This window comes from Empidonax traillii, unplaced genomic scaffold (genome assembly GCF_003031625.1).
Source record: "Empidonax traillii isolate 1590-97213 ecotype Southwest subspecies unplaced genomic scaffold, ASM303162v1 scaffold119:size1479319, whole genome shotgun sequence".
NCBI lineage: Eukaryota > Metazoa > Chordata > Aves > Passeriformes > Tyrannidae > Empidonax > Empidonax traillii.
The window spans coordinates 705,299-777,387 of record NW_020955312.1 but is presented as its reverse complement, the minus strand read 5'-3'; the positions used below and the strand labels follow the sequence as shown (position 1 = coordinate 777,387).

Sequence of the window (72,089 nt, the reverse complement as noted above, 5' to 3'; positions counted from 1 at the left end):
TCAATTTCCCAGGAAGCATACCTTGCAAACCAGGAACATTTTTATTCATGGAGGTGATGCTGGGAACAGCAGGTTAAAACACTGAATTAGGGAGGTAAAGCCAGCAACTGCTAGAGCTCCTTAAGACAACTGCAGAGTGCCCAAGGTACTCACGGAGATTTACACACCCAATTTCAGCCTGCCCCAAATAGGCTGGAAAGCTGTAGGACCCAGATAGGTGTGAATTTCTGTTATTTATTTCAAAGGGCTGTTCACAGGAAGCCTAATTATGGTCACTTAAATGCCAGGACAGTTAATCATTTCACTGCTGCTCACCATACCAGAAATACCTATCATCCAACAGACCTCCTCCGTGTCACCAGCATGCAGGTGAAATCCACCTGTGCCACACAAACTCACACCATGCTCCAAAGGAATAAACCTGCAGCCTGCAGCTCTGCCTGCACAGCCTCAGGATGGTCCTCAAAGCATGATGGGAAGTGTTTAATCTGCCTTGCTGTTAGCACAGGGCTGGTGTTTGGAGGGTTATTGAAGTGACACAGTCTTCATTGGGTGCCTCAGAGCCAGTGTTGGCACCTGCAGGGTCTGGAGGCTTTGTAAGTAGGGCTCCTTGCCTTTTCCTCAGCCAGCAGTGAGAAGCAGAAGACATAATAGTTGAAAAAGCGAGCATTCAACTTAATATTACAAGCTTTAGAAACCTGAAACGTTTCGTGGACCTGCAGGTTTTACCTGCTGGGAAAGTCACTGTTTGAAAACAGGAAATCCAATCACTAGGGAGGCTTATAGTGGACGATGCCAGAGCTCATGCTGAGTGAACCTTCTATCTGCTTTGAACAAAAGCTGAGCCACAGATCCCCTGACCAAAGACCCCTCACAGAGCACTGGTCCACACAGGATGTGGTGTTGCTTGTACCCCCCTCCTGCTGTTCAGTCGTGCCATGGTCGCTCAAAATGACTGTCCCTGCTACAGCTGAGACTGAAAGGCAAAAGCTCCTAGCACAAATGGAACTACACCAGTGTCCCAGGAATCTGAGTCTTGATTTCAAAGTGTCCCTGATGGTAGCAACAACAGTTTTGTCCAACTCACATTAGCAGTTAAACTAGTTTCAAGACCAGTGGAGGGCAATATTGCTTTGGCTTCCTTGAATAAAGCAATCGAGGCACTGGCTAGGGCACAGAGCTGCTGAGTGCAAGGCAAAACCCTTACTCTGGGCACAGGATGACGCTTTTAGCTCCACAGAAAACAGCCCCCAGGACATATAGCCACCGGAGCACCAGCACCACCTTGTGAAATGCCTCACTTGCTGAACACCAGCTTGCTGCGGAAATTGATGATTTTGTGCTGGCACCATGTCCCCAGAACCAGTGCTCAGGGAAAGATGGGTGGAAGTAGTTCTAGGGTGAAACAGATTCATTGTACATACTAATCCTCTCATGATTTCTGTTGTTTTCCTCATTATGAGCTTGATTCAGCATCTAAAAATTTCCCAGTTCCGCATTTATCACAAGCTTTTTCTACATATAAATATGAAGGAAGTCAGAAAAGGGGTACTTTAGTCACATTTTGTGGAAATACAGCCTAGTTAATGGAGGAAATTAAGTACTTCTTGACTTGAGCAAAGTGTTCAGAGGGTGAAACCACCATGCCTGGAAAAGTAGCAGGTGATTTAAAATATTTACCCTTTTTTTAAGTAGTTCCTTAGACTCTTCATAACATTAAATCCCTTATTTTAACATTAAGGAGGAATGTTCATATTTTGTTTTACCTCTCAGCACTTTTGAATCACTCTTGCAGTGATATGGTTTATTCTGCTATAATTTCTCTCTCCTGCTTGAGACTTTGATTTATTAAATGTTTCCCTGGAAAGAAATGCTTTGAACTTGTAATCAGTGAAAAGCTGTGGCATTTCTCCTCTTTCACCTTCAGTGCCTGTGGAGAGTGATTGTTGCTCGTTGGCACCCACGGAGCAGGTGGCTGCTGGGGTGGTGAGTGGGCTTTCTGGGAAAGATGGAACAAGAGCACCAGGACCGAAGGGTGGTTGGATAGACATGCAAGAATGTTGTCCAACCTAGGGACAAAGCTGGGGCACCTGAGGGGAAATTGAAGCCTGATGGGGTATGCAGGATAGATGTGGGCTTTGTGGGGGCACATTTTTCCTTTTATTGCTTCACTCAGCTCCTGCTGCTGCATCCCTGCCTTGTCCCGCTTTGCTGTGTCTGGGAGGGCCACAGTTCCCATGAAAGGTCTTACAGCAGGTGCCACCACAGTCCCGGCACACACCACCAGCAAGCTCAGAGTCATGCTGCCCAGGCTGCAGTTGAGCAAATCTGTCAGGAGACACTATATCTTTGGTTAGACCTGTTATTTGATCCTAAAACACAGAAAAGTTTCATAGCCTTTTTTATCTGCAGAGAAATTTGTGCTTGAAAACTTGCATATTTTTTTTCAGCTGTATCAGTTGCTCCAAGAATAAAAGGTATAATTTCTTCCTACAGTTGGTGTCTGTCTGTAGATATGTATCACAGCTACAACATGATTTGGAATTTAGCACGTACCATTTAGTGTGAACTGCAGATCTGCGCCTGCTGAAATGCTGTCCAAGAGCCAGAAGCGTGCACCTCAGACCATTTTTGAATTGCAACCTGTATTTATTGAACCTTACCTTTACAGGGACTGGAATTTATTTGCACAGCACAGAAAATGATATAAAATTGGAATTGAGGCCTGGAGAGCCTTAACATGCTATTGGGACTCGTTTTTGTGTGAGAGAAGCATCTATATTTTTATATATAACTACTAATGATAGGATAGCAGCAAAGATAAGTGGCTCAGTGGAGGCTAAATACTTTCTCAAAGGCCAGGGATTGACAGAAAATATCTGCATTTCACCTTTAACATGCAACTGCAAAGAACAGGTTGGCGATGCAAAAATTATTCTTCTTATTAATATTATACATTCATCTTTCTGAGAGAGTTTTGATGTTAGAAATATTAACAAAACCTTTAGTGAAGACCTGAAATATTTAATCACCAAATAGGTCCTTCAAAAACCTGAAATCAATTTGGATTTTAAACCTTTTGTCTTGTGATTTCACTAGGGACCCAGTGGGACCGTGAAGGTTCAGCTGCTTTTTTCTTCCTTGCTGTGATACCTCTGCCCCAGGGAGTTCCATATTATTGCATTACATGTACAACACTTTTGGCTTCAGAAGACAGGAGGGAAACCAGCTGAAAAACCTCTGCTGTTAATGACAAGAGGTTCTCAATACTCAGTGATCCTAGACTTCAAGAAAGAAATTTACTGTATTTAGGAAGAGTTGCGCCTCTGCAACTCTGATGAAAATGGGGGAATCCAAAGAGGCTGTACAGTTATAGGAGTGCTGGCACATCACATGGCATAAGAATATGCTGGGTTTACTCTACTTATACCTGTTAGTGCCTCTTGTAAATCCGTGCTTGCCAATCTGCTTCAATCCACATATTTGCCAGCAGCCTTGCTGAAGTCAGGTTGAGCACACAGGCAGGGTTAGTCTAACTCATCCGTGAAAAGCTGACAAAAGAAGACATTCCTCTCTTCTATTACATTTAGTGTTACATTACTAAAAATATTGAATTAGAGCTTTATTTAGTAAGAATTATTAATTGTCACACGGGTCTTTAGCTCATTATCTCAGTGCATCCAATTATCTTCAATTCACCATCCAGTTGGCTTATAACACATGATCACAGGGAAGGACCCTATACATCCTCAAATTCTCTTCTGACATGTCTGTATTCCTCAGACAAAGGTGACTTTAGCAAAAGAATAGCTAAAATTTTGGCTGTTGAGAAAGTCACAGAGAGAAAGTTCTTTGGGAATGGCATCACACTCTTCTGCAAAGCTGGCACAAGCTTCTCAAAGGGGTGAGCAACATACAAGAGAGTACTTCTACTCCTGCCTCAGGAAAAAGAAAGAAAAGGGTAATATTGTATTGGAGAAAAGGTATTGATACATCCTCTTCTTCCAGGGACAGAGATGACTCTCCTGGGGTGAGTCCTTCACTCCAGCACAAGCTCTGCCTATCTACCTCACCCTCCTCAGCCTGGATTCCTGGTCTCTGGAGTAAGCAGCACAGAGACCAGGGCTCAGTGATCTTCTCAGATCATCTCAGCTTGATGCCTATACTGCCAACACAAAGGGTCAGTTCCCACTCTGCCGAGGACAGGAAAGTACAATATTGATGTTCTGATATTGGTATCCTGTTGTCGCATCCAGTGGCTGAAGACTGTTTTGAGTTGCTTTTATTACACTGATATTTAATCCAACACATACATAGAGTCATCATAAACAGGATGGGACTGGGAAAGACCATCTATACACTTATCAGTTACACATCTTTCCTGACCAGTGTTTGCTAACCAGATCCTGACCCTAACAAGGTGAATGCATCATAGTGCCTCATTGTTGCTCTCAGATATTTCCTAATACCTAAACTTCATTTCTCCTGAGGCAATGTAGACTCTGTACTACTACTTTTCGTTGTATTCTTTGAGGTTATTCCTATCCTCATTTTTATTTTGAAGATGCCTAATCCGTCTACTTTAATTTCTCTCTGCTTTAGACCAAAAAAAGCCTTGTTCCTTTAATGTTGCCAAAGAGTTTAGAGGACAATAAACAAAACTGCCAGATCCACCTTCCTGCCCCTACATCTTTCTTTAAGCGCTCAAAGTGTCCAAAACTTGACACCATTCTCTGGCAGAACACCACACCTACACTGAGTAGAGGAAGAAACTTTTGTGGACGTTGCAGATGAAGGGCCTTTTTATGCATCCCAGTGTAATGTTTACCTTTTTGCCATATCGTGAACTCAAATTCACTGCAGCTTCCTCTCCATGACTTTTGTGCTCCCAGGTTTGTGGATTTGGAGTGCAGATTCTCCTTACCGAGTGCAGGGCTTTTCCTTATAAACTTGCACAGTGTTTTGTCCTCATCACCTTCTCTAACACACTGGGAGTAACCTGGATCCTAATTCTGTCCTTCAGAGTGTGTGCAAGTCTCTCAGCTTGGTGTTTTCTGCAAATTTAACAAATATTATCTTTACTTCATCAGCAGTGTTGTTACTGAACATTACTCTTAATGAATATTCACTCAGTATTACCAGGTCCATGAGAGATCTCTGGGATATTGTCCCTTAAAACACGTTCCAGTGTGAGAGTGATCTACTAATTATTGTCTTTAGTTTTTGAAGGGGGTTTTGGAATGATGTCTACAGAGTTTGTTTCCCTTAATTGCTTGTGGGGATTCCATGTGTAATCCTGACAAAAGTCTCCTCAAAATCAGGATTTACGAACCTTAGTGCCTCTTCCCTAATCCAAAAGGCCTGTTACCCTGTCACAGAAGGAAATTAGGCTGCTTTAATACAATTTGTACTTGACAAATCCCATTTGTCCTTGCATCTAGTTGGATTATTTGTTCCATAATTCTCTGGCTCTTCCTTTCCCTGCTTTCTAAAGATAAGCTTTAGGTTTATAATTTTCCAGGCTTATCCCATGTAACTTATCTGCCACACATTTCATTACTTGTTTTCATCTCTAACTTCCTCTGAAGGCGAGATTTGGTCAACTTCACCAGTCATCAAGAAGCACTCTCTTAAGATGATACACTCCTATGCGCTTTGTAATGTGCATGATCAATGTCTCCAGAAGAGTTTTGGAGCAATCCCTCAGTCCTAACTATCCTTATTTCAGAGAAAATATCAATGCTTATCCTTGTGGATAAACTACAGCAACAGTTTCCTCAGTCTCCACAACTACGGCACCGCCGTCGACTTGTCCGCTCTGCTTTGGTTAGCCACAGGCTGCAGTAGCCCAAGGTAATCTTGTTCCTCAACCTGAACAACCACAAACTCCAAGTTTCAAACTTGGACAAATTCATCTATGAGGCAGGACACTGAAACAAAAGAACAACTACTATGCCAAGAAAGCAAATCACTTAGTTGATTAAGATGCAATTTTTATCTAAGCTAAGACTTCTAATTTCCTAATCATTTAGAAAGGAGACCCCCTCTCATTTCAACACTTCTTGGGTTCTGATTTAATTTAAGAAATGTCATGCCCCCAGTACAGCACAAACACACTTCCCACACACACCCAATACTGAATTTCTGCTACAGCACAAAACAGAAATTATGAACTTAGAGTTGATTTGGAAAAACGCCAAATCATCTCCAGAACTCACTCCTCATATAATTCATATAATTCACTGGTTTGGTCAGTTCAAAAACCAGACAGGAGATGGTGACTAACTAGGGATTACCAGTGCTTAAACCCAGCCCCACTAACAGCTGTAGTACCCAAAGCTGAAAACCTAATAACCACACCACAATCAGCCACGCACCCATGGGTGGCAGTGCTAGATAGATATGTTCTTTATGGTCCCCTTACAGGAAGAGAATAAAGAGAAATTTGCTTTTATTTGGGACAGTATACAATGTACATTTTGCTGACTCCCATGGGGATATAAACACTCACCCATGATTACTCATGCTGTGACCCATGATTACTCATGCTGTGCTTGTTCATCTTGCTGAACTCTTGCAGACAGTCTCGCTTCCTCAAGATGTAAAATTATATCAATATACAGATGATATTCTAATTGCAGGAGATTCACCTGGAAAGGTAGGGGAAGCAGTAGCAACAGTGTGACAAGCACTACATAAAGCAGAAGTTGAGATCCCACCTAAGAAATATGTCAAGGACCAAGCAAAGAAGAAGAGATTTTGGGTACTTGGTGGATAGCAGACAGTGCAGTTATTTCTTCAGACACCTTAAGAAAATAAAACACTTGCAGATGTCCCAATCTAGAAAAGAATTACAACAGCTAATGGGAATTTTAAGATATCAGAAAACATGTGCCTGGATTTTCTACTATTACTTGCACATTATATTCATTTTTATAAATGGAAAAACTGTGGGGTTGGGATTAGGAACATGTAGAGGCAGTCAAAATTTTAATACAGAAATTAAAAACATATCAATCACTGGGACCAGTACATCCCCATGAGCCTATCATAACAGAATGTTGTTTGTCTTTTTTAAAGCAACCTATTTCAAACTGTTTCACTGACGCCTCAGCAAAAATGGTAAAGGGTAAATGGCAATACAAGGCTGCTGCACTAAACAATAACATTGGCAAACAAACAACAGAAGAAGGTGAAGGTAGTACACAAGTAGGAAAATTAAGGGCAGTTGTTTTGGCAGCACAGAGTGGAGGAAAAGTGATATATGTGGACTCCTACGCTGTGTGGGTCAGCATCACACAATGGTTCAGTCAATGGGAATCACTGAACCGGGAAGTAGGCAGATCTCCAGTTTGGAGAACTCAAGATTGGCAATTATTATTAGACATAGCCAGCAAAACTCCATTCAAAATGGGATGGCCAAAAGCTCATGCCAAGGATAATAAACCAACCACAAACTGGAATTGAAACTGAATGAAGTGACTAAAATTAGGGAGATAAAAACTGGGAACTCTTTAAATCCTGAGTGGTATCAATTGGGAGAATAGCCACATCAGAAAGCAGGTCACAGTGTTAGCCCCTAGACAGGAAAATTTGTGGAGTTACACTAATATAATGTCCTCAAAGTAAATTAAAATTATTATCATATCACCCTGCTAAAGCACTACCCTACACATCAACCAAGGAAAAACTTTGTGGTCTACGTGGCAAATTGATTATATCAGGCCATTCAAACCTTCTGTGGGATACCAGTCTATCCTCACAGGAGCTGCAGTAGTCTTCCAGCTTACATATGGTGACTGAGCACTGAGAGGCTGATGGACAAAAGTACAGGGGCTGTTATCTTGGTTCTCAGGTCTATCTGCTCCTGGTACCATTCAAAATGATACTGGCTCACACTTCTTCACGTAAAGAGGCTCAAGCAAGAAGAAATCAATGTGTATTACACCCTACACCCTCAAATGACCCCAAGTCAAATGGTATGGTAAAAAGAGCTAATTGGTTATTGAGAAGGAACCTGAAGACACACAATGTTCAGTGGGATATTTGGCTTTCCAAAGCACTTCATCAGTTGAATAATCAGTAGTCTGTAAGTTGAGGATTCTTTGCAAAACCTGAACCTGATGCTTTGCCTTCCAATCAAAGAAAATACTGGATAGCATTACAGTCAGGACAACCTGTTATGGTAAATTCACCACAAATTAGAACTGTGCCTATGACTGAGTAAACTCTGAGGCTCAATTGCATGGGAAGCTACTGATAAGAGTGGTGAAAAACACAGAATCAGTGCACAGTGGACTTAACCTGCATCATAAAAGGTGTAACCCATTGTGCTCTCCCCATCAAAAGCTTTTATTTCTTTTCTTTTGCAGAAGAAAATCAATCTATACTGATAACAATGACAACAACAGTATACCCCCAACACAGTCTTGTTTTTCCTCTTGATTAAGACAAACATAATCTCTCCAGATCAAACACCAAATCCTTGGGACCATACACTACTAAATTATACTGGACGTTGTGGGATCCCACCAAAAGATAAGGCAAAATTAAACCTTGCTAACTTTGGTTATGCATGAAAATGAGGCATATCTAAAGGATGAATGGAGATGGGAGACATTATACGGAAAAATAATTAGAATAACTCACATTTAACAAATATTATCTCTTCCAGTGACACTAGGGGAAGAGATGGAATAAAAATAAAAATAGGGTACTGGGCAATCAATGGATCTACCCTTAAATATATACCGATTTTTTCAAACCAAGAAACAATGAGAAATCTTGTTATAAGAGATCAGAACCAGACTGCTGGTTCAATATCACTTTTACACAACCCATACTTACATTTTACTTGTGGGTAATCATGGTGTAGAAGTGTTATTTGATTTTATGATTATTAAGCACAAAATATGGAATTTGTGTACACTGTGATGGCTGTGGGTTGATGCATATGTACTTCTAAATGCACCTATGCCTAATCTAAATGTCTCAGCAGCAGCACTGCACAAGAGCATCACCTTTCATAGGCCAGAATAGATTATTACAGATGAAAATTATAACCAGAAAATTCCATCTTTAAAGGGAACTAAAGGAGACATAATTTTCATACAATGTTGAATACAATACTTCTGTATACACCACAAAGCGAATCATTGTGCCAGGATTAAATCACCATGGAGCTATAGTCTTATTTGTCAGAACAAAAAGTATGGGCCCGACAAAAGGGGCACAAATGGCAAATGGTTGATGTTGATGCGCTTGTTGTTAGGAAGCAACAGAGATTTCTTTGTGAAAGTAATACCATTAAGGCTCAAGATATTTATTTGACACTGAACAAAATGTTTGTTACTTTGAAATACAACCTGATGAAATCCTGAAACTGTACTTGTATATGATGGAAATGGATGTGTTTGTTTGAGAACTCTTTATGATTCTCTACTTAGAGATAACACCACTGGAGAGACAAGCTATCACTCAAATATCTGTGTCTGTCATTTCATCAAAATTGTGGGATGCAGCTTTAACTATTCAGTTCTTGTCACAATCCATCAATTGTTACAAGTTTGACCACCCACCCCCATTGGCATGAATCTTACATTGCTGAAGAGACTCATAAAACCTTAATGATGATGAAAACATCATGACATGAGTCAACTATTAGAACATACTTGTCTGAAACCATGGACACAGAGCTCTAATCGCTGTTCATCATGATACAGAAGAGAAACACCATGTTCTAGGAAGGATGAAGAAAGATGGTGGGATACCTTATTCAGGTAAGATGTCACCAACAGGAACTCTAAATTGAATGCTGCATCCCGTTTCAATTTTACTTATTTCAGTTGTATTATGATTGTTATTGAACATTATTCTATATGTTAGAGTGTGGAGAATAGTTAGACAGGTGGCATGTTGCAAAGACCTCCTTACATATATAATACTACTCAATCACACACAATAAAACCTTAATAATTATCTAACAACCAAAAGTTTCCCTCAGATTAGAACTGGAATATGGCATTAATCTGTTTATAGGCACAGAGGCAAGAGGAGACCACATTGGCACTCTGTGGAACAAGAAGAGTTAACTTTAGCCATGGGGTGTATTGTAGTGGTGCATTTCTCACACCCCCACGGCCTCCTTGGACCTGCTCTACAACTTTAGCAATGCCCATTAAGCCTTGACCGTACCAGTTGGGCAATGAAGGATCCCTTGACTGTACCAGCTGGGCAGTGAAGCGTTCCTTGACCATACCAGGAACTCTTGCACGGCAGAGGTGGGAGCGGCACTGTTCATACCAGGGACATCTATTTACTGACCAAAGTGGAGAACAAGGGATAATAATTTATTCCCTGTCAGCCTTGGAACATTACTTACCTGAGCTGCAGCCCAAAATGGAATGGTACCATTGTTACTGGACGTTTTAAAAACTTCAGACTTGGGTAATGGCCAACTGACTAACGGCTAAAACCAGTCATCTTGTGACCCCAGAAACAGTGCATCTAAGTGAGGCCCTTTGAACTCTGATGGACTGCAGCGGGCTGTGTCAGCACCTCTGTCTGAGTGGAATGCCTCTCAGAGCTCACAAACTTCCAAGTTTGCGGTGCTCAAAGCACCATCACCAAAAGCTGATGGGGCCTGGGGCTGGATACCCTCCACAGCAAAAGGTTCAACCCTCACCCCCTGAGAAATGTAAAGGCATTCATTTATATATATATGTAATATATATATAAACATGTAATATATATATAAACATCCCTGAGTCTGTGTGAGTGCATATGCAATGCCCTCTAGTATAGAGCATAGAATGTTGCCGTCTTGGATCTATAATTAAGTGGTTGATATAAGTATAGTAAACCCTTTATAAAAACTTTATAAATATTAGTCAGCGATTAAGTGCTGCTAAACTGCTAAACCCTTTAGACATAAATGGTTCATCAAATATGGGACTAAGATTGGACTCAGCTGCATCTAGGATCCAGCAGTTTACGTAGCAAGGTGGTCCTCTATGGACCTCGTGACTCAGCAAAAGTCCTTTTGCTTTATCCTTTTGCACCCTTTATCCTTTTGCACCCCTACCCTTTTGCATTCCTGTTCTCAGTGTAAATCATTCTAAATTGATTCTAAACTGATTTTCCTTTGTATGTTTGTTCTTTTATGTAGTGAGCAATAGAGTGAACCTTGCCATTGAACTCTGTTAAGTCACACTTTAACAACTTTATATTGAAGCCTGCTTTTGCTAACGCCTTTGGTGATGATTCTTTTAGTGGCCTAAACCACTCATTCGCAAGAGTAGCAAGTGGGGAAAACGGGAGCTGTGTGTGTGACTGGACAGCACAACACCACCTCCCTCAGCCATACTCCTTTAAAAAGTCCTAGCAGTGACTTCAAAATTTCTGGTGTACAACCAACCAGAGAAGGTTAATAATAATGAGCAGAATGGTGTTCCCCAAGAAAACACCTATTTCATACCGTTGTATTGTTCTGCGGCAATATTAAAAGCAACCAGTCAAACTGTGAACAGAAACATTTTAGAAATGCAAAATTAATGATTTGCTTTCTGTTGGAAGTGTAAGGAAGGTTGTCATACAGGTGTACAACCTTTGTGCCCCACTGCATGAGTCTGTTTCACTAAACAAGGCACATAAGCCTTTCTCAACACATTTTTACTGTCTCTCCAAATGACATTCAACTACTTGATCAATATTTCAAATGATGTGCCCAATCACTCTTTCACCTTTATGTGTGTGGGGCGACCTGGATGGAAGTTTGATTTGTTTTAACTGTAAATCAAAGAAAATGTTCTTGATTTAAAACAGAGCTTTTACTTAAGGTAGCCGTATCTTTAAGAGTATTAGGCTGAGTTAGAACTGAGCACTGATTATTTCATACCTATGTGGCACAACTGCATCCTCTGTTACTTCTCTCTTCAGGGGGTATTAAATATTCCTGATCATATAGCTTTCCTCCATTTGACACCTCCCTCAAGGCATTTTTACATGTTTTAGAGGGGAAGGGGAATATATCATCCATGTTGCTTAGGAAGCTGTAGAGACCAAAAGACAATTCATTTATTCTTGCTTGTTCTACAGTTACTTCTCTAATAGCTCAACAGAGGGTGTGAGCTACTTAATTACATTTCACTTTCACCAAGTATTTTATTTCAAAGAACAGCACAAGAATAATAATCCCCAAAGTAATGCTTGTGCTTCAATGATGTCACCAAAAAAATAAAACATGGGCTAAACCATCAAATTTTCTCAAGTTTCTTCCACTCTAAAGGTGCATTTCAGGCACTCCTGCTTCAGAGTCCCCAGGAACAGTGGCAATCACAAACTGATGTTGGGTGCGAGATGCTTCACATCAATGGTCAACCTGCCAGCATGGATGGACAGAGCTCAGCTGTGCCCCCCTCTCAGGCATCCAGACTTCTTGTGCAAGCTCTCCTTGCTCATAATAAACATTTTAACCTGTATCTAAATTATCTTGGAAAAACAATCAAAATGTAAATGCTTTAAACAGCTTCATGTGGGCAAAAATATTTTCTTTCACCAGGGCAAGAGGGAAGTCATCTAACATTCCAGGCTCCAGCACCAACCAACCTACAGCTGCATAAGTGGCAGCAAGCAGAAAAGCTGACCATAGCAATCCTCTGAGCCCTTGCAGGAGCACCATAGGGCTCAGCAGTCTGTGACTAGATCTGGGCCCCAAGGTGTTAGATCCCGAAAAGAATTCCAGACACAATGAAACCCACTACACTCGAGTTGCTCACTTGAGACAATACATCGCTATCCAAAATAAAAAAGCTCTCAACATCTTTAAAATACTGTTAAGAACTTCTAACCTTAAATAACATCATAATTTTTTATAAAATTCAAAGGCAATACCTAATTATTTTGATATTATCATAAACATTTTACAATTTTGAAATACTGTGATTTAGTGAACAGTTTTATCTGCTTTCAAAGACAGCCTTAAATAAAAACTGCATAAGAATTGTAAAATCACTAATGTTACCTTGACAAATACTTATGACTTAAAGTTGTTTCAGTCCAAATAAACAGAAAGAAATTGATTGCATTTGTTAATATTAAAAAATACATTGTATCAGAAACCCTAGTTGTCCAAATGGTACAGGCAGTGATAACAGGAAAAAGAGAACTTTCAAAAGTCAGTCTACAAGGGAAACTAGGAAGAAAGGGAGACAATAGCAAAACAAAGAGTTAAGAAAGAGATGAGGAATGAAATATGTCCTACAAAAATCCTGTGTCTAAGAGTCTAAGGTTCTCTCTTTTAGAGTCACTGCGTCAAACCAGTGAGGAACAACTGAGGCATGTAAGAGGGGAGGGTGCAGCAGAGTTAGTTTCTGTCTTTCTAGCAGATTATAATTTCATTTTTACAGAACTGCCAGGTTCCTCAACTTCTGTGTTGACAAAATATACTTCCGTTCAGCTGAATCATGCAGTACAATCCCAATACGTCTTCTTTCCAGGGCTGCTTTCCACAGCCAGTGCTTTTATGGGACTTAGATGACATTTTGGTGATTCATAGTACTTAAACTACTTGAAAGCACTTTTTCAATTGGAAAATTCACTTGAAGTAAATGCATCATCAGCATGATTGTCCATGCATGAAAGAACTACAAGCAAAACAATGAGTACCATTTTTTAAAACCTACATTTCAGCCAAGAAAAACAGTTATCATGAACTATTAAAAGACCTTTTTTTTCAGTTTCCATGAATCTCTCATAGAAAACACGGGTTATCCTTGTCTCTGCATTTCTTATTCTGAGAATCCCAAATTGGAAATGGAAAAAAAAAATATAATGCTCACATTGGTTTAGAGTCATTAGCATGATACATTGCAACATAAATTATATTATCTACAACAGATTAAGCTATTACTGATTTAGCCTTATTCTTCTAACAGTCTTTTCCAGGAAAAAGCCTAGAGGATCTAGGCATCAAATAATCTTACTACTCTCTACTTTGCTTTCATAATACTAAATATAAATAAAATGCTATTTAAATCTTTTAAGGATTAGTGGAAGATGCTGTGGTATCTGCCAAGCACTGTGGATTTGAAGAATATGTCAGGTACTTAAATGAAAATGGAGGCCTGCAGTTTTGGCATTTATCTGAAGGAAAACGAGTTATCTGTGGGTTATGTATGTGCACAGGCCTATATGACATTTTCACAGATGATCTGATCATGGTACTTCCAAAATATTTCTATTCCTAATAGCATTAATACAATCTTTCACTCTTACTCCATTCTGGCAGTGTTTATTTATTTATTTACTTAAATAGATTTATATGATACATAAAAAAAGGTCTATCTGTAGCTCTGCATGCTTTTCATACATAGGAAAATATAGTCAGACTGGTGAAAACAAGTATAAAACCAGTAACCACCATTAAATCAGAAGACAGTCACACAAAAATAAATTAAAAATTACTGCCTGTTCCAGACAGCCATTCAGATAAGCTGCTCTAATCAAAACCACAGGGGCAATTTGAGAAGATGACTTCAAATCTTAAGAGCATTCAGGAAGGGGGCCCACCAAGCCCCCAGCTGAGTGCACCCAGCCCAGTCCCAGCTTTGTGCCCATAACCAGTGGAAACGGAAGATGGGTCCATCAGACCTCAAGGTCAGAGAAAAAAGACAATTTCACAGGGGAGTGGTACAGTCCAGATGTGAGAGCTCCTCACCAGGAGGAGCCTGTTTTTGATGAAAAATGAGAGGATGCATGTTCATGTTGCCCTTTGGGTAGGGTTTGGGGGTAGCTTTTTTTGGGAGTGCTTTTGGGTGTGGATGGAGACTCCTGTCCTGGAAAGTTGACCTGTCCAGGGAGCTGCCAGCTGCCTTACAGTTTGCTAATCAACATTCAGAGGATTGAACATTACCATCAGCAAATACCAATATGTCTCCTCCAAAAATGCTGCTCCACCAAATGCAGCAGAGCTGTGGCCTCCACTCCGTCTGTGACAGACTGACAGCCACCTTATAGCTGAAGTGGTGAGTTCAGATGTAGAAGAGGAGCATCTGGCACAGGAGCTAGGAGGACCAGCTGTGGGCCAGCACATGGAGACAGGAACAAGCCAGCGAGTGACAGCCAGGGGAGGTAAACTAATGCCTACAGGGTAGACAGAGCATCTTCCCTGCTTTACCCCTTCAGCAACTTTGCTTAGTGAACTTGAATTGAAACATGGATATTTCTACTAAAGGTGATACAGATGTACCCTATGTGTTCTCAGGCTCATCTATAAGCAGTCTGCTTGCATGGTTTCCTATTTGTTTCCATTACTGTGTAAAAAAGTAATTGGAAGAGTACACAGAAGCTTGCCTTCAAAGCTGACTGTCACGGCTGCTTGGCCTTTAGTTTGTGACCTCGATTGGCCACATACTCCATTTTGATCTTCTAAAAGTCCTGTAGGAATCATTCCCATAAATTGTACGGACAAGCTTCTGAGAGGATGAATTCAGTCCTTCATCTGTACATTTGCTCTAATTTTCTACTCTCCATCCCCCTGATTTAGAGATCAATCATCTCCCTCCATTCACATTGCCCCGGACATTACAGGTGCTAAAAAAAATCAGAATAAGCATGTGTACTTAGTGTCTTCCTCCTAGTCTTTATATCTTGATGATAACATATCTCTTCACCCTCTCTTCCTATTCCAGGGTTCTATTTGTGATTTAGGATGCTTCCCAAGTTTTTTCCAAATAACATAGATTCCTGTGGCTCAAATGAGAAGCAAACAGGAAGACAGGGCAGGGGTGCTGTTTACCAAGATTTTTTGTGTCTTGGTTTTGCATGACCAGGTTTTGATAGGTGGGAGGCTAAATGAGAGGCTTCTGTCAGAAGCTGCTAAAAGCTTCCCCCACGTCCAACAAAATCAATGCTACCTGGCTCCAAAATGGACCTGCAGCTGGCCAAGGCAGAGCCCATCAGTGACAGTGGTAGTGCATCTGGGGTAAGAGTTAATCACAGAACCATAGAATGGTTTGGGTTAGAAGGGACACTTTTCAACAGAGTTTTCATCAGTGACCCCTCATTTCAGTCACTCTGACCCAGAGAAATGTCCTGTTCTCTGATGAAATCTTAAAAATTATATTCCAGTTTAACAGAGAGTCCTGTCTCTTAAATAACTGAAATACTTTTTAGTTGGCCCAGAAATTTCACTTAAGGATTAGTGAACCCTGTTTTGCCTATCATGAGTAATTTACCTCAATTTTGTCCACTCAGAAGTGGTTTTATCTTAACAGAAATGAAAGCAAAGAGTTTCATTTTGGTCACTTAAGAGAATCTATTCAGTGAGTAATCTTGGCACAAGTAGTGGCTTAGTACTGAGGATTTTAAATCCAAACTAAGCCCTGCTCTTTCTTCTTATTATCATTTTTAGGTTATACCTTCAGCTCAGGAAGAGTTTCGTGAATATGCTGCTAATATTTGTAATTGCATCAGTATTCTAATATTCCATCAAAAAAATTTCAAATGGAAATACACTGAACCATTTTGCAATATTTTGTAAGCTTTATTTCATTAAGGAGGAAGCTTCACTTATTAAGGAGGTCATGGCACCTGTAATGGTGCCATTATGTTTGAGAAACATGTTTCTTCATCCTTGGTTTACATTTATGTTCTTCTCCTTAACTTTTTTTTTCTTTTTAAATAATGGTTGCTTGCAAGAATGTGCAAAGCAGGCTTAGTGACAAGATTATGCTGAATGTTTTGCATGAAATATTTTGCTGAAGAATCTCTGGTTCCTTCTTGCATTCAGAACAATTTGCAGTAGTTTCTGTAACTGTGATGAGGAGCTGGCTCACTTTTGTGGGAGTTTGGCTATATGAAAAATCAGCTGCTGTATCAACTCTTCAGAAGAGATTGGGGTAATATGCCACACTAGTGCAAAGTAGGAGGTGTGAACCTTTTGAGAATTTAAAAATATAGCATTATCTTCTTTGCCCAAACTACTTCTGTCCTCAGAGTAAACTGAGCAATTATTTCTAAACTGAACATTTCAGATAAGAAGCAAAAATATAAGAATCATATCTATGAGGGTAACCATAACAATTTACAAATATTAAATAAAAATACATATTGTTTTATTAACATTTTATAAAATTAAATTGTAATAAATCTAGTAATTTTTCCACGTGAAAATGAAAAGGTGCCCCATTAAAATGCTTTTAAAAATTATCTCATTAATAATAATAATAATAATAATAATAATAATAATGTTTTTGGAAAGATAGAGTCAAAGAAATGGTAGTGAAAAATCAAAAAAGCTGAATGAGAAGCAAATACATCCTTTTCCAAGGATATCTCAATAAATATCATGGCAACTTTGTTTTGTGCTTTGCATTGATTGCCTTGTAGCTACAGTCATTCTTTTCAAGTCATTAGCTTCATTAAACTAACTTTACTTACAATCAGCTCTATAAGTACAGTAACATCGTATAGTTTACAAAGATCTGGAACCTTTTTCTAAATCATGAAACACATATTTTAAAAAAAAAATAGTTCATTGAATGGCAGCTTTTCAAGGAGCTAACTTTTAAATGGTTTTAGTCAGTGGTAAGAGATGGAAAGACTGTCCCCTTGTGGATAGGAATATGAGGAAAAGTGATACTGTAACTCACTGATAGCAGCAGTAACCCTGGGCATTTGAAGCCTTCATTAAGAAACTGGCTAGAATCCTGCCTTGCACATTGCTCATAAATCAACACTCAAATGTACAAAATGCTACAAAGAGCCTTTTAATTTAAATTGCTTGGCCTGACAAATAGCAGAGGGTAAAGACTGAGCTAATGTAGCATCCTTGTTAACACTATCATTCCAGGCTAACACTTAAATCTATCTGCTGCAGGTAGCTGCAGTGCGGCCCCCCATTTAGGAAAGCTATTTTGAGAAGAACAGCTTCAGAGCAGACAATGGGAGAAGGATCCACAATAAAGACAAAGCCTTATGGTATATATATAAACCAGTGTGCTACCCACACATGTGCATCTGTCAAACCTGTGCTACAGCATCCATCTACAGAGTAAAGCACCATTGTCCTCATTTCTGAGTGCACTAACAGAGGGACTGGAGCAGGATTGGTGCACAGCTGGTTGAAGACCCTTGCCTGCGCCTGCAGGTGTTAGATTATCTGTCAGTGCTACAGATTTGCCACGTACATTGTCACCTCTGATCAATGACAACTACCACAAAATGCCAGCACCTTGTCATCCCTCAGGTCTGGGATAATCAAGGGCAGCTTCAAATTTCTGCACAGGGAAGCAGAACTTCGTGGGGCTTCTGAGAACTTAATGGGGCTGCTGATATAGCAGGGGATGTTACTCATAGGAAGTGTTCTGTTTTATGAAGTCCAGTCCTTTCCTAATGCAGCCACCCTAACACATTCTTTATTAAGAATTCTCTCCCAATTACTTCAATTGCAAGAATTTTCTGGAATATCATTAGAAACCTCACAAATTTTAGCTTGGCCATATTGACAATCAGTGTATATCTATTCACTCTGTTATCCTTTTCTTTAAGCAGGTTTTTATAACACCTTATAACTTAACCCTTGGCAGAGAGTAATCATATTTCCTCCTAGCCTTTGCTTTGTCTAAATACACAAGCCACATGACTGCAACTTTGTTGTACAGGCCAGGTTCCCCAAATGCCTTCATAATGTGATGTGTCAGCTGAAAGTGTAGTGGGGGCTCAACTTCTTCCACCAGCAGTTACTCAAGAGCATACTGCTGGTACAAAATCTTACTCTGTTGCTAATGGAAACACTTTGACCGATGCCTCCTTTGCTAATATCGGTTCTTCACGCAGTCACATCTCAGAGCTCCCTCCTTAAAAGCTCAGCTTACTCAGTAGTTTTTATCTGTCATTTTCTACTGATTGTAGTAGAAATTCTCATTCTTCCAGCAGTGATTGAGAAACAGGTTGCTGACACCCTTTGAAGACTTTCTACCAAAAAGTCCCAAAAGTTTGTGGCTAACCAGTCTGATACTGGAAAGCTGAGGTGCACATTGGTGTGAGGGTGAAGGGAAGACAGGCCTGAAGTAATAGTTGGCCTTTGATAGGAGAACATTTGTGGAGTCACCATCCCTGGAGGAGTTCAAGAGGCATCTGGATCTGGCACTTGGTGATATGGTTTAGGGGTTACAGTGGTAGTGCTGGATTGACAATTAGATTTGGTCTTGAAGGTCTCTTCCAACCTTGATGATTCTATGATTATATGATCCTGAATTCTTCTATGTGGAGCTCACTGAGTCACAAATTGTCCTCCACGAAAAATGAGTATGTCATATCTGGCATCGGAATGGGCTGCCCAGGGAAGTGGATTCTCTGTCCCTGGAGGTTTTTAAGATAAGATGGGACATGGCACTTAGCGCCATGGTCTAGTAACCACGGTGATAGTGGATCAAGAGTTGGACTTGATGATCTCAGAGGTCCTTTTCCAACCCGGCTGATTCTGTGATTCTCTGATTCTATGATCTACTGCTCTGTGATACATGAACAGATAAAGGAGTTACTTGAAGGGTCAAAGATGACAATATAAAAACCCATGGTGAGTCACTGCAGGCCTAAATAGGCACAAACGTATATTAGCACTTTTTATTCAAATATATCCCATTCCTAAATGTATAGCACTGGATCAGTTGCATATGCACACTGACAAATAGCCAAGGGCCTTATAATTTGGACAATGTGGGATTCTGGTAAAAACATGCAGATATATGCAGTCTACACTGTGGGTAAAGATTTTTTATTTTTTTGTGGTTTTGGATGTTACGGTTCACTTTGACTGTCAGATGAGAACAAACTGAAAGCGAAAAAGAGGAAATTCTTAACACCTGTTTCCTCTATCTCTGTCTTCAGCGCTAGGAAGCAATGCGAAACCAGACAGTTCATTTCTGTATTTCACGGGGGAAGCGTCATGGGCGTTGTGAAAGTTCCCTCTTTCCTCCTCGGTGACGGAACTTCATTAAAAAAAAAAAAAAAAAAAAAAAAAGCAGCTCGTTTTTGCATAATTTCATAACTCTGGTTAGGGGCAGTGGCTGAGGCGCAGCCTGAGGAGCTTCCCTATCCTCTCCCGCCCCGTCCCGTCCCGCCCCGTCCCGTCCCCTGCCAGGCACGGCCCGGCCCGGCCGGCACTCGGCGCCCGCCATGGCGGGGCCGAGGAAGGGGCCGGGCGGTGCGGAGGAGCCGCCGCCGCTGCTGGTGAAAATCGTGATGGCCGGAGAGTCCTGCGTGGGGAAGACCTCCATCGTGCGGCGGTACACGGAGCCCGGCTCGCCGCCCGCCGGCACTGCCGCCACCTCCTACTTGGCCACGATCGGTGAGTGAGCGCTCCGTGCGCCTCCGCCCGCCACGCTCCCTCGCCTCGCCCTGCCCTCCCCGGGTGCCCGCGGCTCACACACGGCCGGACCGGCGCTGTCAGCTCCGGCACTGCCGGTCTGGGAGATGTCAGATCTCCCTCTGCTGAGCTCTGCCCGTGTCCACACCCGTCCAGCAACTTAAACCTTTGCCAGGGTGTCAGGACACGTGTCACCCAGAGCCACTGCAGAGCGCTGGCCTGTTACACTGGCCTTGCTTTTCATCTGGGCTTTGGGAACCTACTCCCGTTTTAAACTTAGGAAGACATGTTCTCACTGATTTTATTGCCCTGCTGCTGTACACTGGTGTGGGTGCAGAGAAAGCTGTACAGAACCACAGAATCGATTAGGTTGGAAAAGACACTCTGAGATCATCAGGCCCAGCCTGTGACCGAACACTGCCATGCCAACTAGTCCATGGCATTAAGTGCCATGTCCACTCTTCCCTTAAACACCTCCAGGGACAGTGACTCCACCACCTCCCTGAGCAGTCCATTGCACTGTCTAATCACCCTTTCTGTCCAATCTAAACCTTCCCTGGTGTAGCTTAAGGCTTTATCCTCTTGTTCTATCACTTGTTGCTTGGGAGAAGAGGCCAACCCTGACCTGGCTACAACCTCCTTACCTCAGATACCAACCTCAAAGAGATATCAGATGTCAGTAAAATGCCAAGTTCCTCAATATTTCAGAATAGAAAGAGATTTAACTTTACACTAATAATTTTAATGGTATAAAGTCAAAATATGTTCTACTGTAGGTAGCTGCATGCATGATGATTAACAATTAAAGAAGAGTCATTGATGTGATGGACCTAATTAGCCCTGCCGGACCATATCCATTCTGTGCTGTACCACCACGCTGCCTCCCTCAGCACCACTGCAAATGGGGAATGATGGGGAACTTCCCGCTGCCTTGGTATCCCAGCCCCATAAGCTGACTGTCCACATGCTGAAGCCCGTGTCATCAGCAGGCAAACGTGTTATGTGTGTGCACTGGTTTGATTTGCTGTGGAGATTTTCCCAGTTTTTGCCTGGGAAATTTTGATTTTTAAAAGTTTCTGTGTATGAGTTGTTTTGGGTTTTTTTTCATTTTCTTTGCTCTTGAAGAGAAGACTAAAGTATGCCAGGAAATTGTATGTTTCTGCATTTGGAATATGGATGGCTCTTTTAAACATTTTTCAGTGTGGGAGGAGTTTGCTTATCTGAATTAAATAAAGACAGTAGCTGTGGCAATAGTTGGTCCAGGAAATACTTAATGTACATGAGATGACTTGACCTGCCCACATGAGAACAGCTGAACTTAAACCACTTTTTATTTTCCTGCCTGTTCTTGCAAAACATTTTTTGAAATTGTCATGAAAAAGGAGGGAAGAACACAATTAACAGTGAAATTGGGAAATTGATCCTTATAACAGGCAGTTTGTTGCCAGGCTTAGCAAAGAACCCCAAAGAATGGCCATGAAAGTAAACATCAGCTTTGTTGATGTGTTTTATACTGGGACAGAGATTCCTGACCATGAGGTTATTATTTTGAGATACGATGTCTTTTAGTCCTAACTCAGTTCACTGCAGACTCAAACCCTTTTATACAGTGATGATATAAAGAATGTAGTTTCCAAGTTATGACTTAAACTATTTCAAGGAATAGCAAAGATAATATGAGGTTTTGTGACAATTATGGACTGAGGTTAACTTTGTTAGTTTTATTACTGACACCTATTATTGAGAGATTTAAAAACTGTTCATGTAAATGAATCATCCAGAGGTGGGTTTTGTTACCTGAATATGTTTTTGAAGTTATTTCTGAAATACTGTGTTCCATTTAATTCCATCTTAACAAGTGTATTAGAGCTTAGACTTTGAAACAAATGGGATTGTGAGTGATGTCTTCCAAAAGAATAATATTGGAAGTGAAAGTTTCTTATTTTATATAGATAGCTACAATGGAGAAGAAGCCCTATAGGTTGTGGCTACTAATGTTGTAAAGGAAGAAGACACAATACAATGTTTTCTCAGTTCCTAGCATCTTCTCTCTCATTGTTGACACTATCAAAACAAGTAACTGTTTTTATCTGGATGCCTGTTTCATTCAAAGCTCAGCCAAATGATCGCTTTCTGTTGTGCAGCCTATTAAATTCTCATCTACTGTTAACTGATTTCTCACCTTACCTGTCCAGGTGAAAAGTGGTTTGAGTAGAGGGACGATTATCCTGGCTGTGCAGTGTTACAGCATTCTGAGTTCATTGACAAATTCATGTGCCCCCACCTTCCTTAGTGGCAAAGGGTCCTATGCACAGAAGTTAAAAGGCTGCTGGAAGCCTCATTTCCCTATCATCAGGAATCACAATTTCTGTTACTAGGAAAAACTGTAGTGTTACTGCAGGGGAAAAAAAGAACCAAAGGTTTAGTAGTAGGCTTCCATAGTAGTGATATTTTCTAAAATTATGTATTTTATGAGAAAAAGCAAAAAATGTGTTCACAGTAAATTTTCATTGAAAACTTTTAATGCATCACTTAAACACTCAAGGCTGGGTGCCCTTCCTCCTCTTCAATTACACAGTTCGGATAAATTATAAGCACTTATAGTTTTCTAATTAAACTTTTACGCATCATAAGGTGGATGCATTGTATTATGAATAGACTATAAAGAATAAATGTTTTTGTTTAAACAATGGCATTGCATATAAAACCGTAGAGAAACTGTATGAACAAAAAAAAAACCCCTTCTATACCAGTGAACAGAACTGTGATCTCATGAACTGTGAGGTTATTTTGCTGTATCAGTGGTGGCTGTGGTCCTGCAGCACATGTTTTCTTTGAGAAGCATTTCTACACAGCTCTGAATCCTCTCAACTCTGTCATAGTTTAACGTGTTACAGCTTCAGCATTAGAAGTAAAAAGTCTGTGTAGGTGCCTTGATACTCACTTTAGAAGGAAATAAAGTAGAGCTAATCAGCAAAAACGAACCGTAGTGAAAGTTTATGTTAACATCACCAGTGGCATTCTGCATCTTAATTCCTTTTTTTTTTTTTTTTTTAATAAGACAGGATTTTTTTGTCACTGTTACTTTTCTGTTGAATTACTTTTCTTAGCAAACCAGCAATTATCGTTACTTGTGACTGCTCAGATACCACACCACTTCAGATACTTCTTGACATGTACAGGAAAAGAGCCTGATACAAGTAGTACACCACTAACTAGTAGGGGTTAAGTATGGGTAGAAGTAACACAGTGGAAATTCAACCCACAACATCTCACTGGGTGCGTGCCCAGTTTGGGCACAGGAGCTGATAGCAACTGCTCCCCTATTTCTGGAGTTGAAGATGGTGTATTGACAGTGAGTGGGCATTCACCATCCTCTGCCCGTGTTCTCACTGTTGCATCCTGCTAAGCTGCTCAAACTTGTGTTTTCTCTGGATAGACATATTTTTTGATCATTTTCTGTCGGGAACTCACCAGCTCTGTTGGCGTGAAAAGTGTATCGTCATTGCTAGGCCAAATGCAAAAGACCTCTTTGAAGAGGATTTTTGCAGGTAGCCAAAGCCTATTTTATAGATATTGAGGGAAGAGAGGGGCGTTTCACAGCTGAATTGCCCTCAATTACAGCTGACTATTTTTGTACTTTTTAGACCTAATTGTCTATAAGGTGCATCAGTCCTAATATATGAATATTTGTTCTTTGGAATGTAAAGAAAAGAAATTAATTTCATGGTTATAAAACTTGGAAATAACAACTAGAATTTGAACTTGCACCCAGCATACCCCTTCTTGGTTTCATTTGACAGCCTAAAAGAACCAAGTACAAGCTGTTGCATTCCAATAACATTTATCTCCAGAGCTGTAATCAATGCTTGCTTTGTTATGTTGATCATGTTGTAGAACACGTAGGCCTAAAAGCATCTGAAATCCGTGAGCTGTCTTTGGCATTGTGGTTCTCATTTTTCTTTTCTGTCTTTGCAATTTGCTAAGTTTGCTGGAAATTTCATATAAAGACATGAACAATTCATGCATGCAGAACATATTGACTTCTGTTTTTCACTAACATTCATTGACCTTTTAGGTCAATAAATTTTGAAGTTGACTTAAGAAGTCAATACGCCTGATTTTAATTTAGATTAAGTTTTAGTCTGATTCAGCATTCTGCTTCCCTTTCTATAAATAAATTTTTAAAAAAAGCTTATAGCAATTTATTATTAAAATGTATGTCAACTGAGAACTTTCTCATGTAGGTCTGGGAATCCCTGTCTGGTTTACAATTTTTTGCTGTATTCCCAATTCACCATTTGAAAGCGATGTTTCAGCCTCCCAGTGTGTACCCTGTCCTTCTCAACATCAGTTGTAGAAAATGATACAGATAATTAAACAAAACCGTGTGAATTTCAGGAGCAAATGTTTTCCATCATGTTGGAATTTCACCTTACATGAGCAAATTTGACTTAAATTACATTTCCATCTGACATTATTAATTCCATCAAGGAACTTTGTGTAATACTAATTATGGATACCAATTATACTATTTCATCTTTCCATTGAAGCTTCAATGAAAATTCATCAAGTGAAGGACATGTTTATCATAATAATTTTTTAAATCCACCTCAACTCCCGTACCACATAGACACAAAAAATGTTAATGGCATCAGAATCATGCATGTGAGAGTGTACTTGTCAAAATTTTGTGCACAATACATCTGTCAGTACAAAGGAGGGGAACATTTCCTTTGTTGCATTTTTTAGGTTGCTGACATGGATACTTTCCATTAATAAATTAATTTGGCAGTCAGGTTCTTAGAGAAATCAGTAAAGTGGTATTAAAGTTTTTGTGATTTTTCAAACTGTCTAGGTCTTTCAAATGACATTACTACAGGTGAAAAGCCACTCTGATGTAATTTTAAGTAGCTGTAGTATATCTTATGGAATTTTGACTATACAGTATGGTCAGCCATTGCAATGTTACCTTAACTTCACTTACTATAATTGACAAAAAGACCCTTATTGTTTTTCAGTGGAGAAAAAAGCTATCAGAGAAATTATCAAATGTTATTTCAAACTTCAGCAATAAAGTAGTAGGGGAAACAGTGGTTAACTCTTGAGAAATGTGCCCCTCTAAGACAGCAGCTGATAGCTGGCTGATTGTAATGTTGAAACTAGAACTTTAGCACCCCATAAATCCAGGTATAATCTACTACATTTGGAGTACTAATTTGATAATATAATGAAGGAAAACACTTAAATTGTAAGGAAAATAACTTTGAGGAAAGATCTGTTGTCTATGCAGAGACAACATACTGCACTGATTTCAAATGTTAATGCTTGCTTTTAGAATTCTGGATCTATGATACACGGTGATTTAGGCTGTAGGGACAATCCTCTTCATATTGAATTAAATCCCATGTACGTTTTGTCTTTGCGTGTAATTAGTACAGCCAGCTCCTATTCCTGTTCATGTAACCCTGGATACTTTTTTTAGGGATTTGGAAGTAAGGACAGAAAAGTGGTGTTGCACGTGTAATGGCTTTGTAAGCATGTCTACCTTCCCATTCAGGGTTGCCATGCTGTTGAAAATCACAAAGATATTTGCACCATGTATTATTGGGCATGGGCCTTGAAACTGCTGTCACTTGTCTATCCATGGAAGTACCTACTTGTAGTTTTAGAGTATCTGCACCTTTGCTTTGTCCTGCCTCTCCATTGCTTGGTATTGGCATTGCTTTGTATTGTATCTGTGCAATGTATTGGCACAGAGCTGCTTTCACCACTGAATAATTTCCTTCTGCAACTTCCATTTTGAATATATATGGTTGGCTAGTTATTCTTTGTTTGGTATTGTTCCTTTTCACTTTCTGTTCAAAATTGCATGATAACTAGAGCTAAGAAACATTATTCAAAGGGAATCCATGTTAGTATGAGAAATGTTACAGATTTTCCTTTTTTTTCTTTTAGGCATTGATTTTAAAGTAAAGCCAATAATATTTAATGATACAAGAGTGAAACTTCAGATATGGTAAGTTTTAATTTGAATCACAAATGAGAGCCAACTAAATTGCATTATGACCTGAAGAATCTCATCTGCTTTTGATCGTGTGTCTTCCTGACATGAAAACATTCCTACTAGGTCATTTTAACACTTGAATTTAGCCTAGGGGAGCACATTTTTTGCAGTAACTACTGTAAGTTTAAAATAGGGTTGTCCCTGGGTTGCTTTAACAGTAAAACTTGCCACATACAACCAGTGCAGATCTATGATCTATATTAAGTATATTTAATTGTATAGGAACATCAAGAGAAGTGACAAAGCAAGAAAATTTTACATTTCACTGCCCATCAAATGCATGTTCAAAAGCATTACCAAGAGAAAGCCACTAAGAGGAGTCTATGAACATACACTATTTTTTGGTTAGGAGGTTTTTCTAAAGAGAGACAGCCGTCTCTCCAGGCATCCAGTACTGAATGCTATTTATATTTACCAGTATTTAACTTCTCAAGGAATAAATCTGTACATGAATTACCTGTCCGTTATTAGATCTCAAGCTTTAATACAAAAGTATTGGAGGCTTGTTTACAGCTTTCTTAAGGCATAATTATGTGTGGGAGTCACTGCATCCCTGTATTTCGTTGATTTTTTCCTGAAACCTGTCTTCCGTCTAAACCAGTTTACTATTTGTGTCAGCTTACATAGGGCTTGTCAGAATATGAGGGTGGCACCTGACTCCTGCAATGCTTGTACTCCAGATTTTTTTGATCATAATTATTATGTAGATAAAGAAGCAGCGATGGACTTGACTTTACACTCAGACTTCAGCCACTGGTTTGGCTTCCTTAACAGAGTTGTATTATTCAGAATAAATTTCCAGTGTATTTCTTAATGCTGTGTCTCTCTTCCTTTTCTTGTTTCTTTCACATTACAGTATATAATTTGAAATTTGGGCAATACTTCTTAAAGTAAAGTAATTTTTCTTGGGATTTATGCATTTTGATCATCTTTTATTGGTTTGTTTGTGTGTGTGTGTGTGATTTGTTGCAATTTCTTTCAGGGATACTGCTGGCCAGGAACGATTCCACACACTTAGTACTAGCTATTTCCGTGGTGCACAAGGCTTTGTTCTTGTATATGACATCACAAATCTGAAGAGTTTTCAGAGTATAACAATGTGGATGCAAGACATATATGAGGTAAATATATCTGTCAGTGGTTGAGCTCTTAATGAAGGTAATTAATGTGTTGTTTTAAAGGACTGCATGAGATCTGTTCTTGTTTCTGTATGTTTATAACCAGAATTTCTTGCCTTTAACTCAGCACACAGTATGATAGTAGTATTACTGTCATCTGAAACTGGAACACAGTGTATATTATCCAGGACAAGCCCATGGTGATGCAGGAGTGTTTTCTGAAGTACTTCTAAAACATTGTGTCCAATCCAGCTTTGTGCATGCTGAATTATGATGCTTTTGTCACTGCTTGCCAAGAGCCCTCTGTGGTTCACTCTGACTTGCTAATGCAATAGAAAACTAAGAGAGCAAAAAAAGTTGGATCTTTTTTCTGCTTCATCAGTGAGTTTAAGAGGCTCATAGAATGGTCTGACACTTCTTGGAGTTGGTGCAAGGTAAACAGGTAGGAGTAGGAAGGCAAAGAGAGAAGAATGTATGGGAACAATGTGAAGGGAGGAACCAGAGAGGGAGGAGCAGGCAATCATTCAGCTGCCTGCATTGCAAGCCTTCATTGCTAGATCTCTCTTGTTCTGTTCTATGTTAGGTAGAGGCGGGTCAGTTTTAGAGCAGAAAGTTCAGCTGTAAGGGACCCTCAGTGACCATCTAATCCAGCTGCCTGACCACTTCAGGACCGACCAAAAGTTAAAGCACATCATTAAGAGCATAGTCCAAATGGCTCTTAACTTGGCCTGGTGAGTTGACCTTCTCCCTAGGAAACCCGTTCCAGTGTTTGACCACCCTCTCAGTAAAAAAATGCTTCCTAATGCCCCGTCTGAACCTCCCTGAATCATAGAATCATAGAATCATAGAATTAACTGGGTGAGAAGAGACCTCTGAGATCATCAAGTCCAACCCTTGATCCAACCCCACTGTGATTACCAGATCATGGCACTCAGTGCCACATCCAGCCTCAGCTTAAAAACCTCCAGGGACAGTGAATCCACCACCTCTCTGGGCAGGCCATTCTAATGCCTGATCACTCTCTCTGGAAAGAACTTCTTTCTAATATCCAACCTAAACCTCCCCTGGCAGAGCTTAAGCCCGTGCCCTCTTGTCCTGCTGCTGATTGCCTGGGAGAAGAGACCGACCCCCACCTGGCTAAAACCTCCTCTCAGGGAGTTGTAGAAAGTGATGAGGTTACCCCTGAGCCTCCTCTTCTCCAGGCTGAACAACCCCAGCTCCCTCAGCCTCTCCTCACAGGACTTGTGCTCAAGTCCCTTCACCAGCCTCGTTGCTCTTCTCTGGACCTGCTCTAGCACCTCAATATCCTTCCTGAACTGAGGGGCCCAGAGCTGAACACAGTACTCAAGGTGTGGCCTCACCAGCACTGAGTACAGGGGAAGGATCACTTCCCTGCTCCTGCTGGCCACACTGTTCCTGATCCACGCCAGGATGCCATTGGCCTTCTTGGCCACCTGGGCATACTGCTGGGTCATGTTCAGCTTCCTATCAATCCAAACTCCCAGTTCCCTTTCCATCTGGCTGCTCTCCAGCCACTCTGTGCCCAGCCTGTAGCGCTGTAGGGGGTTGCTGTGGCCAAAGTGCAGGATCCGGCACTTGGCCTTGTTGAAGCTCATCCCATTGGAATCAGCCCAGATCTCCAGCCTATCCAGCTCCCTCTGCAGAGCCCTCCTGCCTTCCAACAGGTTGACATTCCCTCCCATCTTGGTGTCTGCAAATTTGTTAACGATGGACTCAATCCCCTCATCTAAAATCATCGATAAAGATGTTAAACAGGACTGGGCCCAGCACTGATCCCTGGGGGACACCACTGGTGACTGGTCACCAACTGGATGCAGTCCTGTTCACCAGCACTTTCTGGCACAACTTTGAGCCATTCCTAAGTGTCCTGTCTCTCAATGCTAAGGAGAAGAGATCAGCACCATTCCCTCTACTTCAGGGGGCTGTGGAGAGCAATGAGATTGCCCCTAAGCAGTACCGTGGCAGTCTGTAGTTAGCACAGTTGTGTAAGTTAGTATGCTTGTGTAAGAATCCAGGCAAGGTAGGGCTCTTTGTTGATTAAAATCAAGTAAACATTCAGGCAGTGTTTTTAATGCTCTTACGATGTGGTGGGAATAGGACATGATGGATGGGAGAGTTCATCTTGGGAAAGTGGGCTTGAAATAAAACCATCAAACACATCATTTTCTCTCTTCACAGCTTCAGTATACAGCTGAATTAATGAACTACACGTGGTCATATATCCAATAATACATACAGAGGGTATCTTATACTTTTGGTAAAACATTACATTTACATTATCTCATTATTAACAACATTACCATGGTGACCTAGTACATCATTATCCTTGACCTTAGAGCCATCTTAAAAGTCCTAGTGGCAACAGAGCTTAACTACAGTAATGTGTTACTGAAGGAGATTCAATGGCACAATATCTTTGATGGCTTGTCTGCACACACTTCAAATTAACGCACCTGTTTTATTATTTTGTCAAGAAAAGCACATGCCCTTCTATTGGGCAAATAAAAGCCCTACCTAGTTATGCCACTGCTTGTACATTTTCGTGGTTAAGATTTAACTCAGCACATAGTAGAATAGTATGTTTACGGTAATCTGAAGCTGAAAATATAGATTATCCATATATATTCCATTAATATCTATCTATCTGTGCATATATCTATGTATCTGAGTGTACGAATTTCTCTATAAAATACCTGTTTTTATTCGCACTGGCTCCAAAGGGGTCATTTTGTCCTGTCATCTTTAATTAGATCAACAGGGTGATTGACTCAGTGGGCTACAGTGCACAACCATAAACAGCAAAAAAAGTTTCAGGACTGTATGGCCAGGGTGGAGGGCAGGATGGGACTAGCTACTGCAGCCACCTTGCAGGCTTAGATCTGCTTAAGTCAGTCAGGAAGTGATACCTGCACAAGCCTGCTTTCTGTTTGTGACACTTCAAAGCTTCCCTGTAAATGTACTCAAGCTATTTGGACTGTTTAATCCTAACCCTTGAAGGTACTTTGTTAGTTTAAAATTTAAAAAATCGAAAAATACTGAATCTAAACCAGTTTTCAGAAATATAAATTGCATGATTGATTACACCAATCTCAAAACTAGCAATTAGTGTTGTAACAGAGCTAGATAATAATAAAAAATTTAATTTAGTCCTAGTGGGATATCAATTTCTGAAGCGTCTTGGTGGAAATATATGGACCCATTCATTGCAAAAGAAATGTTTTTAAGCAGTAACTGTTTAAACTCAGGGCATTTCATGAAAATTAATTGCTTCCTGAAGGTCGGTGACATTCCCTGCATTTTCTTTGGTCTGTGAATGCCAACCAGTATTTCATTCCCCACAAATGCCCAGAATCGAAGTGGCTATTGCTGCAGCACTCTTGAAATATGCAAGCATAGAGAAAATAAGTAAGTTTTAAAAAGGGAAACAGATAGAATACAGGCTTCTTTAAATACCAAACTAACAGATCGTGTAAAGCTTTTACCTGAACCAAACAGGAATTTTTTGAGACAATGCAGTTATTACATTATGCTCTTATTTTCATCTCATTCATTACACATAAAAATGTTAAAGTTTTTTTAAAAATCTGTTCAATGTACCAAACCGTTTTTACAACAGTTTAGCAATTTAGCATTCTTAAGAAGTCCATTGATTTTATAAAAGCTGGCCAGTCAGTGCAATTACCAGTAATGTTCTTATTATATTTCAGTTATTTTAAGTGTGGAATACAGCAAATTTCCTATTAAAACTGAATTATTGTTCAAGGAAGTTCAAGACAGAAATATGCTGCCGTATCTGTAGTGCTGTAAAATTTGTATTCAGAACTAGAGGAAATGAAGTAACATGACTGTACCTAAAAATCTTAGTAGAAAAATATACTCACACGCAGATTAATATCTTAGGGCATTATTGGCAAATCCAGTATAGGTATATTGGATTTGTAATGCACTCATTAGGACCATGATAATTGCAGGAAAATTACTTGGAACCTGAAACTATTATTTGTTTGTAGGATTGCAGGGTATGTGCAATTTATTAAAGTGTTCCTCTTGTCTTCTGACATGGCTTTTAGCTGTTGTATGCACCTGTTCTGAAAGGCTGTTTCTGTTTGGCCTTTGAAAATTTAAGTAGAAGCATCTGTGTACCAAATCCATTTGCAGAAAGCACTTCTTTCTAGGATGTTTTGAACAAGATTCCGACAAACATTGGCAAAAAATTCCTCACAATAGAGTGGTCAAATACTCAAACAGGTGCCCAAGAGAGGAACTCTTAAAGGACACACTTAAAACACCATTTAACAGGGCCTTGAGAAACCTGACCTGACTTTGAAGTTGGCCCATCTTCAGTCAGGGGATTAGACCAAATGACTTCCAGAAGTCCTTGCCCATCTAAATCACTAATGGAATATATTAGCTTTCGATTTGTCCTACCTGAAGAAGTGACCCCTCAGCCAGTATATAAACGGTATGGGTGTGTTGTGTTGCTGACATTTTTGCATAGTGCCTTTTTTGGTTCAGTTCATCTAGTGCATCTGGGAGACTGGACTGTCTTTCCGTATTTCTTCATCACACTTAAATAAAAGCAGCACAGCAAACTGCTGTACAAATGTAAATTAGTTTGACTTCAAATTCTTCTGAGTTTTTCTTCCTCAGGAGGGAAAGCTTGATGTCAAAAAATCTAATTTTTCCAATTTGTAGATGGGTTTGTTGTTATGGCTCTGATTAGAACTTAAAATTCTTGTTCTTGTCATTTTACTAAATTAGTTTATCTGGGATAAATTGGTTTATATTTACTGCAGTCTAAGTTTGCTAGTAGGCAAACAAATTTTATCATTTATTTATTTCCACTGAAGTCCTGGAAACCAGTCATTTGTAACTCAGGTCATAAAAATGAACAGGAAGAGTGGCACTTAGAAAAATATATAGGAAGAGATGTGTGTGGGAATCGTAATATGAACACTGTCCATGTGATACTGTCAAAGAGACTGTGAGGGCAATCTATTCCTGATAACTTGCTCTTCAGTATTACAAAGGGTAAGTTTCTACTGTCATTGTCTAGTGAGTAAGAAGAGGAAACTTCCCAGCTTTAAGGCCTTCTCCAGCCCTGCCTTCATCTTGCTGTTTGACCATATGCATCTTCTTCAAATGTGAAAAATTATATTCATACTACATTTCTGCCTCATATACAAACTAATTAAGTATTCCCATAGTGTATTTATCACCTGTGGGTTTCACTGTTTGGACCTATCACTCAGTTTCGCTGTTTGGACCTACAGACAAACTTCTGTTCCCTTTTCAAACTGTCTTTAGTGAGTGCCAAAATCATGCAGCCCTTCACAACTACACCCTGGAAGTGTGGTGGAGGGACGCAGTGGTGTTTCTGGAGGATGTATCACTGGATAGATTGGTTCATACAACAAGGAGTCTGGAGGAGCTTGTAAGCATCACAGTCAGATTGCTGCAGGGGAGGTTGAGGCCGGCCCTTCATAGTCAGGTCTGTGCTCACCATTTAAGAGATGAAAGTATCATTTCTTCCATTAACCTGTAAGTATAGATATGGTGTAATTCTTTTACAGCAAAGGTGTCTGCTGCTTTTCATACTCACATAAATTCACAGCACTTCTGGAAAATAAGAACTGCAGAAAAAAAAGACCTAACATTTGAAAAGAAAAAAAACCCCACCAGACAAATTACATACAGAGGGGATGAGCAAGATATTTTCCCTTTTGCATTTTTGATTTTTGTTAATAGGCATGTAGTCAGGCAGTGATTTGTGTATTTGCCTGGTTTGGGTGCCCAGGCTGGGTGAATGTTAAGCAGAAGGGTGAAGGGCATGGGTGGGTGTCCCCTGTCAGCAGGTCGCTGAAGAGGCTGTGGTGCAAATGTCCAGTGTTCTGAGTCCAGTGTGTGGCAGAGCTGGATTTGAGGCTCTGCCACTGCTCCCTCCCGTGGCCACTGCTCGGAGCAGCCTCGCTCCTGCTGCCGCCAGATCCAGCTGCCCGGGAACCTAGCGGAAGAAAAACCCTTTTGCCAAAACCTGGTGACTCCAAGCTCTCCCAAACACCTCAGAAAACTAGGTTAGTCTCAATAAATCTCTTGATTCCAATTTTTTGGGAGAAATATAGTGCTGATGTTTTCTTTTTCAAAATAAAATAGTATAGGTTTTCTACAAGTTCAGGTTGTTTTTACTTTAAGCTTCAATAAAATGTGAACTTTGAAATATTAAAACCCAAGGGAAAATTGAGAAAGTGTACCAAAAATCTGTCATTTTTGAGATACAAAAACAAATCTTTTTTTTTATAATCTTTAAAAAAAAAATTTTTTTGCCTTGATGAAATGGATGAAATTTTTAATAGTACTTCTCCCTAATATGAAGGGAAAGTATTTCCTGAGTCTAGAGCTTAATCAGTGCATAGTAGCATTTTGACAACAGTAAAATAAACATCATCTTTTAGATTTTGCATTTGGAAAGCTTATTCCTGAGCTATAAATAACAGAGTATGAAAATACATAGTGAGTTTTTGGAAGCACTGAAGAGCCATATTTTTGGCCAATTCAAATCAGTGTATCCTTGCAGTTTTTATGCCAACTGAGCACATGGGCAAACTTCTGCCCAGTCATTTTGACTTAATTTTTTAGGTCTTCATCTACATAGTTTTCAGAATCTCAAATGGACATCATTTTAGTGTATAATCTTCAGTTTTCTAAATGCAAGAAACTGCAAGGCATTATCTTTAAAAGAGGAGTACTTTGAGTGCTTTGGTGGAGGATCCAGATAAAGTGAATATACATTAATACATTATATTGATATAGAATGAATATTTATTTGCAGAAATAAATACTGATTGGTAATACTGATAAATAATTACTGAAAGGCCTGGTACCTCTAACTTCTTTAAAATTTTGTTATTGTTTGAAGCTGTTTAGAATAAACATTCCTACTGCAATAGTTTGTGCTGTTGATACAGAAATAAAGTTGCAGAATTTATTCAGTGGTTTTGTATGTGCAAGTATGCCAGTATTTCCCTTTGACCTTTAACTTAAGAGTAAAGTCAAATGTCTCTCATAAAACGTTCATCAACATAAATGCTTCTTCCAAATGAAAAGTTGATTATGTGATGAGATTAAATTGTCTATTTACTCTATTTTGGGGACTGATTTACGTGATTTTATGTAGGAGAGCCTATGTAAAGTGTAGTGAATCTCCAGGGCATTCTGAAATAGCCAACATTTTGATCTGTTAATCTAGGTTAGATTGATTCACTATTTTAGGCCTGTACTTCCTACTCTTATGTTAAGTTTACTTCATTTTAATACTACGTTATCTTGCACATCAGGTCTGGGTATGAAATAAGTTTAGCTGACTCTAAGAGGAAAACAGATTAAAAAAATGAAGTAGCGTTCCCTACTAATAAATTGTGCCTGCTGCTGTACTCTTCAAATGAGGCAACTTAGTTGTAAAAGTACAAATAGACTAAAAATAATGATTCTCTCATCCTTTACAGAATAGAGATTTTTCTCTGCATTTCTCTGAAGGGAAGGACGTGCATGCATATGTGTGTGAGCTTTCAGCAAGATGATTGTGACTGGTTCTGTCTTACGGCAAAGTTATAAAAATTAGGATGATGACAGAGATCAGAGGTTTCATCAGTGTCCCGGTAGAGAGAGATGTGCAGCCTGAGACCAGGCTTTTTGAGTCATCAAAGAAGCTACATGAGCATGTGCCTCAAGAATAAAAGCCATGGCAGTCAGACCACGTTAGCTTCAATTGCCTCTAGAGTGAGACCCTCAGCTTCCTCCATTTAAGCACCAAAAGTGGTTTTAAATATAATGACTTCCACGACAAATGTCAGTTTTCAAATTCACATGCTGTTACAGAACTATTCCCTTTCCTTGTCATTATTCCAGTCATGCATAGTTACAATAGCTTATCTTAAAATAACAGTGATGTAAAGAACCCAGTGCATTTCACAGTCATCATGCACATGAGCGGATTAGAGGAATGAAGGATGAAGACAAGGTCAAAAAGGTAGATTTTTCTTCCTTTTAGGATCAATGAGGTTCTTAAATTTTGCTTCATTAAAAATCTATTGCCTTCTTCCTAGTGTCTTGGAATAATCAGACTTTTATGTTGAGTTAGAACACTTTGAATGTAATTTTACTGTCTGTGTGCAAAAGTGAAGTAAAGAGAGGTGCTCTTTCAGGTGCAGCAAATTCTTTCCTTTTAAATTGTGAGTGCTGGGTGTAGACCGGAGTCATATGCTAGTCCATGGATCTATTACTTTAGAGAGGGAAGTGTCTGTGAATTGAGGGCATTTCCAGTCACTTTAAAGCCTCAAGATGGAGCACTCATCAGAAGATGGTGCCCATGCACCATATACTTTATATCTTATGAAAGGGGTTGGAAATTATACACAGCACTTCTAAGTAGCTTTTTTCTGCTCTTTGCAATCTTGCTGTTTCACTCCTAATCCCAGTAACTGATGGAAAATATTTCCACATATGAAGGTCAGGACAGAATTTAGCCTTTACTTTCAAGAAAGTGAAGTGCTGAGAGTTCGTATGAGCTGAAGGTGAAGGACTTATGTTGTTTGCTTTTTTCTTACTTGACATTTATTAATGCTGGTTCTCTTTTAGAAAGCAGGTGATGAAGTGGACGTAATACTGTTGGGCAACAAGTGTGATAAGGAGTCAGAACGTGTAGTTCCAAAACAGAAAGGAGAAAAGGTATCATTGATACTTTCTTTGGAGTCTCCTGAGTATCTTAGTATGTGACTGTGAGCTGTTAAAAGTGAAAATGGTAAAAAGCTCCTGAATCCCAAAAATTCAACTAGGAATTGCTCCAGAAGAACACTTGTGGAGTTCTGGAGAGTTGGGGGCTTTTTTAACATACTAGTAGAAATACATTAAGTAATTCCTAGCTTATCTCTTTAGAATACACTTTTAATGGTTCAAATGCACTTTAAAAGTTTTAGGTGCTACAATAGAAATCTTATATAGAGTCTGCATTTTCAGAATACTGTTGTAATGTGGAATATTAAAATGTAATATGTTCTGCATAATTTTTTTGGTACTACCCATCAGTAATCTTTTTTGCTACAGTCTGACTATAAAGAACTATTCTGGCAGCCTATGCAAAGTGATCTGCATTTTCTATGAATAGCCCTGAATAAGACTGGGCAGATACTGAACATCCAGCTCCCCTAGACCAAACTGTGTATGTGTGGTACAGCTGAGACTACAGTATGGTTTATACCTGCTGAGCATGGTTAGGGGAAGAACTGTTATTAAGTGGAGAGTGCTGTTTTAAAGGCAATGGCAAATTACTTTCACTAAGAACCAGTGAGGAAATTCAGAATGCTATGACAGAAGAAATTTTGATAATAACTAAATATTGCAAGGGAGCGTGGCCTGTATACAAGTAAATTTTGCTACTGCAAACTCTGCATCTGTTGTCTGGAAGTCAGAATTAGCCCTCCTATTATGCTTTCAGGCATGGTGAGTCAGGCAGGATGTTCAAAGAAAAACACACTGATGATATCTTGCCAATTATATAGTCCCAGATTAGGGAACTTTAAAAAAATAACATCACCTCTTTGACAGCTTTACAGTCTTGAAAGTTCATTGTTTGTATGGCAGGTGCTTTCAGTGTTAATGTACCATAACTGTTTACAAGGAATAAGGTTGCTGAAAAACACATATGTGCTCTCACACAAAGAATGTACTGTCAGAAATCTAAAGAGTCACTGGATGCATGTGCACAAGAGGGCAGTAGTAGGGTTTTGCATATGGTATTAAGCGTGACATTTTCTGACTTCTGTGTTCTTAACCATGCAATCAAAATTTCTCTCATTGTAGTATGTTTTTCAGAAACAAATCATTACCTCCTCCCCATTGAGTCTACTTTCTAGATTTCCCCTGTGTTTTTAGGCAAGGCAACTCTTCAGTTATACTATTTCTTCTTTTAATATGATTTACAAGTGCTAAAGCATCTGACTGAACACGCTGGAGAAATATTCCATTAGCAGAGAGAGAGCTAGCAATTTTCCTCTCACTCCAAAGAAGAAAATATCCTTATTAAGAGGGGAAAACAGTTTGATACTAAGATTGACACATAATAATTCATACATAGGTATTTCATATTACCCTGAAAGTGTGAACTGTAAGTATTGTTCTGTCCAGTCTCTCGCAGAGAAGACCCTAGATTCTCTGGGAATCATATCATCTGTGTTGGCATTTTTGTAAAAATCTGTCATAACTCAGTGGCTTTTGTATCCCTCTTCCTAGACTAATTTAATGCTGAGAATTTTTTAGTTATTCTTTTGGTAGTTACATAATTTCAATCACTCAGAAATTTATATATTTAATTTTAAAATTATGAAGTATAATATTCTTGTTTTAATTGCTTTTTATTCACTTTGACAAAATTTTTAACTCAAGCTTCTTGGGCTTCCCTGTTCACACCCCCCCAGTAAAATTTTCTTTTTCACTGAAAAAGAAACGTGTTGAAGGTTATATGACTTAATAGAATATGGCAGGTTTTTTCCTATCAAATCTTTCTAACATAAAAAGCCAAGTAAAATTTTCTACCCTTTATTTTTGCATTTGCTGTCTTCATAGCTGAAGTTGATTTATATCTTTGAAGCTGATTTTACATATACAATACAAATTTTAAAAAAATATACTGCACAGCTCTAAGAATATTTCAGCCACATCTCTCTGATTCAACACTAAGAAATCATAGGAGCCCTTTGCTGGGAAGTAGTATATTTTGAGTTAAATGAACAATTGGAATTAAATTTCATCTTGGAAACGGTATTAGCATTACTTATTTTGTTACTGTAAGATATGAGCTTATTTAACACAGGATCTCCAAACTGTTCTCAAGGATATTATAAAATAAAATTGCCCAGTAGTATAATTCCAATAGGTTTGTACATGTATTTAGATATTTTATTTATGGATCTACTCAATATACTCCCAAAGGAGAAAAAAAATAGTTCTTTGAATATGTCTTTCCAATTTCTTTATGAGAGAGAGTACCCAAATCTGTGTTCATATTTCCAGCTGCTTTAACACTGGACTGGTAGGGCTTTTCCCATCTAGTTACATTTTTAGAAGACTTCTTTGCCACTGAACTTATCACTACGCAGGGTGAATTGAAATTATACATCCATTAATTTTCTTTAACCAATATTGTGCACATATAGAGAAAAATGCAGGTGCACTGATAGATGCAATGTCGTAGGCAATGTAGTAACATGATACAGAGAAGGCTGAAGTTTTTTGATTTGATTTGATTTTTCTTTTGCATTGGTCTTCAGAGGTTGAGCTTGCAGGTCTATTTGTGGTCTGTTTGTCTTAGGCCTTTGCAGGTACTGGCATGGTTTGGGAAGGAGCAGGTCAGCCAGCAATGGGAAAGCTTTGGATTAGAAACTGCTTAGGAAAGTTGGATGCATCCATAAACATGATGAAGTTCATCCAGTTGTACCAAAAGAGCTGTCAGTCCACTCTGAAAACTCATGGTGTTTGGAAGAGATCCCTTTTGACTAGAAAGATGCTGGCATGACATGAATCTTTTAAAAAAGGCAAAGAAGGGGCTTCAGGGAGGTATAGTCAGTCAGCCTTGCTTCACTCACGTTGATCAACATTTTCATCAGTGATATTGCTGATGATAGGGGGACATTTGCATGTAGCATGAGGTTAAGGGCTGTGACTGGCAGACCAAATGGGAGAACACCAATTCCGTAGGACCTTGATAAACTTGAGAACTTGGCCAACAGAAACGTCATTAAATTCATGAAGTGGAAAGATTTGCACCTGTAATGGAGTAATCCCAGGCATGACTCACTGCTGCAAAGGACTCAAGTTTCTCTGAATGCCAGCTTGAATATAAGTCAGCAGTGTTTCCTCATGGCTTAAAAGCATGCTGGGTGACATTAGAAGGGTAGTGGATGGTCAGTCTGGGGAGATTATTACCCCCCTTAATTAACGATGGCAAGGCTACAGGGAATATTGTGTTCAACTTTGGCTCTCCCATCTCAAGGAGGGTGTTGAGAAACTGCAGATGGTCCAGCATACAGGTACAAAGGTAACTGGGGTACCAGTGATCCATGAGGAGAACTGGGGGAGCTGGGTAAAGAGGAGGCTAAGGAGCAGGTCCTGGTCTACAGCAATTGAAGTGTAGCTAGAGAAGTGATAGAAGTAGACTCTTCCCAAGGGGCAACAGACACAAGACTGGCTTGGGAGGTTCAGGCTGGAGATGAGGAGAACCAGTTGCACTAGAAGGGTGTTGTAACTATGGAAGAGGGTCCCATAAAGGTTATAGAATGTCCATCATGGCTGGATTTTCAAGACTTGGGTAGGCAAAGCCATGGTTGACCCCATTTTGAGTGGGGTTACCTCTCAAAATAATTTCTGTGATTCCGTGACTAAAATATGGGGGGTTTGTGTTCATCAGAGTTTGTACGTAAGTAACCCTCTAGAAATCTGTTACATGATACAAGGAAAAGGGAGTATTTAATTAGTTTCTGTGCACTTTAGAAACTGCTAAACAGTTTACTTTAGTAGCCCAATAATTTTTAATTTGTTACGAACCATTATGCATCATTGTTTTGTATTGACACTTGTGAATAGCTAAATTATCTTAATTTTCTGTAACAAGTTGCTGAAGTATTGAAAACAGTTCACAGCAGTCAGCTAGAGTTTCAGAATCCCTTGTGAAGCAGTCTGTCTAAAGAAACAATCTAGATCTCATCTTTATTTCGGAATTAAATTTTCTTGTAGCATTTAGGAAAGGAAACCAATTTGCTCACTTTTTTCCCCTACCTTTAATATAATCTTTATTATATTTTGACTAAAACTTATGAAGTCTGATTCTTTTATCTCTATCTTCACGCCTGATTTGGGAGTTTTTGTAAAGCACTGATTTGTTATTTCTAGAGCTCATTGAAAGCAAACAGAAACTGGCAACATTAGACTTTTTATCCTAATGGAGACCCTTCCAAATAAATCATTAAGTGTTCAGTAATGACAGAATTTTCTATACATTATAAGCAGTAGGGTATTTTTCTTTGCCTGGTATCATCTTCTCCAGATGTATAGCAAGAAGGGATCCATTGCAATGGGAATAAATAGACTCTTCCACTTTTTTTGGCATATTTATTCCCACTTTGGCCCCCTCTCTTGGGAGGCAATGATGCAACTGTATTTTCTTTTTTGTGCATGTATTTAACTGTATAAATTAGGAAAAGTTTAGGACACTAAAAAAATACGACTTTTGTTGTGTTGGGTTTTTTTCTTCATGCCAGCATAGCTCTAAGCTATCAGTAAGGGAAATACACTGGAAATCAGAGAACATGAGTAAATTAAATAGAATCAACCAATATAAAGTCTGTGCTGCCCTTTTAAGTATTTTCTCTGTGCCTGTTACCAGAATATATTTTTCACACACGTATCTTTTCTTTGCTTGCCTGTTATTTCTGTGCTTCTCTCTGTCTGGCATAAAGGAATGTCTCTTTCACATTTCATCATGTCTTTTTTCCTACAGTTTTTGACATATTTTTATCTCTGCCTTTCTGCGGGCACTCCATTAGTTCCCCCTAAATAACTGCCTAGGAGACAGTTTGTTTTCCAAATATATCAAAACACTGAGAACAGAGCCACTGAAGTTTATTGTTGTCATTTACAAGTAGAGATAGGTTAAAAAAGATGTTTTGAAAATGGAAAAAATTTAAGAAGAATGTTTTAAGAATTGAAACATTCTTAGGATAAATATAGTGTACTTTACTGAGCTAACGTATTTAATCAGTGTTTATATGGCATGTTAGAAGCAGTCAGAACACCTCCATTTCTCTTGATACTAGTATTAGGAAGTGTTTTTTTCCTGAAGACTGTTCATCCCATTGCCTACATTTGTTTTTCAGATTGCTTGGGAATATGGAATACCATTTTTTGAAACCAGTGCTAAGGATAATGTGAACATTGAGCATGCATTCTCAATCTTGACTAAGGAAATACTGGAAAAGGTAGGCTTCTAAGTAGAAAGAATGTGAGATTTTTCTTGACAGATTGGGTAAACAAGGTTGTAAATACAGAACAGGTTTAGCAAAGCACAGCTAGTGCTTTTTTTCTTGTATTATGGAATTAATATTTTGAAGGGATTCTGTAGTTATGCGCATACAGAGGAGGAACATGGGGGAGAAGAACTGTGGGAGAAGAGAAAAACAATAGAGGGGAACAAGTAAAATACAGTTCAGAGAGAAAGTGAAAATTCAGGACAACTGCTTCTGTGACTTTCTTTCCCGTGCTTTTATGTAAGGGAGTGGTTAAAAGCTCTAGAGTGGTTCCACTTCTGTGCCAGGACGATTCCCTTTTCCTCCAGGTTTCTGCAGAATGTGCACACAGTGAAGATGCTGCATGCTGATGTAATCAGTGGACCTTTTATGTTTAGCAGTCAAATGTTTTATACAAGGTTCATAGCTGTTTGTTTGGCTGATTTACGCTAGTGCTTTTGAAGTTATCGTGTCCTAAAGATTTGAGTTAATTAGTAGTGGAATCAAAATTGTAGCGGTCAGAGTCATCATCTCTAACTCGAGTGTGTTGGCTTAAAAGTCCTTATCCCTTAGAATTGCAATACTTTTGTAGGTCTGAATTATTGTTCATTAGCTCTGAAAATGTTTTGCATTGTAATTTATTTTTAGACAGTAGAATATTATTTTAGACATTAATAGATGTTCTTCATGCAATGCATTATCATTACCATTCATCACCAATATTAGTTATACAAAACTAACCTTCCATTCTGAATACTGTTGAAGTCATAATAAAGATAAATGAGCAAAATTACTGACAAAGTCACAAGTTGGCAGTGTTTTGATTAAGTAACCATAGGGGATGGTCAGAGTAACAGCTCTGGGTTGGACTGCTTCTAAGTCAAGGTCCTGTTGTAATATATAACACAACCTGTAGTTGGTTATTTTGGGGGATACAGAAGAAGGAAAAAAAAATCTTTTGATTACTCTAGCATGAAAATGAAGCACAGCAACTTGACGGTCAAATATTGTTTAGAACAGGATGATAATGGCACGTCCTTGAATAGTTGGGAAAAAAGTCTCAAATAAGGTAACTCTGATTTTGTTGTAAATTAAGAAGACATTGACTGCTGTAAACAGAGAATATATTAGTATGTTAGTATGAAGCATGAAAATACAAAACAATAGCTATGATCATAACTGCTGCAAACACAAGTATGTGTGAAGTGAGCATTTCTGCACGGTGCATCTGGGTAAGATCTAAGAATTCTCTCGGTGTGAAGAAATGGTGCTTGGTTATTTCTCACATTAAGATTGCCTGCACTTACTTTAGTGTAAGTGGAACTTCAGTGTTCCTACTCATCTTCATGAAAATTCATGGGGTTTTTAGTGTAGACATGGCAAATTCAGACCACGTTGAAAATGTTATACCGCTGCATGGTTTTAATTAGAACTGCTTTGAGCAGTTGTATGCTCTGCTTGCATGTATGTGTGTTTGGGAAATATGCCCATGAGAATTTGTTGAGTTTGTCTGTAGTAACAGTTCACCCTAGCTAGAAATGTTTGGAATCCTGATGGGGCATCACATACCATTACTTTTGTGTATAATTTGCCATTTTTAGTGAAATGGATTTGTTGATTTAAACAAGGACTCCTTTAGCCCAATTGGTTTTTCCACTGGCCTGATAAGAGAGTTTGCAGGAAAAAAAAAAAAAAAAAATCTACCATACTGTTTCATCATGGTTTTCAGGTTTGACAAAATAATTTGCCTGTTCACAAAACTGTGAAATCTGAATGTAGTACTTGAATTTTAACTTCCTCTAACTGATGAAATTTTGGAGAAGGGAAAATGCAGTAGGAAGTGTGACTAGTGGCTGTGGAAAATGACATGATAGATGCCAGTCTGAGATCATTTTAGTCATATATCCATTCTGTAATGGTGAAATACATACTTGCTGATTGTAAAAAGGAGATACAGCTTTGCATATTGTTTTGGCCCAAGACACCTATGTCTGAGGATATCAGGCCTCCCATGGTTCTGCAATAGGACCACCTCCCCAGACTGATGAGATGCTTCAGTGGAAGCATGTCATTGCTTTAGCAGTCCCACAGAGGAGACTCATTTTAAGGAACTCCCTAGAAAAGTCTATTATGGCCATGCTTTTGGGAAGTATGTGAAGGTCATTCAGAGGTAAGATAAACAGGCAAAGGCAGGCTGACAGGCAGCAGACCTTTTCAGAAACATTGCAGTAGATTGTATTAATCTGAGGAAATCTAGGATTTTTTATATACACTCTCGCCTACCATTTACTACAGGCATTTCTTTATTAACTAAATGTACAGAAAACACTCTGTAGGTGGTGAAGATCAGTGTCCAGATTTATAGAGCTCATACAGAAGTACTAAGTTTCTTGATTCTTTTGAAATTTACGACAAGTTGTTGTTCAGTGGAGGATCGGGGTGGGGGGGGAACATATTGAAACCTGTCAGACATTTAAACAAAACAAAACAAAAGGCAAATTTGTATTGTCACTATTTTGTGCTGCATTTTCCTATCTCTTCATTTGTATTTTTCTTGTAGTGAGTTTAAGGGAGAGAGAAGACTTCTATATCCCATCAATTCAGATAACTAAAGTACTGATTGACGTTTCAGACACTGTCTCAGCCATTCTATGCTTGGGCTCAGTCCTACAGCTCTAATTTACGTGGGTACTCTCACTAAAACCATCAGATATTATTTGACAGTTTACACTGGTAGCAGCTAAGAAGTCATGCCATATTTCCGAGAACTCACAATTTTCAAACCAATCAGTTAATAATAACTGAATGCAGTACTTTAATTTTAACTTCCTCTGACTGATGAATTTTTGGAGAAAGGCAATAATAGCTGATTTGATTCTATTTGAAAGGCTGCAGTGGAAATAGATGTTAATGACAGATTATTCCAGAATATTGGTTAGACATGTTGACAAATTACAACAATATTTTATTTATTCACAATTCTTACAAGTCTCAGATATGCCTAAACCTGTTCAGTAATAGATGAGAGCTGTTCTTTGACAATGCTTCTGGTTGCCAGTAAACTACTTTTATTTGCAAGTCAGTCCTCAAAAAACAACCAAAACCAAACAAATACCACCCAGAATGCAGTTAACATTTGCATTTTTGTGTTGTTTGGTGCCATGGCTGACAAGCAGTACTTTTCTCAACTAGCTTTAAAAAAAATATTACAAACCTTTGTATTTATGTCTTTGTGTGTGTGTGGTTGTTGGTATTTTTCTAAAATAGGAGCAGAAGGAGGGAACTGTATTTAAAAAAAAAAAAAAAAAGAAAAAAATAATTAGTTTTCACCTTTTTCTGAAAACTGCAATAAAGCTTAACCAAAACTTAAGTTCTGCCTACCTCCCAAACTGACTACTAAGATTATTTTAATCATATTGAATAAACATGTATCTGCTGAGTAGAGAACAGTGAAAATCCATTTAAGACCTTGCCCTGTGCTGTTGAGAGCAACATTTAATGTTTAACAGCTGGATGTCATTTGAGATGAACATTCTAAAATAGCAGGCCTCAATTCTGCCCTTCCTTCATTTCTTTACCTTCCTTTCCTACGGCAACAGATTTTCGAGATTACACTATGTGTCCCATGCCTTGACTCCTTAAGTACCTTTGTAACTTGTTAGCTGATTTTAAGCAAATTTGACTGGTCAAACTAAGAGATAATTAGCTCCTGAGGAGTTCCTTGAAAATAAGGTAAGAGGCAAGAGTAGTCTGCAAAAGGAAAGTCTCCAGCATTACTTCATGCAGTGTTGGACAGAGACCACTCTATAGAGAGACTGAAAAATGCTTCAACCAGCCATTCCAGCTGGAACTTGCATCATAGATATCAAATTTAATTCACATCAAGACCCAAATCCATAGGAAATCGTATTTCATTATTGCTGAGGTTCATGGAATTGTTAGTTTGTCTAAAAGATCCCTGTGTCTCCAGCAGTGCATACTCAGTGTTTCTTTATTATCCTCAGTCATGCACGGAGCCCCAGGCTTTGTTTGCCCTTTATTTATCTTGTACTGACCACAGAATATTAATTCCTTCGAGAGGGTTTTCATAATGCTTTTAATGCTGTACTTTAGATCTATTTTAGATTTTTATCTCCATAACCTTCTTAGTAACATTAGGTAGTATATTCAGCATTGCACACATGGGAACCAAGGTACAGAGATTAAAGCAAAGAGGATAAATGGTACCAACTCTCTTAGTGTTGGTGCAGTGTAAGGCATAATTTAACTACACTATCTTATTTAATTTAAAATAAAAAAACCCCCACTGTTCTGGACATTGAATGAGCCAGATATTCTTCTGGAAACAGTAGCATATAATTAGGTTATGTAAATCAAAACTTAATCACAATGTCTGAGTATAGGGGATATGAGATTCATCTTGATGTGCAACCTTAGCCAGCTAAAATTTGCATGACTGGTCTGGTTGTCTGGAATCATCTCTATACAATGGAAAGAGATGAGTCTTTTCAGGATAAAATTTTGTTCTGGAGGTGCATTTCTCTTTCCCTTGATTATAGGGGGTTCCATATCTCAGTCTATATGGTTTCATATGATTCAAATTAAATAAATTAAACTCCAGGAGACCAAAAGAATGTTACAGACTTGACTCACTTCTGGCAGTTACTGCTTCTGTGGGATCTTGATTTTGAAGATGTATTACTCTCTTAAATAGGGCTGTTGAGGTGCAACTATACTAAACCTTACCTCGATGATTTGTGGGGTTGAGGAACCTTTCAGGAGGACTACAGCTGTCTTCTCAAGTTTGTAAACTAATTGCAGTACAACATCATTACAGTCTACCTGGTATTAACAGAAGAGGGAGATAGAGCCCCACACTTTGCCAGTGGGTTAGGTGTTTTAGACATGGTGGAATAGCAGGTTTTGAGAGCAAGGCCTTCATCAACATTTCTTGAGGAACGTATTCAGCAGCAGTTAGATTCTCCTCTCCCACAGAGACTGCCTTCCCTGTTAATATATCCCTAGCTCATGCTTAGTACTGCTTGTGCCATGCCCTGCCCATTACTGTTGTGAGAAGACTGTCTTTCACTTTGAACAAGTAATTTGAATTACAGAATATAGGGAAAATGCACAGAAAGTGTCATGACTGTTCATAACTGAACTTTCTGTCTACTGGCAGTTCAGGAACAAAAATGACATGGACTTGGTTGCATCAAGTTCCCTGCCATCCTTTGTCAGTCTTTGTCAACTATTATTGTTAAATATAAACAAAATGATTGCAGTGATTAAGGAAGATCATTTTGTCATTAGAATAAAAATCCTCAAAATTTAAAGAAGTTATAAATAATAGGAACCTCAGTTACAGTCCCTTCTTGTTTCTCAAAAACTGCTAGTTTTCAAGCAAGCACTCCAAGTCTGACTTTGACTGGGAGCTTGATGTGGATAGAGTAAAATTCTGTCATTCTTCTGAACCCACAGTGAGCCTCACCTCTGAAATAACTAAACCAGTATCAAGATACCAAGAACTGGTGCTTGAGTAGGTGAATCATCTGACTTTGTATGGCACAGTTGATCTGAGCAGTTTTTGCAGCAAGGAAATCTTAATGAAGATCTACAGATTTACTCCATTAGAAGCCTTTCAAAGAGTTTGTCTTTTCGTTACATTTCCCTGTGTATACCACCTTAGCTTTCTTTCTCTGATTAAAAAAAAAAAAAAATTGGAATCTAAGCCATCTCATCACAATTCCTGTGTCTAGGTATCTATTGTATGCCAATGATACAAACTCTGCTTAGAGCTGGAGAGGAGAGACAGCCGGGAGGGAAGACAGCAGGAAGCATAAAACAGGTTGAACAGATGCCTCTTTGTTAGGTGAGACATGTCTGGTGTGCTATTTAACAGGAAAAACTAGTATTTGATAGCAGGAAGTTTCAACATCTTGCTAAAATCACTGCAGGGTAGAGTGGCATCTCTGTCTGTGGAGGTATTTTCAAAACCCCACTTTGCTCAAGATGCCAAAGAGGAAGCTCAAGCTTCTTGGTACCATTTTGGTTCTTCTCATCTTTCCACAGCTCTTTTGCTGTTTGTTGGCTGACTTATTAGGCAGTGAATTACAACAGGCTGAGCTGAAATGTGAGCTGGAAGTGTTAGTGTTCATGGAGCCCTGGAGGAGAAATGCTGCCTGCCTTGTTCCCAGAGGTGGGAGAGATTTGCATAACTCCCTGCTGTAATTTCAGGAGAGGGGGTGCCCCACCTCTTCCAAGGCTTGGTTGAAGTTGAGCACTACATGGGATTGTCCAAATCTGATCGTTGCTTCAGTGCTTTATGCAGGACTCCTCATATCTCTTTAGATTATGAATATGCACTGTTAAAATCTGTAAAGCACATTTGCTTAAATGAGTCCCAGGACCTCATTTGCTTCACAAAGATCCTGTATGGAACAGTCTTACTGGTCTTACCAAACTGAAGTGATTAAGAATCCTCAACTTTTACATTTTAAAATTTTAAAACGGATTTCAAAATGGCTTTTCTTTATTTGTGGAGTGGTGGTTCTTGTCTTTCTGTCCTGGCTAGACTGTTGATAAACTATCAGATAACGATCTTACAGAGTATAAGAACCATTGCATTATCATTATGCTTCCCCATTCTTAATTACTTACAGTACTGAGGATCCTTGCTAAGGATACATGAACAGCTTACTTGCCACCCAGAACTACTATTAAGTAGTAAAATATTTGCAAATAAACATCTTCAGTGTTTAAGGAATATGAAAGTTTCTCCCCTGTGACTGAAAGCATGAAGTTTGATCCTGAAGTATAGCCTGCAACATCTTTGAATTACCTATTTCCTCTAAAGTTAAGTGAAATCTGAATTCTGAAACTGTTCAAAGGGGGCTTTTCTAGAACTCCTTTACTACTTAAACTGATTTTGTTTTCTCTGGAAAAAGTATGGGTGAGACAAAACCTTTTTAATTTATGTCCACAATAATCAATGCTCAATGTTATTTCTTGATCTCAAAAGAGTGAATTTAAACTTCTTACTGTACCATTTTTTTCCAACGCTATTCCTTCAGAATCTTATTTCTAAACCAGAGTGGTATCTTGTTCCTTGAGATGGCAAGGTTATGTTTGTGTACTTTGGATTCTGCCTTGCTCCCTTCTTCAGAAAGGTCTTCATACTTTATATTTGCTATCTATGCTTGCAGACTATCAAATACTACCTCTGCCTAGCACAAATGTTAATAGCTAATGCCTGTACTCGAGTACCTTACGCAACTGTGTAAAAAGTTAAAACTTATCACAAGTTATAAATCTGTGTGTTGGTATTTGTGTGTATTCTCAAGGGTAATAAAAATGTTATGTCTCTTGGTCCTTATCACTCAAAAAATAAAAATAATTTTAAAAAACCCAAACAAAAAAAAAAAACCAAGTAAAAGTGCAGATGCTGTGTTTCTTCATTATGTGACTAATGTCAAGAAATTCCTGAAATGAGTAAGTCACAGTCTTCCAGTACCCTACCGTCAGAACAATATTTGGTAATAATTTTACTGATAACAGCTTCAGCATCCATCCTGAGGTTTAGACACTACAATACATTTTCTGCCCTCTGTTCCTGCCTCTGTCATCACTTCTGATCCCTTCCCAGGTTCATCTTCTCTCCCAGCACCTTGCACTGTGGAAGTCTTCCTAGGTCTGTGTAGCCCCAGGGAGGAACAAGCTCAGTCGCTCTCTCTGTGGGGACAGCCCTGCCACAGGAAGAGCTGAAACTGTGGCTGCAGAAGGAAAAAGGAAACAAATTTCATGTGTCCACTCCAGGATTTTAGGCAGCGATAAATATGCTCAGCCAAAGAGGCATCAGGCTTATTTGTAGCATGGGGCAACTTTCTATTTCGCCCTCATTCTGATTCACTTGAGTAATTTTAGATGAACCTTTCTGGATGTAGTCAATGTTCAACTACACTGTGACATTGTATATGTAAGTTTTCAATTCTGAATCATGATTCACATTGTTTATGATGACTTTTTTCCCCTTTTCCTTTCTTTTTTCTCGTGCTTTGAATTTCATGAATTCCATCTTAGATAGCTGTTGTCTCTGGAAGCTTCTCTTTATTGTCAGAAATGGTTGTTTGGGGCTGTTGGGTTTGGGTTGAGATGAATGTGGTGAATCCCGTGGTTGCACTTACTTCTCTGTGTATCATTACATACTTGGTAAACCTGCCAAGACACAGGCAGGAGAATGGCAAGTAGAAAAGTTAGGACTTTTTGTTTCCTGGGCATGTGACAATATTCTCTGTGTCTTTGTGCCCTTGTTCAGGGTTCAGTGTTCACAGTTTCAGAGTGCAGGATTGCGACATGTATTTGTACTGTATTGCACAATTGGGTTTGATTGTTTCTCTGGTCAACACTAATTATCTAATCGAGTTCATTGCTGAAAGGAAGAGTCCTGGTTTTGATGATTTTTATTTTTGTTATAATCTGCTTTTGCAATCAGTACATAAATGTTTTACAAGGGTGGAGTGCTATTTTGATAGTTTATCATGATAAGAACTGAACTGTTTCCATTTGGAGGTATTCATGGTTATTAAATAGAGGCAAGAAAACAGAGAATTTTAGTGAATTTCACAAAACAAGTTAAAGTCCTTTTTAACAGTTAATAGCCTGTGCCTTTTTTAAATGGGTACTGATACTCTGTATTTTCATGTTGCTTCCAACTGGGCTTTTGCATCCCATGCTCAATGCTTCAAGGGTTAATGCACTTAACTGAAACTTGTGAAAATTGGTGTAGTCAAGAGGAGAACCCGTATTTATGAACAGTTCATGTGAGTAAAGATTTTAGGATCCCATGGTTTGTAGTATCTCCTCAAAAGACACTTTCTATCATCCTTCAGAATTAGGAGAGATGTTTGAGGCAGCTAAAGAACGTAAAGATGCCAAACCAGGAGTTGCATGGGCATCAGTTTCCATCTAATTTATTAAAAAACTGCAATCTTTTAATTAAATATTCAAATACAAATACATCTAGTGACTTCACCAAATATTTTACATGAAAATATGTGAAAAAGCAAGCTTTTCAACTGTTGTGTTCTAGTTATCTTAATTGTTTGCTTATGTTTGTTTTACAGAAATCCTGTTTATTATATGACTTAGATGTTGTGACTCTAAATGAAAGTAAGAAGAGAACCTGCTGTGCATTCTGAAATATTGTTTCGTGTTCCATTTTCTCTTCAGAAAATATTAAGTGTTGCAAAGGCACACACAAGATTTTAAAAGTGAGCCTGTAATCCCAGAACACAGTGTTCAGGCATCCTTTGTATTGCACAGACTTTGTTGCCAAATGTTTTTATATGTTTATATTATATTTTCATATTTTTAATTTGAAGATAAAACAGTTATTTGATGTTGAAATGCATCATAGGATGACTATTTGCATACAAATGTTTGCAGAAATGTAATCTAAGTGTACAAATTTTCTCTTATTAAAAAAAAAAAATTACCATTACTTTTTTTTCTGTGTTATTTATACCAGATTTGTAACATAATGAACATTGACATCACCATCACAAAGGCAACCTTCTGATCTATGAAATCATACAACATCTTTTTAAGCACGTGATAATTACTGCCATCTCCAAAGATAATTCTGTGGGAATTTTTGTCTTTTGTTTCTTTTACATCTGTTTCAGAAACATACGTGTTACTTCAATACCCTTGAATAGGGAGGCTGCAAAGGTGAGGGCTGAGGGAAAAGAATAAACCATATACAAAATTGGTGTCATAGAATGGTTTGGGATGAAAGGGAGCTTAAAAATCATCCTGTTCCAACCCCCCTGCTGTGGGCAGGGATGCCTTCAACTGGGGGTATGTTGCTGAACCTTCCTAAGAAGGCAGAAAACAGAGAACAACACAATCCTGTAATGCACATCCTGTAATAATCATCTTTCTCATATGAAGTTGTATAATTCTTTAAAATAATTCATGCAGGTATTAGCAGCATACCTGTATTTTCAAATGTTTATTTTGTCACAAATGATTGCTATATAAGGGTTTGTTTGATATTGTGGCATATTCATGTTATTTTCTTAAAGTATGAATAGATTATACTCATATATGATGTGAGTATAATGATTCTGATCATTTAATCTGCGTTATACTGGTATGTAATATCTTTAATTTCAGTGGAGGATATTATATTTAATTTAAAATGAGGGCAGAATCAGATTGCTGGTTACTTTTTCTTTAATCAGAGGCAAAGGGAGCACAAATCAAACTTGTAGGACACAAAAAGCAAGCACAAATTGGGAATCTGAAAAATTGTGGTGACCATACTGATGGGTTTTGGGGGGATTTTTTTTGCTTGGGAGATGTGCTTCTTCCTGATTGTTAAATTTAATTGTTTTATCAACATTTGTGAATGAATAATAGTATGCAAAATTCTGTTGTGAGCTATCCCAGCATATCCAAAATAACTAACTCCACTGGCTTACTGTTCTGGGATGTCACTACGCTGCTTCTTTTCTGGGGGGCTGTTTGCAGATTGTCGTAATATCAGTTTATTATTAGAGTTGGTATTGAGACAGGAAGCTCTAGTGAAAAATGCTTTCTGAAGCACATGGGACCGAATGTGCCTGAGGATACTGGCAGGTTCATGTGCTACTAGCGCAGTTAGTGTGCTTGCAGAAAGGGTGCAAAAGGATGGGAAGGGCTACATATTTACAGCTGCTCCTGAGTACTCACCATGAGCAGTCACTTAAGCCAGCGTTTGTTGCAAAATCTGAGAACAAGGAACAAAGGATAATCCCTGCCCTCATTACAACCATAGCAGAGGAGGGAAACAGTGCTGGAAGGGATTTTGAGAGGCTGTCTAGGTCCTCATCATATCTCAGCCTCTGATCAGCTGGCCCTGCTGTACTGCAAGAAGATGGTTAGAGACTTGGAGTGATAGAGATTTCAGAGTGGTTACCATCCTTACTTAACAGGTTTTGTCCATAGTCTGTACATTTATTCATAATTTAGCAATTTGATGAACTTTCTATTTTCCTTCTGGTCATTGAAGATCAGGTGATTTGATCAACTTAGACTTCATTTCATTTCTTCCTCCTCCTCTCTATGGATCAAATTCTGCAGTTTTGCCTTTTTGCAGTGGATCTCTGACGAAAAAAAGGAGGACACCTCTTACAGTGAAACGAAAGATAAAAGGTAGATGCTCACACCAGACCCTCAGATATCTTTATAATACCTTGCATGAGCAAAGATTGCCAAGATTTTTCCAGTAATACAGGAAGTGTTCTCTTTCAAAGCATGAGATGTGCAAATATCAACTGTGTCAGTTACACTGCTCTCTTTCCCCTTCCCCCTTTGCCTCAGGATGCCCCTGGATCTATAGACTGAGGCCAGTTGCATGAGGCCCAGTGAGGAGAAGTGCCAGTTCCTGATCTTTGGTCACAACCACACCCTGCAGCACTACAGGCTTGGGGGAGAATGGCTGAAAAGTGGCCTGTCAGAAAAGGACCTGATGGTGCTGGTCAACAGGAGCTGAACATGAGCCAGCTGTACTCGGCACTGGTGAGGCTGCACCTCAAGTACTGTGTCCAGTTTTGGGCCCCTCACTCCAAGAAGGACACTGAGGTGCAGGAGTAAGCCCAGAGAAGGGCAACAGAGTTGCTGATGGGTATAGAGGGTAAGTCCTATGAGGAGCGGCTGAGGGAGCTGCAGTTCCTTAGCTTGGAGAAAAGGAGGCTCAGGAGTGACCTTATTCCTCTCTACACCTACCTGAAAGGAGACTGTAGCAAAGTGGGGGTCTGTCTCTTCTCCCAGGCAACTAGCAACAGGGAGAAGAAGGCATGGTCTCAAGCTGTGCCAGGGGAGGTTCAGGTTGGACATCAGGAAAAATTTCTTCACGGAAAGCATTGTTAAGCATTGAAATGGGCTGCCAGGGAAGGTGGTGGAGTCGCCAGCACAGGAAGTGTTCAAGAAATGGACAGGACATGGCACTCTGTGCTGTGGTTTAGTAGACGTGGTAGCGTTCAGTCAAAGGCTGACGTGAATGATCTTGGAGGTCTTTCCCAGCCTTAATGATTCTATGATTCAGAGAAAGTTAGATATCTAGGGCCTGATTCTGAAGTGATTGCTGCATCTTCTATCTTGTTGGACTTGTAAATATTTATGAAAATCAGGCCTGTAAAGGCAGATCACATGGAGGAAGAAGGAATGCAAATTCATGGGGTTTTTTTAAAGAAATATGAACTATTATAGCTTCACATGGAACTTACTGTATAAAGCTCAGTTTTATTTGATGTGTGCATGCTACATTGTAAAGCATGTTCCCAGATACATATTATAATCAGTTTGTAGTTCCATTTCAGATGTTAGCATTGGCAACAGAATAAATATATATTAGAGATTTTACAGCCTGCTGCATAAATGTGTTGTGAAATCAACATGAAAATCAATTCAAAATGCATTTAAGAATAATTTCAGGAATTATTCTGAGTCCCTCTGCCACTCATGGTTTTATGGAATGAATTTGCTGTTAATTCATAGTGTCTCTGAACACCACCTGAAAAGCACATGCACAAAAACTAAGGTGTTGCATAACTGAGGCCCTGGCCCTAAGGTGGACTTGCTTACGGGGATTCCTCTCCAGGTCTGGGGTCTTTATTAGCATTTTGCACCAGTAGGAGACTGGTAAGAGATCACACTAAGGGACTAAGGCATTTGCTAGACATCAGAGAAATTATTATCTCTAAAGTGTTAATTACACATAAGGTGCAGTTAAAACAAGAAATCTTCTGAGACTCATGTGCTGATGGTTTGAATGGTGTGTGTGTAATTAGAATACATTTCAAGAAGATAGAGCTGTAGTACAGTTAGGACACATAACAAAGTCACTCTAAGAGTTAAAGCAAGACATTTCAATACTAGTAAGCTTTATGATGTCTCTGCCTGGAAACAATTGAATGAAATTCAGATAGTATCTAGAAGTTATTTTTTTTTTAAATGCACCTTGTTCCAGTAAAATGGCTAAGAGTGGACTGGATTTCCACTGTTTGGAGAGAACACAAATTCTTTTATAGGAAAACAGACATAAAAGCCATAGGACTTCTAGTACCATCTGAAGAATAAAAAAATCTTCCAAGAAAAATCAGCAGTGATTATTTCTGTGCAAAAAATGCTTTTCTTCCCAGATAGCAGAAGTGCATGACATCCGAGAGAAGCATATGCTATGAGATAGTATCTACCGTTAATGGTACCCAAGGTAGTGTTTAAGAACAATTCTTGCAAGACTAGTGCTTCAAGTCCTGGTCAATCCCAGTCTGACCTGATCTGCTTTGCCTTACGCACTGCACCTGGTAATCTCGTCAAACCTGAACGAGTTAAACCCGAGCTTTTGCTTTCCATATTTCAGCAATAGTGCTGTTAGCAATGATGCCGGAGTTCGCTGATGACACAAAGCTGGGAGGAGTGGCCGATACCCTAGAGTGCTGTGCAGCCCTTCAGGAAGACCTTGGCAGGTAGGAGGGAGGGGCAGAGAGGAATTGTCTGAAATTCAACAAAGGCAAATGGAGGGTCCTGCCCCTGGGGAAGAATAACCCCTTGCACTAGCACAGACTGTGGGCCAACCTGTTGGAAAGCAGCTCTGTGGAGAAGGACCTGGAGGTCCTGTTGGACAACGAGCTGTCCCTGAGCCAGCAGTGCCCTTGTGGCCATGGAGGTCAATGATATCCTGGGGTGCATTAGGGAGAGCATTGCCTGCAGGTTGAGGGAGGTGATCCTGCCCCTCTGCTCAGACCTAGTGAGGCCACTTCTGGAGTGCTGTGTCCAGTTATGGGCTCCTCAGTAAAACAGAGGCATGGAGCTCCTGGAGCAGTTCCAGCGAGGGGCTTCAAAGATGATTAAGGGACTGGAGCATAGAGACTGAGGGAGCTGGGCCTGTTCAGCCTTGAGAAAACTAAGAAGGGACCTCATCAATGTATACAAGCATCTTGAAGAGAGAGTGGCAAGAAGATGGAGCCAGGGTCCTTTCAGTGGTGCCAAGCAGTAGGGCAAAGAGGCAACAGGCAGAAACTGATGCACAGGAAGTTCCACCTGAGTATAAGGAAGAAATTCTTTACTGTGCGGGTGACCAAGCACTGGAACAGGTTGCCCACAGAGGTTGTGGAGTCTCCCTCAGTGATTCAAGAACTGACTGGCACAATCCTGTGCAATGTACTCTGGGATGACCCTGCTTGAGCAGAGAGGTTGAGCAGGAGGACCCGTGTGCTCCCTTCTAACTTTACCCATTCTGTGATTCTGTGCATTACTTTGCATTTCAGAAGCTTAATTCACTGAAATTTTTGGTGAACTTTGTAATAGGCAAACTACTTTGAAAAGAAGTGTATTTTCAAAGCTAAATTTTTGAAAATTGTTGAAGCTAACTATTTGGGTAGGTAGGATCTAACAGCAGCATGACTGAGTGTAGAGAATGAAGGTTTTTCATAGTGCTGGGAAAACCCAGTGTCCAACTGTTTAGCTAAAGCATGGACCCACAGCAGCATGAGGTTCAAACCAAGCTAGACCCACTTAAGGCAAGATAACTTGGGTTTTCTGTAATCGTCAGTGCTGACTGGCTACCAGTCTTTGTTTCATCATGGAGACCGTGGATTAATTCCCAGTCTCTGCAGCAGAGCAGAACAAGAGCGTGTCTGTCTCAGCCCTCCTTGTGCTGGCAGTGCTGTGCCACGAGCAGTGACAAAGGCACGCAGCAGTGTCTGGCCCTTCACCCAGGGCATGAGGAAAGGCAAGTGGCAGGAGGGCTCTTTGTACCACAGCTCTTCCCTGAGCTCTGCCACCCCTGGCAGTCTCAAAGATGATGCAGAAGATGGAGCCTGGAGAGAGATGCTGGCTGTGGATGTTGTCAGTCGTTTTACTAATCACTGCAAGGCACTTTTATGTTTCTAGTCAACAGTACAGCCTTAAATGTAGCCAAGTTTACTGCAGTAAAATAAACAGTTTTGACACAGAAGTGAACAAAATAAACTTAAGCACAGTACAGGGCTAACCACCCGGGAGTTAGCTTTTCTGGTTTAATTTCCCAGAGTTTCTGCAGTCTGGCAGTCTGGAGATCAAAATGCATGAGAAAAAGGATAACATTAAATATCTTGTGAAGATCATATAAGACTTCATCACACAAGTCACTTTGAAGAGAGAACGAGTAGTTGATTACACATTTTCCCATGGTCTGCGGACCTTTGAATACGCAATATACGCAATACTTGCATGTGCAGCAACAGTGACTTCTGCGCGCTGCTGCGTGTGCGTGAATTCACACGGCCATGCGTGATTCACAGGTGAAAACCAAAGGATGCATATAGCGGGAGTGCGGGCTGCACGTCGGGCGAGCGGTCGGAGGGTGGAGTGAGAGGGACGGGCAGTGCGGCTCCGGCGCTCGGTGTCTCCCGCCGGGCGGGCGGGCGGGCAGCCCGGCACTTTCCTTTTCGGCGGGGAGGAGCGGCAGCTGCGCAGGCGTTGCTCGCACCCTGTTGATTAGTCAGTGCTGGGATGGCGCTTCCTGGGCCAGGCGCGGCGGCGGCGGCGGCGGCGGCGGGCGGCCCCAGCCGCTCCCGGGGGGCGGCGGGAGCAGCAGCAGCAGCAGCCGCAGCAGCCGCGCAGGCAGCACCAGCCGCCGCCGCAGCGGCAGCGGGCGCCCGCCGGGCCTCCCTCTCTGCCTAGCCCCGCTTGTCCCGGGGCGGCTAGCGCTCGGCGAGCCCGGCTCTCTCCCTCCCTCCCTCCCTCCCTGCGTTCCCGCTCCGCCGCCCTCCCGGCTGGCAGCAGCCCCGCCGGGTGGGAGCACCCCGCCGGCGCTGCCTGTCTGGCTGCTCCCTCCCCTCCCTTCCCGGGCCGGGAAGATGGACCCCGGCCCGCCGCCGGGCTGCAGCCTCAAGGACGTGAAGTGGAGCGCGGTGGCCGTGCCCCTGGACCGGCTTGTCAGCACCTACCGGCTGCCCCAGATCGCCCGGCTGGACAGCGGTGCGTGGGGCGGGGAGCGGGGCCGGGCGGGCGGCGGGGGCACTCCCGGGGCGGGCTGCTCGAACCCCTCCCGCGGCTCCCGGGAGTGCTCCCCGTGCGGTCCTTGAACTTGGCATCTGCCGTCGCCGCGTCTCGGTGCGAGGCCTCGGCTTGCGCCGTAATCCGTGCGTTGCTTTGCGTTAAAATACCTGGCTAATACACCCCCGTCCCCCCTCCGTGTGTGTGTGTGTGTGTATGTGTGGAGGGGAGCTCGCTGGAGCCTGTGTGCTGTCAGCTGCCTGCCCTACTAGGAGAGGTCCTCGCAGTCCCAAATTAAGCGTAGAAGGGCATTTTCAGCACTGGAGACCCCGTGATGAAGTGATGCTACAAGGCCAAATAAGAAGGGATATTAAGTAGCCAAGTGGGCTAAATTCCAAGTGTTACACTGCACTGAGAAAGCCATGGACCTGTAAAAAGGGGAGTAACATAAGAAGCCTTTATAGTTTCCAGATAACTTTTTTTATTACAGTTCACTTGGATCTCACCTGTGGTTTCCAAGTCTGCAGCTTTTTGTTTACTCCAGGAAATAAGAAACAAGCCTGACAGAACATCTATGACAGCAGCATTTTATCTTTCCTAGATCCGTGTCTTAGAAAGTAGTGTGTCTGCACAGAGAATTAGGGAAAGGGGGAAAATTTATGAAGGTTCAGACAGCTGCTTTGTAGTAATGTGTATATGCATTGCATGGTAGCTCCATGAAAACTGTCCAATTCTCTAAGGGAATGCGGAAGATAACTCACAAATCAGGAAAAATCTCCAGGCTTTTTAATTCATTCGCTTATGAACTCACCATGTATTTATACAGTGTAATAGAGCAGACCTTGATTTGGAAAGTTAAAAATGAGCACAGGCTTCATCCTCTGTTACTCCCCAGTATGCAGGTCAAGACCAGGACTGGTTTATTACTTAACTGCAGTTTCCATAATCCGGTGATGATTTTTGACTTTGTCCTTTGATTATGCAGTACCTTTTCCTTTGACTTGTAGTCCTTCCTCAGAGCTGGCACTCTGAGAGCAGGTTAAAGAAAAGCTTTTTTGCTTTTTAACTGTATCTGCCTATTCTTCATACTGTTAAATGTATATTGTCCTGTGAGAATGGCGAAGCTGGCATGTTAAGGAGTTCCTTGTGGTAATACCTTCTGTCACTAGACACTGCTAAGATGGCCTCCAGTTACTGCACTTAAGGCTGTCAATTTACTTGAGGTTCCTGGCAGTGGTTCAGGCTTTAACAGGATGTATATATTGATGACTTATTAATTTCCCTCTCTGTGTCTCATACTTCCTAGTCTCCCTGCTCCTGTTGTCTTGCTTCATTGGAAGGGACCTGAAAGAGATTTGTAGGTGAAGAAATTTTATGGCTTTTGAAGCAAGCAATTTTTAAATTTTTTTTAGGGGGAGAAGGGGTCCTGGGTTGGACCTGGTGATGGGAATATTCCATAATGTTGGGGAGATGAAGATGACATGGATTTTGGGCAAAGGCTTTTTTATCCTGTATGCCACACTTTGAGCATATGCACAGGCAAGTGGGTGTAAACAGACCTGAGCTCTTTTGCCCATGCCCTGAGATGGTCAGACACGGGGCAGCTGTTGGTGTAGGTGTCCTACAAGTAGCGGTTCAACCCCACACCAAGCCTTACCAGGAGGCAGGCTGGAGTAAAGCTCTGTGCAGAGGGCTTTGGCTTGGAGCTGGTTGAGGTCTGGCCAGTTCAGCGTCTCTTGAGTCTGGTTTTACCTACTCATGTGGATGTACTTTTAACTTCTGGGACTGCAGACGGCAGACGAATCAATATTTTATAGAGAACGTAGACGCCATGGTCTTGGTGATATGAAGAGAACACTTTTTCCTCAGGATATTGTCTTGCAGTAAGAGAAAGCAGCCATGAATCAGTGCATAGTCTTCTAAAGGAGAAAAGTTAGGAATGTGCAATATTTGTGGAATTGACCGGAGCACGGGCTGTCTGGAGCACTGGTTGCTCTTCATCCCTGTCCTTGTCTTGCAAAGTTAACAAGTGGAGCTCTGTCGGAGAATTTCTTGGTGCAACACTGAAGAAAATTAATGCAGAGTCGAATCCAAATGTGGGACATCCAACGCTTAGGAAGTTTAAGGCTACCTCCGTTAACAAAGCTCTTGTGCCAGTTTTATCAGGGTGTGGCTCTTGTCTCTGGGTCAGGGTTTGTTTACACAGGAATGGTCTTGTCTCTTCTTTAGACGCTCAGTTCCTCTTCAGATCGGTGGAAGCTGCTTGTGTTTTGTGCTGTTGGAAATCAAACCACCTGTAGATGTCTGTCTTCAGTCACCTTTTGATTCTGCGGTTGGCCTCTGTAGCACTGAGTTTTTTTCTAGGCTGGTTGTTTCAGTTATCATGAGGTTTTGTGAAAGCCAGAATTTGTTTCTTCTGTTGAATTAGGATGTAGGAGAGGATTGTAAAGCTGGAGTCATATTTTCTTCAGAAGATGCGAGCCTTGCTGTGTTGTTTCTACATTTCTTAATGGACTTTAGCACTAGGTGGATAATGTTCATAGATGATACCCACAGAAGATCCCATTTTTCACTTTTGCTTCACCTTTGAGCCTTTCAGTTTGAAGGGGAGAATGGGTTTGATAAATGCAGTTTCATTCTTTGAACTTGGATGTGAAGCTCCTGGAAAAATGCCCTTAAGTAATTCAGTTTGATTCCTTGACAGGATGAAGTTATGAAATATTTATATGCACTAAATTTGGTCCTCTGCTAAGAAGGGAGAGTTTTTCTTAATGATATGGGAGGAAGTAGTCTGTTGTTACATCAAGAAACAGTTGAGAATAGTTAGGCATTGGTGTCTACCTTATCCATCTAGAAATGATAAATATGTCAATGATAAATATGCTCTCTTTTTTCAGATTAAAATTTAAGACTGGTGTTTCAGGTTATGCTTTTGGATACTTTAATTCATAAATCAAATTTTGTTTGTTTTCATCTTTTCATGTGCTTTAACATTTTGCTGGTGAATATTGTTCCAATAATTGATCAAATAGTCTGAAAAAAAGCAAATCTGTCACTCTTGAGATAGGGAGCAAATGGTTTTTATATGTTTGGGTTTTTTTCCCAACTTCTATAACAAATATTTCTAGAGGATAGCTCAAACACAAAACAGCTAAAAAGAGTGCTAAGCACCATACCAAAGAAAAATGCATAGGCTTTATTTCACACTTGGAATTCACTGAGTGGGCTCTTTCAGATGAAAAGAAGGAAGACTTTAACAGCAAGAGAGGAGTGAACTTTGTGCTGTGTTTTTCTTGTCCTTCACCCCCCTCCCCCCTCTGCCCCCAGTCCTGATTTGCATTGTCACAGCTGACTCCCACCCCAATGAGAGACTTGTGGGTGGGTACAGTGGGGAAAAGATTTTGCTGTGGGAACCCTAAGCAGAAAGAGATCTTATCTGAGTGTGGTGCTTGCAAGAGGGCAAAAGGTGAGCATCGCTGGTCTGTGAGAACCCAGGGGTGCACGTGGGGCTTGGCTTGGCTCCCTGTAGACCATCAGTTCAGTAGAAAAAGCTGATGTCAAAGCTGTGACTGTGTCTTGTTGGTAATGTGGAAACGACGTTGTGCATGGTTATCTCAGGGCTTTAAATTTCTTGTAATTATTTTTCTAAGGATAATTTTGGAGGGTGAAAGAGAAATGCTATCAAGGTTAAGATCTGGAAAATATTGCTTTGCATAGAGCTGAGCTTCAGGCCAAGCATTTTTTTGTAAGCTCACTGCTCCCTTCAGACTCCCAAGAGTCTGTCATTCTTTTTCTTAGTGGAACTCCTTCTTTCCCAGACACTCTTGCAGTGTTTCCACAAGTAAGGAGTAGCCTTTGCTAGGAGATAGTAGATATGAAATGGAAAATTTCACAGAAATTCACAGTTTGTGTACAAAGGCTAAAGTTTCTGGGAGTAAGAGGGCATGTGGTCCTCTGATTTTTATTTAAATTTTTCACAAGGGATAAACATATTTATACATGCCCTTAAAAAAAAAAAAATGTTATGGAACCTGGTGTTCTTGGGGTCAAACATAGTGGCACTTCTCCTCAAGTCATAGAGAAATTATTGCCTACTTTGCATAGTGGGGAAACCATGCTGAACTTTCCTGGAAGTGAGATGATGGATCTTGATGAACCACTGAGAGTCTGAAGGAAATTCTTCCCTGTGCATTGCAAATGTGCTGTATGATGAAATGACAGAATTAGTGGCTAGAAAGAGAGGAAGAATCTGTAGAATGAGTAGCAAAATAAGAAGGTGATTTCTTCTTTCTTACCCCTGGGACAACTCTTGCACTATCAGCAGTGGGTGAATAGTGAGCTTGTGCTCCTGTTGCTTCTGGGGACGAAGGGATTTTCTTTATTTGTTTTATTTCTGGTTCTCTTTTTCATTTCAAAACTTTTTCATGGTGACCTCTGCCTACCGCAGTCATGTTGAGGGCTTATTGTTCTGTGCAGCACCTTACTGTAGAGCTGATTCGAGTTCCAAATATCTGAAAACTGAGCACCCTCACATCTTATCAAAGAACATCATACTCAATAGAACAGCTTGGCCGGGTACATAATGAAAATTTTGCATTGCGTCACTCCACAAATACAGGTTATCTGTGAAGTTGAACAATACTTCAGAACTACAGAGACTTACACTTTAAAGGTCTGAATGCTGCCGTCTGTGCTTTAATTGTCTTGATGACCTCCTTCTTTTGAGAAGCTAGTGCAGAGTGTCTCAGTAGTCTGTTACTGAATAAATCTTTAAAAGCATCATGTGGGGGTAGGGCAAAGCTTTCAGGTGGACCAAGAAAAAGGTTTCAGATATGCTCAGACCCTGGGCAATGGCCATGATCTGGTTTCCCACTCTAGGTGTGGCCATCTTGTGTACTGTGGTGTGGTAGGTGACAGTTCTCATACCTTGGGCAGACAGACCAAGTGTCTGTGATTTGAAGGCAAAAATCCTCAAGATATATTATATCCACATGGCTTGATTTTTCCTTAAGTGCTGAGGAGCTTTGAAACACCGGCTGTTTATACTGTGTGTTCTGCCATTTAAGTATAATCTCAGAAGCATCTCCTCCTTGGTTCCTTTTCTTTCTTACTTTACTGTGAGGTCTGCTGTTTCCATCCAGACAACTGAATGAAAAAAAACAATTGTCAGGTTGCCACTAACCACTGATTCTGGGGGTTTTGTTTTGGTTAGGTTTGATTTTTTTCCTTCTCTCATGCTGGCAGAGATGTGTTCCAGAAACATTTTAGTGAAAAAGCTTTTAATTCATTCAAAACCTGCAGCTACCGAATGGTGTCTGTGAAGATTACAGTGCCCTTCTGGAGATGGAGGCCAGTAACTTGGCAACACCTATTCCCAGGAGTACCACAGACTTCAAGTGAGGTAGATAGAGTTCAGCAGCATACCCATTTTACGCCTAAAAATCCATGATTTCTTTGAGCTCCTTGCATGGTTGGCAGATTCATTGTGCAGTAGAGTGTATCCTGCGTTCTTTACCCAGCTATTTGACCCTTAATGGTGTGGTAGGGCTGTTAAGATGGAAAATAGTTGCCTTGCTCTTATTTCTTGTATACTTAATAAACATTCAGACTCTTTTCTGTTATTCATGGTGTGAAACTACTAGCTCTTTGTTTCAGTTTCTGAAGTTTTGTTTCTGTTAGGTGAGGCCTTTGTGCGTGTACCTGGACAAACAGTTCCTGGATCATTCTGTAGTTTAAGTTTTGGATGGTGAAACACCATTAGTCTTTTCTTCACTGGAATTCAAATGCTATAAATTTAAATCCATGGGAGATTTTCTTTCTCCCCCCCCCCCCTCCATTTCAAATAAAGCACAAGATATACATAAAATCAAAGGTATTAAAGTGCCTTGAACAGTTAGTAAAACCCTTAATCTTAAAACAAATGTGGTGTGATGAATCATATGCTGCTGTTGCAAGGAAGGTATAAGTCTAGCATAGGAAAGAAGGGTTTCGTTGTTTTCTGCTTTGTCTGTAAGAGTTGTTCTGGAACTAGGTGTTCCTGACTTCGGTGATTACGTGAATTGGCACTCCCTGTAATGCCCCAGCAAAGGCAACTCCAGGGAGTATGCCAAGACAAAGTGCTGGAGGATATTCGACAGCATGGTCTGGTGCTACAGGATTCGATGGAAGCTGTGGGAAGAACTGCAGTGTGTTCCAGTCATTCCAGTGGTGGTTTGTCAGCAGCAAAGGGCATGGGTGTTGCTTTATTTCCTTTTGGCATTAGGAGTAACAAGTTGGTTGGATTAGGGAAGCTTAAGTCTCTCCCCTATAGGAAAATATTACCATCTTAATGTGGATTGCATATGACTCAAAACCAACCTTCATAAAACTCAGTGAGGCAATATTTCAAGTCTGAATTTTTTTGCTTCTAATGGTGCTTCTCTTTGGAACGAGTTTTATGTAGCATTTGTGGTCTGCAATTTTCATACCACTGCAGTATGAAAAACTTGTGGAGCGAACTTCACTGTGCCTCCACCTGTAAGCCCTGTCTGCTCATCTAAAGGGCTTAGCACAGAAATGTAAAATTGAGATGTATAAGCAGATTGAAGAGAGTGTCTTTGCTGAGGATCAGGGCCACATCTGCTCTGCAGTCTCTGAGGTGGTGTGCGTGTCGGCATAAAACTAATAAATCACAGCTTTGCCAGGGCACCTGCACGCTTGGCTGGGGCTTTGTTCCAGCAAGAATAACTGCTCTGTCTCCTGTACTGCTGCTGCATGGCGTAGTGCCCTGCCAGGCTTGGTGCTGCGTGCTGGGGGGCAGAAGTGTCTTTCTGGTGGGGAGAGCTTGGAGTCCAACCTCCTCATCCCTCAGGTTGTCTGTTGTGCAGAGAGAGGCGGTCCTGAGCCTGTAAATTGCACACCGAGTGGATCCAAGCCACGATGAAGATGTGAAGTGCCCAGCAATTGTTGCCAGAGCTGTGGGTTCTGGGGGTGTGAGGAGCCCTGTGTGGGACTACAGCATCTGCATGCCCAGACAAGAGCTGATGTGATTTCAGCAGAGGAGTGGATGGTGATTTTTACTGGGAAAAGCAGCAAGTCTTGTTATGGTGAGGAAGGTCACTTGGAGCTTCCTGGAAGCACAAACCTTCAAGAAATACAAAATTGCTTTAAAAATGCCCTTTTTGTTTGTTGGGTTTGTTTGTTTTCTTTCTTGGTGCTATAATCTTGTGGTAATCACGGAGAACTTGGATGCATGTATGTTTCCCTGGTCTGTGAGAATGTTGCTGGGCTCCTAAAGAGAACCAAGGGTAAAGATTTAAATATGGTCTCAGAGGCTGGAAGACGCCAGAGAGCTCAACCTGATGAAGCTGATACTGGAATTGCTTCATGCCAGGGCTGAACCTTAGTGACTCAAATGTAAATGTTATGTAAAACACAACATGCTGCAATTCTATTTGTGAAATGGGCAGAGAAAACATTGTGGTGGTGACAAGGAAATTGGGGCATTTCTTCTTACAGTGAGAACTGGGGGAATGGGAAGAAAAGCTGAGCAAGGGACTAAAAACCCCCTTTGACAGGCCAGTATGTGTGCCATGCCTTCCTTGCTGTCTTGCTGCCTTCATGGCAAAATATCTACTTGGTATGGGTGAGGACGTGGCTCTGTGGGTGACAGGTTTCCAGGGACAGGCGGGGGGGCTGCGGTCAGTGTCTGGGGGAGCACCAACCACTGGCCAGGATGCAGTGTTGGGGTGTGCATCCTCCAGAGGCAAAGTGCTGGACTTGAGCCTGCATAGGGACACAGTTCTCCTCTGCAAGAAGGATATGGGCTAGTTGCATGGAGTACAGACATTAGCTATCCTGAACAGAGTGAGTAAGTCTTCACTGTGTCCTGAATGTACAGACTGTGTGTCCAAGACTGACCCAAGGGCACAGGTGAAGAAGGGTCCCTGTGTGTAACCTAAGCAGTTGTTCCAAAATTGTGTGTCCCCCCCCCCCCTCCGCGACTCTGTGTTGTGCAGCGAGGGCTGTTGCTGAGCACTGAATGAGCTGGGCTGCTGGACTGAAGCCTTGCAGCTGGGTTTGTAAGAGTCATGCAGTCTAAATACTCAAGTTACTAACTTCCAGGAACTATTTCAAAGTAACCCACAGATGCTTGGATACCCCCCTCTCCTGTGTTTGTTTTTCTGTTCACAGCTTTTTTTTGTTGTTGTTGCTGTTCCAACTGGCAATTTTGTTATTTGCCCTACTAAAAGTGAGCACTGACTATTCTTTTTGCTTCCTGGCACCTCTCCTTTTTGGAGATGAAAGAGGGAGGATTGGGGTGGGAAGATGAAGGAAAGTTTTCTAAGGAGGGGGAGGAAAAAGGTGCATGGACACAGATCTCCTTTTCTGGCTTTCCTATTGCATTTTTTGCTGGCAGGACTCAAATGTGAATTGGTAGGCTTTGCATGTAATGCTCTCTTGTCTCAGCCAGTGCTGACTGCTCGACTTAGAGAATGAGAGTGGGGATACCATATATTTGTAATAATAATAATAATAATAATCCTTGTCCATTTGTTATATGATATGCTGAGCTGAAAGGAGAATCTTATGTGTACATCCCTGCTGAAAGACTGGTTTCCAAAACATTTAATTATTCCTGCTTCTTTCTTAAGTTTTGTTGAAGCTTCAATTTATTCAAAGGTCAAAATGCCCTGTTTCTTCTATGAAGGAGCCATAACCACATGCATAGAGTAATATCTGAGATCTTATTTGAGTTCCATTTGTGTAATTTCATTATGGTCAGACTTTTTTTTCTATCTGAGTCGCTGAATGTGAAACAGGAAAATCATGACAGGAAAATATAGAAAGCATCGGCACGTGTGACTCAGAGTGGTGATGGGGTTCTGTATGAAAATACAAAATATGAATAGTTACACACCTGTATTACTGCAGCCACTGGACTCAGGATGTGGCTTTAGACAAGCAGCAAAGCTGCAACAGTACTGCAGCTGAATGTAGGGCAAGCTGGAGGAGACGATTTTTCTGTTGCATGTCTTATGGGTTGCAATGTCAAATATCATTTGGATTTCTGTCAATATATAACAAAATATCTTAAGACCAAATTGCCTGTGGGCAAAGCTAAATGTGCCCTCGAGGGGGAAGTGAGGCATGATGGGCTTTCGCTCTGTATTCTGCATGCTGCTTACCAATAGAAGCTTTCCTATTCACAGGAAGGGTTTTTGTTTTGGGGGTTTTTTTGTGCCCTCTTAATGTCATAGAAATATTATCAAAGAGCTGTTAAGAACTGTTATTCATTTTCCCCTTATGTTTTATTAAAAACAAAGCCATTCTTTTCATACCTTACAATTTAAGTGTAGATTTCTCTGAAACAATGGAAATAAATTGCATTCAGGATTAAGACTGTTCTTGATCAGAAAAGAGGTAGGGGCAGCTTTGATTGCATTCCTCTTGTTAGTATTCCCATATTACTCAGATGATCTTGCTGCTCCAGGATGTAACCAAGGTGCCTAATTAAGACTTGAGGATCCAAAACTTCTGTCCATGTATGCGGTCAGCCCATGTTTGAAGAGGCATTACCCGCTGATTAGCAATATTTGAGTTTTTCCAGGTTGAGCAGAAGGGGTAGGATGGACAAAGCTAAAATATAGAGGCAATGTCAGCTCCAACAAGTGGGTACTGTGTGTGCACAATCCAGTGGTGCCTGCTTGGTCTGTGAGGGCATGGGGAGGTGGGCCAGGCCACTGGGCAAGCAGCCAGGTGTCAACCCCACTTCACAGAAGAGCTGAACTTTTGTTCACTTCCAGCTGTTTTTATTCCGTACTTAACACAGTCTGCAAGAAAAATGAGAGACAAATTAAATTGTAATGCTGAGTTCTCTCAAAGCCAAGGAAAACTATGCTTGAGCAGCTCCTGCATTTGGGCTACTTTATTTTTAATTGGGAGCTTATCCAAAATGCCCCAAGTTCAAACAGGGATCACTGCTGTGCAACACAAAGTGGCATAGTGTCTCTTTAGGACTGGAGATATATAATGAGAGGACAGAGCATGTTTGCTTGGATACTATTTTAAAATATCATCTAATTATAAATAACTGTCAGTGGGAGCTCCCCAGATCTCATGCTGTGCCCAGAAAAAGTCTGAATGAATAGGCTGTTTTTCTGTCTGCCAGGGCCATCTAGACTCAAATTCAAGCTCTTAAATCCATGAGGTTGGTAGGTTAAAAATTTTCTTAATCGGCATTCCGAATCTGGGGAGCTTTAGCCAGCCTTCCCTGACCACTACACATTGTGAGAGATGACCGCAGCAGCTAAGGTGTGCAGCTGCCTCCAGTATCATCAACTAAAGCAACCATTCTGTGTCTATGCTTGGAAATAAATAGGAAGTCAGTAACAGCATGCAGTGCAATGCTAAATGCTGACCTCCCACCTCTTAAGTATTATGCTTCTCCAGCTAGGCACCTGATGCTAAACAGGCACTTGGAAGTGTATCCTCCAGTGGACCTCACAGTATTTATAGACATATCTGAGCAGGAGCTCTCTAGCATGAGGAATGCCTGCCTCTAATGAAAGAAAACCTTGGCTCTCTTAATTAAGTATTTAAAGGAGCTGATTTTGGATGGCAGCAGGCTGCTCAGAGGTCTCATTACTGTGGTATTTTTCTTTTGGTCAGGTAATGCTGTCATTCTCTATATCTGTATCTTATCAGACTGCTTATTAAAGTTACTTTCTGGCTTCCTCGTTTCCAGGTCTGGTGCTGTGATGGCAAAGGGCAGATAAATATTTTATTTTTTTTTTTACCCCCTCGACTTTGTTCATGAGAATTCAAAATGGAAAATAAATTAAACGTCAGATCAACATAATTCCTTTCTCTCCCTCTCTATGGTAACAGTAAACTAGGCTGAAACTTCTGTTGCATGCAATGAAAAGTGATTTAGCTTTCTCCCCAATATTTCTTTTCTGTGACCATTTTAAGTGTTCTTAAAGCTGGTCATGACTTGCTATTATTCTTAACCCTTCAGATTTGTGGGTTTAGGTGACTTCAAAACCAGAAAGCTTTCTTTCATAAGAATCTTAGTTTTTAATGAGTTGAGTGAATCTAAGAATTTTTTTTCCAATTTTTTCCCTTCAAATAAAAGATATTGTGATTAATAGTTGGCACTATTCAACGTGTTGCAGGGTATGAGAATAGTTTAGAGAATTGCTGAGATTTTCTAGGTGGTTTGTAACCATGGTGCTTGACTGTTTTGTTGAATCAAACTTAGAGCTAAATCTGTCATGAGGATACAGCAAATCTGCAGTTACATCTGATGATGTTCAATATTAATAAGAAGAGTAATTATGATAGCAGCAGAAAGTTACTGTGTTTTGGAATCTGAATGTTAAGATGTTGTTGCACTGAGTGGTTTTTTCCCCCCCTGTGTGGGAGTGGAGAGCAGTCTGTGTTGATAGATGTGTTTTGGCTTGTTTCGCTTGAATTCATAAAAAGTAAGGTTTCTCATTCTGGGATGTTTGTTATGAAGGCTTGAAATAAACACAAACAAAGCTCAATGAAATCTGTGTTGTTACTACTCTTTCTTTCTTTTTTTCTCACTGGTTTTTATATGAACACGAAGAAAGCAAGATGCCAGGGTTCAAACTATGAGATTGCTAAAGGCAGCAGGGTGTTTACCATCCATGGCAGTGGCACAAAAATTCCACTTACTGCTTATTTAAAATATTTGTCCTTCTCTTTCCTGCAGTAGGTCAAACAGGTTTTTTTGAAGACTCACTGAGATGCCGTCTGTGTATTTGCAGCTACAGAAAACCTTGTCTTGGAACAAACTGGATTTTTCAGTGGATTAATCTGTCCCATAGCTTTGTAATGAGATTATGGTTTATGCTGATTTGTTGCAACAGTACTGGAATATCCAGTCATTCCAATAGCAAAATGCTAATCCTAAAGAAATAAATCAGTCTTCTTGCTGGCAGGCATAAAAAGAATAGGGGGATGGGAGCCTCTGCTCTCTTGTTAGGTATTAGTTGGTGATAACTTAAATTCAGGATCTGTTGGATTGAAGCAATTTGATTGTATCAGGCTTTTGCAAAGGGATTGGAAATTGCAGAAATAAAACCTTATTTCCTTTCTCCTTATTGTGAAATATTTCATGGTCACCCAGAGCAAAGTTTGATCACAAAGTACTGTGAGGCTGAGGGATTACATCGATACCTGAAGTACCCCAAGTAGTAATATTAGGCAGCCTGAGGGTAATGCTGTCCTTGATCCTTCCTTGCTAAGCAGGTAGGGTTGGTGAAGCAAACTAGATGTCCTGTGCAGACAACTGAAAATTGTTCCAGTGTGGCCAACAGCAGTTGTGTTTCATCCAAGGGAAGAGGCGTACAGTGGGAAGAGGCTTCATCTTGAACAAAGTATTTTTGGGGTAAGTGCATCTTGCCCAGCTCTTCATGAAGCTGCAAGAAGATTCAGTGTCCCTCCACCATCCAAAACTGAGACAAGTGTAATTGTTGGTGACAGACCTTGCTGCAGATAAGCAGCTTTTGGGCAGCTGAGTGTCTCCGTCTGGGCTGGATGGGGTTAGATGAGTTTCATGGACATTTCCTGCCTTGTCTCTGCAGTGGAGTAACAGACGTTGTGTGAAACTCTTGGATAGTTTGTGAGGCACAACCTGAGCTGGCTTTGATGCCTCGGCTCTCCTGTGGCTCAAATAAAAATATTTTCAAAAATTTAAAGAGCACTTTTTACCTCTTTTGTAGTGTAAAAAGCAACTACTCTAAAGACCACCACGTTGAATCTTCATTTGAGAGACAGCACACAAGATTTTTTAACTAATTTTGTCTGATCTTCCCTCCTTTACTAGCAACTTTGTCCCTTTTCTTGCTTTTGGCAAAAGAAGGAAGCATATAACTCATCCTAAAATCAAAATAAGTATGCATCCTTATGCTGTCAAGGGAAACTTGTCATCCACTGGAAGATGTGGAGTCTCTGCAGCTGACGGAAGATTAAGTCAGTATTTGGATTTCTTTTTCTGAGAGAGGGCTGTTAGGTTACGGTTTGAATCATGACAGAAATACTGGTTTATCAGACAATAGGAAGCAGCACAAATGAACATGCTGCAGGAATGGAAGTGTTAAATGGAAGCACATACTGAAAACTACTTGGGGATTTGTCTGTGGAGGAAGATGGGAAACTGAAAAGTAAGGCTGATTATCAACCCTCCTAGATATAACTTGAATTTTTATTCCAGATCCTTGTGTGGCAAGCTCCAAAGATTCTGTAGCTGGGCAATGAGCCCTCTGCTTTCATCTTTTCCGCTATGCTCACTCACAGTCAGATGAGACCACTATCAGGCTTTCCTAATGAATCTGCCTGCTTTAAATTAAAAATTTAGTACACTATGTTTTATAGCCCTGAGATGTTTAAATTTTAACGCGGGTTGGGTTTGTTTTGGTTGGTATTTTTTTTCATCTTCCTCCTAGAAACTACAACATTTGCTCCTAGAAATTACAATATTTATATCTTTTTAACTCACTGGCAGTCTGTATTTAGACTTTGCATTATATACTCCTCTGCAAGTTGTTTTGCTTTTCTTTAAACGAGGAAGTTTGTCTGATCAGCTAGATTTTAATTTTTTAATCAACCTTTTTTTGTGTCTGTATGGAATAACAAAGTGAGACATAACATGGAGAGGATTTCAGAGGATTTCTTCAGTAGTAGTGTTTTCTACAATTGCATGCTCTTTTTACTTCTCTCCCATTAGGCATTTTATGCAAGAGTAACTTTTCCAAGCATCTGTTAAATCATAGTGATTTAAAAAAAAAAAAAGAAAAAAAATTCATTTCTTGTAGGTCTCATGTTGCTACAAGTAGGCTTTATCATGTAACAAAATAGTTCCGGGGTTTTCTTTCCTTTGAGGGACTTTACAAGGATGTGAATTTTTTCCATACAAATTCCCGTTGCTACTTAAGGCTGGAAAATTTGGATGTTGTTCTCTACCTAATGAACGTTTTCCGCTGACCTACATCTAGACCAGTGCTTTTGCGGAAGAAATAGCACTGGCAGGCTGAACAGCTCGTGGAGGTTTGACTCAGTAACTAAGTACAGTGCCAAAGCTTAAGCAAGCAAACCACCCTAATTTAATATTTATTAGTCTTTGACATTCATTAAGGTATGTCTCCATAGATAAATACCCAACAGATACTCTGAAGTATGATGCAGCATGCAGAAAACAAAAGGTTTGACTTCCTCCACCCTCCCTCAGAGTTCAGGTAGAAGTTGTCATGAGGAGGGGTTACATGTCCTGCTAAATAATAATAAAATAAAATGATTTGTCCTAATTTGAATATTCAGGCGTAGAAAGAACTTTTTGTTTCTTCTCCCAAAATGTAAATTCCAAACTCCTCCTTATAAAAGGAGAAAGCTCTAAGTATTAGTGGAATGCTCTGTAGGAGAAGAGGCAGCTGTTGTGC

At 40.2% G+C, this 72,089-nt stretch overlaps 2 protein-coding genes across 3 annotated transcripts in view; both read left to right on the top strand.

Moving 5' to 3' along the window:
* Positions 1-20,137: 20,137 nt before the first annotated feature.
* LOC114057190 (ras-related protein Rab-10-like) lies at positions 20,138-51,396 on the top strand. 2 transcript variants are annotated; one of them, XM_027883166.1, is made up of 6 exons: positions 20,139-20,350; positions 26,327-26,387; positions 27,418-27,556; positions 36,209-36,298; positions 41,497-41,598; positions 50,745-51,394. In XM_027883166.1, the coding sequence occupies exons 1-6, from the start codon at positions 20,179-20,181 to the stop codon at positions 50,817-50,819; spliced, it is 639 nt and encodes a 212-aa protein (XP_027738967.1). In that variant the 5' UTR covers positions 20,139-20,178; the 3' UTR covers positions 50,820-51,394. The 2 variants fall into 2 exon arrangements, with proteins under 2 accessions (XP_027738968.1, XP_027738967.1); XM_027883167.1 differs by lacking the exon at positions 36,209-36,298 and having other exon boundaries at positions 20,138-20,350; positions 50,745-51,396.
* Positions 51,397-57,332: 5,936 nt separating this feature from the next.
* Positions 57,333-72,089, top strand: part of GAREM1 (GRB2 associated regulator of MAPK1 subtype 1) — a 98,270-nt gene continuing 83,513 nt past the window's right edge. Inside the window, exon 1 of the mRNA XM_027883140.1 lies at positions 57,333-57,627. Coding sequence (XP_027738941.1) covers positions 57,507-57,627 — 121 coding nt within the window. The 5' untranslated portion in view covers positions 57,333-57,506. The remainder of the gene's footprint in view (positions 57,628-72,089) is intronic.

Excerpts from the sequence above, each read along its gene's own strand:
- LOC114057190 (XM_027883166.1), top strand. The coding sequence starts at position 20,179 with ATGGCGGGGCCGAGGAAGGGGCCGGGCGGTGCGGAGGAGCCGCCGCCG. Across the intron at positions 20,351-26,326 it reads CTCCTACTTGGCCACGATCG|GCATTGATTTTAAAGTAAAG; the intron begins GTGAGTGAGCGC and ends TTTTTCTTTTAG. Across the intron at positions 27,557-36,208 it reads GGATGCAAGACATATATGAG|AAAGCAGGTGATGAAGTGGA; the intron begins GTAAATATATCT and ends GTTCTCTTTTAG.